This window comes from Camellia sinensis, chromosome 8 (genome assembly GCF_055761805.1).
Source record: "Camellia sinensis isolate YWXY chromosome 8, ASM5576180v1, whole genome shotgun sequence".
Lineage (NCBI taxonomy): Eukaryota > Viridiplantae > Streptophyta > Magnoliopsida > Ericales > Theaceae > Camellia > Camellia sinensis.
The window spans coordinates 125,298,602-125,370,690 of record NC_138968.1 but is presented as its reverse complement, the minus strand read 5'-3'; the positions used below and the strand labels follow the sequence as shown (position 1 = coordinate 125,370,690).

General features: G+C 37.5%; 2 protein-coding genes, 2 long non-coding RNA genes and 1 other non-coding gene across 6 annotated transcripts in view; 2 read left to right on the top strand and 3 right to left on the bottom strand.

The window, feature by feature from the left end:
- LOC114311269 (uncharacterized) overlaps positions 1–1,189 on the bottom strand; it is a 1,472-nt gene extending 283 nt beyond the window's left edge. Inside the window, exons 1-3 of one of the 2 annotated variants that reach the window (XR_003646423.2) lie at positions 837–1,189; positions 655–700; positions 1–31 (exon numbers count right to left, since the gene is read on the bottom strand). The exon at positions 1–31 is cut by the window's left edge and continues 283 nt beyond it. This is a non-coding gene — a long non-coding RNA (uncharacterized LOC114311269). Of the gene's footprint in view, positions 32–550; positions 701–836 lie in introns of those variants that run through there. The other variant, XR_014338166.1, reaches the window with a different exon arrangement.
- Positions 1,190–16,402: 15,213 nt separating this feature from the next.
- Positions 16,403–29,558, bottom strand: CJD1 (Chloroplast J-like domain 1). The gene is made up of 10 exons (XM_028257397.2): positions 29,283–29,558; positions 22,762–22,858; positions 22,433–22,537; positions 22,221–22,298; positions 21,218–21,273; positions 19,411–19,468; positions 18,476–18,601; positions 18,232–18,327; positions 17,214–17,285; positions 16,403–16,743 (listed from the first exon to the last, which is right to left on the bottom strand). Exons 1-10 carry the CDS (start codon positions 29,387–29,389, stop codon positions 16,681–16,683), a joined length of 858 nt encoding a protein of 285 aa, XP_028113198.2. The 5' UTR covers positions 29,390–29,558; the 3' UTR covers positions 16,403–16,680.
- Positions 29,559–29,577: 19 nt separating this feature from the next.
- TRNAR-CCG (transfer RNA arginine (anticodon CCG)) lies at positions 29,578–29,650 on the top strand. Its single transcript has one exon. It is a non-coding gene; the product is annotated as a tRNA-Arg (tRNA).
- Positions 29,651–54,013: 24,363 nt separating this feature from the next.
- LOC145796670 (uncharacterized) lies at positions 54,014–57,357 on the top strand. Its single transcript, XR_014337162.1, has 2 exons — positions 54,014–54,191; positions 57,114–57,357. It is a non-coding gene; the product is annotated as an uncharacterized LOC145796670 (long non-coding RNA).
- A 10,507-nt stretch (positions 57,358–67,864) lies between these two features.
- LOC145797094 (transcription factor MYB4-like) overlaps positions 67,865–72,089 on the bottom strand; it is a 5,274-nt gene continuing 1,049 nt past the window's right edge. Inside the window, exon 3 of the mRNA XM_082883359.1 lies at positions 67,865–68,320. Coding sequence (XP_082739485.1) covers positions 68,032–68,320 — 289 coding nt within the window. The 3' untranslated portion in view covers positions 67,865–68,031. The remainder of the gene's footprint in view (positions 68,321–72,089) is intronic.

Genomic DNA, 72,089 nt, shown 5'->3' with positions numbered 1-72,089 from the left:
ATTTCAATTTCATGCATTTGGTTAATGAACCCTGCACAAAAACAAACTGAAAAATAAAAAACTGGATTACAAAAATTACAAATTCAATTTCAATAATTCCAAATAGAAATTCAATTTCAATAATTCCAAATATAAATTCAACATAAACAGATCTAATTACAAATAGACAGATCTAATTACAGATCTAATTAGAAATTCAACATAAACAGATCTAATTACGAATAGACAGAACTAATTACAAATTCAACATAAACAGATCTAATTACAGATGTAATTACAAATAGACAGATCTAATTAAAGATCTAATTCTGAGATACAAAACCAATCTATTTCTGAGATGTATATTAAAAAAATATTTAAAACAAATAGAGTGAATAAGCATAAACAGATCTGTTTTAAACATAAATAGATCTAATTAAAGATCTAATTACAAACTCAACATAAAAAATAGATCTGTTTCAGAGATGTATATAAGTTAATATATAAAAAAAAAAAACAGATCTAAAACAAATTCAACATAAAAAACAGATCTAATTACAAATTCAAATGATTAAACAGATCTAAAACCAATCTATTTCTGATATGCATATTAAAAAAATATTTAAAACAAATAGAGTGAATAAGCATAAACAGATCTGTTGTGAATAAGCATACCTGTGAATCTGTAAACAAATAGAGTGAAAAAAACATACCTGTGAATCTGTTAAAAAAAAAAAAAGACAGATTGAACATCAACAAATTCAACATATTTATTCACATCTGATTGCATATATTAAAAAAAAAAAAAAAAAAAAAAAAAAAAAAAAAAACAGAGGTCGATTGGTGCAATGACAAACCAGAGCTCGATCAGCGATAAGAAAGCAAAGTTAGGGATGAGCACTGAGAAGACAGACCAGAGGTCGATTGGCGATGAGAAAGCAAAGTTAGAGATGAGCAGACAGACCAGAGGTCGATCGGTTGATGAGCAGACAGAGGTCGATCGACGATGACAAACCAGAGGTTGATCGATCGATCGGCGATGAGTAGACAGAGGTCGTTCGGCGATGAAAAACGAGAGAAAGAGAGAGAGACTGGTATGAGATGAGAGAATGAGCGACCTCAGCTCTCTCTAGTTGCGGCTGAGCAAATGAATTGTTGTTAGGGTTTTTTTTTTTTACTTTTGTATGTTTGTTATACTAAAGAATAAAGATGAAGATCAAACGGTTCAGATTTTACATATATATATATATATAAATTCTGTTAAGCGGACGGGTTGGGCGGGTTCGGTTCAAACCCGCAACCCGCCCACAACCCGAAATTCAGCCATAATCCAAACCGCACCCGACCCTAACGTGTTTGCGAAACCGCCCAAAGATCTGCGGTTCGGGTAGGGTATGACGGATCGGATAACCCTATGCCCACCCCTACTTGAGGAGAGATGTAATTAAGATTTCATAAGATAAAAGATATAAGGATATATAATATTTTCATAATAGTTAAGGTCCCTCAACATTTTGCCCGACTCAGAGAAATTTAGTCCCAACTTAGAAAAATTTTAATTTTCACAAAGAAGTTTCTCTAATTTTACAAAGAAATTTCAAAATTTCTCTATAAAAATTGAAATTTCTCTGAATCAGGCAAAATTTCTCTTAGTCAAATTTTCTCTGCGAAAATGTTGAGGGACCTTAGCTAATAATAAAAAAAAATCTTGGATTTCTCCTACTACACAAAGTTGAAGAGTGACGTTTCATTAATTTTCCCCGTAATTATTGCATTTTAATTCAAATTTTGAAATATTTTTCTCACAATTGCCTTTTTACTTCAATTCTAAAATGTATATTTATAATAATTTATAAGGGGCAGTTTTGAAAATATAAAAAAAAAATTAGTATTTCAAAATAAAAAGTGGACAAATATTTTAAGACGAGTTAAAATAGAATAGTGGATAGAAAAAAAAATGGGGAGTAAATTATTACTAAGGACAAAATTTTAAAATTCTATACTCTGTTATCTACAACTCCCATTTTAGCCACCACTACTGCCATAATCGGAAGCTATTATAGTCTCCTTCCCCAACTCTCGATGTAAGTTGAAACCTTCCCCAATTACAACGATCACCTCTCAATTCTATTGCAACTCCACTGTTGAAGTTGCCTACTCTTCGTGATCTTAGGACATGTAGTTCACTTTTGTTCTTGCATGAGAGAAAGAGCTATAGGGTTTTAGATATACAATTTGAAGAATAATAAGTTTGGGTGGTTCATAGGGGATGGGCTATGTGGTGCTTAGGAGTAGAAGGGACGGGCAATAGGAATGAAGGAAAATGATAGTTCTATGAAGTGGAAGTTTTTTTTTTTTAATATTCTAAAAAAAAATTATTCAGAGAATTAACCCCATTTTCAAACTATTTAGGAAACTAACCTGTTTTTGAAATCGTATTTTGAAAATGCGATTTTGAAATTGAAATTGCATTTTCAACATGCAATTTCACCTTGAAATCGCATGTTGAAAATACGATTTCAATTGAAATCGCATGTTGAACATGCAATTTCACCATGTCATCATCATAAATTGTATTTTTAACTTGCGATTTCAAGGTGAAATTGCATGTTGAAAATGTAATTTTAATTTCAAAATCACATTTTTAAAATGCAATTTCAAAAAGTAGGTTAGTTTCCCAAATAATTTAAAAAGTGGGTCAATTCTCTAAATAGTTTTTTTTTTAGAATATTTTTTTTTTTTTAAAAACTCTATGAAGTGGAGGCTTAGAATTTGACAAAGAGCGATATTGTCACGTGATATTATATATATATGATGATACAGCGTGTTCCAGATGGAACGGATCGGATTAATCCACGCTTCCCAAACCGATGCCTGATGTACCAAGCCCACAAAGAGACCTGCACAAGAGTTCAACGAGGAACGGGGAGTCCCCCAGCGAACCCTCCGACGAGCAAGTTAGAAAGAGAGATGGAATGTAGAGATAGATTAGTGATAGAAAAGCTTAGCTCTTTCCTTGTCTTCGATGCCTGCTTATATCCTCTGCTAATCATTTCGTTGTCCCTTCCGACCTATCACCTTGGCCGAAAGTCTATGCTCTAACTTACCTTGTTTATGGTGAGGCCGTTCTGTCCCGATGGGGAAGGGTTATCGCAATAAATGCTGCAGGAAAGCTCATTAATGGCTGATGTGTGGTGCAATAACTTTGCAGGATCTTTGTCTACTGATGTGGGTGATTCTCTACTTGCCAAGTGTTTAGATGTTATTGGTGTTTGTTGCAACGCTGGGTTTCACGAGTGTTGGGCTTTAGTATTTGAATCATGGATTGGACCTTAGGTGGTGGGCCATATCCTTTATGGGCTTACCCATGTCAGTAGTCCCCCATTCCCAAGTGCAGCTTTAGTCCAACGATGGGAATAATGAAGAAAACGAGGGTCGTAAGATACCGGCGAGGCGAAGACCGACCGAGAGGTGGGCCGACAACGAGGGATGACCGAGCGGAGGAATCGACCATGAGGAGGGCCGACCGCGAAGGGAGACCGAGTGGAAGGACCGACCATGAGGAAGGGCGACCGCGAAGGGCGACCGAGTGAAGAGACCGACCGTGAGGAGGGCCAACCGCGAAGGGCGATCGAGTGGAGGGACCAACCGTGAGGAGAGCCAACCGCAAAGGGAAATCGAGTGATGGGACCGACCGTGAGGAGGGCCGATCACGAAGGGTGACTGAGTGGAGTGAGAAGTGGCGGTGCACTGAGCTCGAGCAGTGACAGGGCACGTGGTGATTTGAAGTGAAAAAGACAGGGTAGGGGAAGGAGGCAGTGGATTGTGGTCATACACGTGGCGGAATCCCGTAATGGAGGAGGTTAGGCGTTGGGGAAGAAACGAAGGGGTAGGTTGACATAGGGTGTTGAAAAGGCGATTTTGGCAGATTTTTGAAAATTTTCAAATTGGAAAAATTTAATCGTGACCCTTGGAATACAGGCAAGCCTTGGGCTTTTTGTGTTATCCGCTTTACCTATCTTTTTTCAAAAAACCAAAACGTTCTAGAAGTAAACTCGTTTGTTTCCAGTGATATACCTCTACAACATTTTGTGAACTTTCTTGTGCCCACGTCCGAAGCCATTCGTAGACACACAAGAGAAATGGCCCAAGAGGAAGTAGCAACTACAAGGCTTGATTCGTTAGGCGACGACGATGCGATGGAGTTAGCGGAACAGTACCGTGCGGAGCGAAGGGAGGGGAGGTAGTTAGTCAAGCAGTACGGGCTCGTCCTAGGACGATGATTACGGCCGTGAAACCTATTAGTCAAGTGGAGCCAGACCACTGGCACACGAAGGCCGATAAATCGACATGTACGGCGGAGGAGTTGGAGGAAATGCGCGAGAGGTATCCAATTCCCACGGAGATAGAGTTGAAATTGCCGACGTCGAAGGAGAGGCCATCCGATGCTCAACCGGGGGAGTTTGCCCTCTACGAAGAGGCACTAAAGAGGGGGTTGAGGTTGCCGCTTCCCCGAATAGTAATGGACGTGTTGAATCGGCTGGAGGTGGCTCCGGGCCAACTGATGCCCAATGCGTGGAAGATTTTATTAGCCTGTGCAAGCACGTGGCTGCAGGTGAACGAGGGGGCTGCAATGACGGTGGATGAGTTCTTTGCATTTTACAAGGCTTCGGGCCAGCAAGAGACTTAGGTCACTTTACAAGCGGCGGCAGGGAAGGGTCTAGTGGCGGGGTTGCCGTCGTCAGTGAAGGAGTGGAGGCCGCAGTGGTTCTATGTGTCTGCCAACGGGGAAGTAGAAGTGCACACGAGGTGGAAGGTGCCAACGAAGTCGGTTGAGCCAAGGTTGGAGGTGGAGGCAGAGGAGAGGGTGAAAAAGGTAAAGGCATGGAAGGAGAAGGAAGGCGCCAAGTGGGACGACCTCGTTCAGCCCTCAGCCTTGTTTGCCTCAAGGCTGGGCCCTCAACCGACCGGTGAAGATCTTGCGCCGGCAGAACTAAAGGCGAGGAGGAAGAGGCAAGAGGCGGAGGACAGAACCACCTTTGCCAAGGCCGATCAGTACAAAGAGGCCAAGTTAGGCTGACCGCCCAAACCGATCATAAGGGAACTAGTCCGGCCGCGCCCCAAGCCGCTGGGGGAGAAGGACCTGAGCGGTTTTGAGCCACGACCACCTCCAGTGGATCCTCTAAAGGAAAAGAGCAGAAAGGAGGTGGCGGCTGTGTTGAAGAAGAAGAAGAGAGTATAGAAAAAGGAGAAGGGGCCAGCCTTGAAGAGGATGAAGGAGGGGATGGCAGAGAGGACTCCCGAAATGGAGTTGGAGAGAACAGTGAAGGGGATAGAGGGTGCCCTGGGCCCCGAAACACAAGTGGAAGGTGGGGCGACTGGCATTGAGCAGGGGACAGAGCAACAGTCCAAGGGGGGTTCTGTGCCCCAAGGAGAAGGTAGGAGGGCTAGGTTGAAGACCACCATTTACCACGCTCCAGCACTGTCCGGGCGACTGGAGGGAGAAGGAGGTGAAGCAAGGATTGCTGCAGATCGGTTCTTGGGAGTAGTGGAGGATGCGGCCGTGTGTTCGATGTCAAGTTTCACAGAGGTCGAACTACTAAGGGGGCTGTGCTCGGCCCAGATAGAGGCGACAGCCTTAACAGGAGCTTTACTGAACAAAGCGGCACGCACAAAAGGCGAAACTAAGCCACTAGAGGCAAAGCTGGAGGTGGTGAAAGCCCAGCTTGAAAGTTTAAAGAGGGAGACCGGGGGCTGGAGGAAAGCCCGCAAAGCGCGTGTGTTAGAGGGTTGGAGTATGCCTAGAACGCCAAGAAGATGGAGGTGTTGGCGATGGTGCAGGGCTATTCAGCAGACCGTGCTAATGATGAGCTGCTCGCGACCAAGTTAGAGCTGGAGACGGAACGCCACAAGGTGGTGTCGCTCGAGTTCCAGTTGGCTGGCGAGCAGAAGAAGCTGGAAGAGGCCCAGAAAGCCTACACCGTCTCCAACGAAAGGTGGGATGAGGCCATGGTCTGTAATGAAGATCTATGCGCTCAGTCGATCAAAGAAAAGGAAGAAGCAGATCAGAAGATCGCTGAGTTGGAGAGGGCGCTGGCGGGGCTAGACTGGCGGTCGAGAGGGCAGAGATGGAGAAGGCCCTGGCCAGCGAGAGGGCCAAGTCAGTAAATGAGGAGGCAGGGTTGGAGAAGACCTTGGAAGAGGAGAGGGCCAAGATGGCATCTGAGAGGGCGGCGTACCCCGACCTATGTGTTGCAGCGGTAGAGCAGTTCAAAGGGTCCGCTGACTTCCAAATGACTATTGATGCCGGTATCGCCAGCAGCTTGGCGAGAGAGGGGGATAGGGGGGCTGGCCCATCAGGAGCGACCGCTGGAAGTAGGAGTGAAGAGGAAGTCATCCAGAGCTTCCAGCGGTCGGACTTCTACAAGCATGAGATGGCTGAGTTCTGGGACAGCGACTGGAAGACGTTTAAGTGTAAAGCAGAAGAGTTGTTCCCAGACTTGGACTTCAACAATATGAGAATAGATGAAGACGATGTGGCCTAGACCCCCCTAAATGAAGGGGTTGACGAAGAAGACCTGGCCTCGAGTGAGGATGAATGATTGATGTAAAATTTTTGCGTTTTGCGTGTTGTTGTTTGTAAATAAAATTTTTGTTGTTGTTGTTTTTTTTTTTTTTTGGTCGTGTAATTTTTGTAGTGAATTTATGTGTAAGTTTGTAAATAAAATTATGAATTGTGCTTTTTCATACTGTTGCCTTTATTTCTTGTAGATCTGAAAAGAATGAGAATGGACATTTAAATAAGGCTTGTGTATAAATTGTAGTAAAAGTTAAGAAGTAGGGAGTCAGTCTAACTTGTGAGAAAACCATGACGCCAATAAAAACGTTGAAATGTAAAGGTCTTAAAGTGTGAAGTTTTAAATCATGTTGTAAGAGTGTTAAAAATGTAAAAAATGTTCAGAGACGTAAAAGCATGGACCTGGATTTTAACTAAGTATGGCAACTATGCTACAATCATGAAGTTGCAAGAATGGCCTTGGCCGAACTGTTCATTCGTGCTCAGTTTGGTCGTGAGCCATAATTAACTCAATCTGGCTGAGCCCTTAGTGCTCAGTCTAGCTGAGGCTTTAAGTAACTCAGTCTGGCTGAGCCCTTCGTGCTCAGTCTGGTTGAGGCTTTGAGTAACTCAGTCTGGCTGAGGCTGTAAGCAGGGTGTTATTGAAATACCACGCAGATAACTGAGATATGAGATCGTTTGTCATTTAAAGCGTAGTCCATTGATCACAAATTTACACCATGTGAGAAAAGGACAAAAACATCCAAGTGTGTAGATTGTCAAAAAGAACATACAACAATTGATCAATACAAAAATAGGGCTTTATTGAAAATAACGCTTCAAGTGCTCGGCGTTCCACGGATGGGGGAGATCTCGACCTTCCATGTCCTGAAGTCGGTAAGTACCCAGACGAGGTATGGCCTTAACAACAAAAGGTCCCTCCCACTTGGCTGCCAGCTTGCCCTCAGCCAAATTTTTGGTGGCAAGAGTTGTTTCGCACAAAACAAGGCCCCCACGGCAAACTCCCTCAGTCAGATTTTGCGGTTATAGTGTGTTCTCATTTTCTGTTGATATGAGGCTCGTCTGACAGCAGTGGTCTCTCGGAGCTCTTCAATTAGGTCTAAGTCTGCCCGACGCAGTTCTTCAGTTAGTTCTGGATGCAGGTGCAGAACCCTCGAGGTAGGCAGACCGATTTCTACTGGGATGACCCCCTCAGTGCCGTATGTTAAGCGAAAGGGGGTCTCCCCAGTAGGGGTTTGAGTGGTAGTGCGGTAGGCCCAGAGTACGTTTGGTAATTCTTCAGCCCAGAGTCCCTTAGCAACTTCCAACTTAGTTTTGATAATCTTCAGAAGAGAACGGTTGGCAACCTCAACTTGGCCATTGGCTTGGGTATGACCTGGGGTAGAGAAACATGGCTGGATTTGAAGTTCCGCACAGAATTTCCTGAACTTTGCATTGTCGAATTGTTTGCCGTTGTCAGAGACGATGGCTTGAGGGATGCCAAATCGACACACGATCGACTGCTAGATGAATCTGGTTGTGTTCCACTCGGTAATTGTGGTGAGAGGTTCTGCCTCCACCCATTTAGTGAAGTAGTCAACGGCGACGATTGCGAATTTGGTTTGGTCTCGGCCGGTGGGCAGTGGGCCAACTAAATCAATCCCCCATTTGGCAAATGGGTAAGGACTGCAAAGTGTGATCAGTTCTATAAGAGGAGCATGAGGGATGTTGGCAAAGCGTTGGCACTTATCACATTTAAACACGAATTCAGTGGTATCTTGATTGAGTGTAGGCCAGAAGTAACCTGTACGAAATATTTTGTGGACTAGTGACCTAGCACCCGAATGATTACCACATACACCCTCGTGGACTTCCCTCATCACGTAGGTCGCTTGAGCAGGATTGAGGCATCTCAGGTATAGGCGTGAAAAACCACGTTTGTACAAGAGGCCGCTGATAAATGTAGTTGGACGACTGGGCCCTGACTTTGGCGGTCTGGTGTTTGTCGGTAGGCAATTCCCCATTTGTCAAAAATAGCAAGATATCTGCCGCCCATGGAATAGGTTCATTTTGGAGGAAGTGGACTTGCTGCTATTGTGGGGAAATGGCAGGGTGGGCCAAGTATTCAAGGCGGACGCTATGGCTGAGGTCTGACTGGTCGGCAGAAGCTAATTGAGCCATTTCATCTGCCTTAGAGTTTTTCGTCCGAAGGATGTGCTTGATATGGAAAGTGTTGAAGAGGTGAGCAAAGGGGAGTGCCATATCCCTGTAAGCCCGCATTGTGTCTTCCTTGGCATCGAATTCCCTCGTAGTTTGTTTGAGAATGAGCTAGGAATCGCTGAACACCTGGATATGGCTGACACCAATGTCTCTGGCTAGGCGGAGACCTGCTATCAATGCCTTATATTCAGCCTCATCAATGCTTGCGTCGAACAAGAAACGGAGAGCACACTTGAAATAACCACCCTCGGGGACGGTGAGGATGAGACCAGCCCCATGCCTTCTTTGCGGGATGATCCGTCGACGTTGAGGGTCCAAGAGTGGGGGTCTTCCGCCTCAGTGTGGCATTGCGGGGGCGGGGAGGCCGTGGTTGGAGTGGAATTAGTGAATTCCAAGTTAAAATCGGCAACAGCCTGTCCTTTGATCGCCGTTCGAGGTCGGTAGGAGATGTCAAATTGGCTGAGCTCGACTGACCATTGCATAAGTCTGCCAGACAGCTCTGGTTGTTGCATTATCTTCTTCAAAGGTTGGTCAGTGAGGACCACTATGGAGTGGGCTTGGAAATAAAGATGGAGTCGTCTTGAGGCGGTGACCAAGGCCAATGAGATTTTTTCTAACAATGGGTAGTTCTGTTCTGCGCCCCTGAGAGCCCGGCTAATGTAATAAACTGGACGTTGTACTGAACCGTCCTCCCTGATAAGGGCTGCACTAACTGCGGTGCTCGATACAGCTAAATAGAGAAAAAGGGGCTCATCCGTGAGCACCTGGAAGAGTAAGGGGAGGTTGGCCATGCACTGCTTCAATTGTTGGAAAGCCTTTTCGGATTTGGTCGTCCACTCGAAAGCCTACCGAAGAACTTTGAAGAAAGGGAGGCACTTGTCCGTTGCGTGGGAAATGAAGCGGTTAAGAGCGGCGACTCTGCCAATAAGCCTTTGATCCTCCTTAACCGTTCTGGGTGACTGCATTTCTATCAAGGCCTTGATCTTTTTGGGGTGAGCCTCAATGCCCCGCTGACTGACCATGAAACCTAAGAACTTCCCAGATCCTACGCCGAAGGTGCATTTCTCCGGATTGAGCTTCATTTGATACATTTGTAGGGTGCCGAAGGCCTCTCGGAGGTCGGCCAGATGATCAGAGGAGAGTTTGCTCTTGACTAGCATGTCATCGACGTATACTTCCATGTTCCGGCCTATTTAATGATGAAAGACGGCGTTGACCAACCGTTGGTATGTTGCTTCGGCATTTTTCAACCCAAATGGCATGACACGATAATGGTAGGTTCCCCGGTCGGTGATGAAGGAGGTATGTTCCTGGTCAGGCGGGTGCATCAGAATTTGGTTGTACCCAGAGAAGGCGTCCATAAAGCTGAGCATTTGATGACCGGTCGTGGCGTCAACAAGCAGATCTATGCGAGGAAGGAGATAGCTATCTTTAGGGCAAGCTCAATTGAGGTCGGAGTAATCGATGCAGAGTCGCCATTTACCGTTGTTTTTGCGAACCAAGACCACATTCGACAACCACCTGGGGTAGTCCACGTTCTTGACAAACTGTGCCTCCAGTAGCTTATCTACCTCAGAGGCAATAAGAGCGTTGCGTTCCGGGTGGAAGATGCACTGTTTCTGGCGGAAGGGTCAGAAATGGGTTTCGATACTCAGACGATGAGTGATAAAGGAAGGATCGATACCTGGCAAGTCGGAATGGGTCCAGGCAAACACATCATTGTGTTCAGTTAGGAGGGTTATAAGATCGGCCTTAGCTTGAAGGGATAGTTGGCTGCTGATCTTGGCTGTTTTTGTCGAGTTAGTGGGATTGATGAGGACCTCAACAAGCTCTTCCACTGGTTTCCCTCTGACCAGCTCGTCTTCGTCTCTGACGTCGAGTCCTTTAATGATCATAGCCTCCTTTAGCTTGACCTCTTTAAGTGAAGTGACGTAATATTCTCTGGCCACAGTCTGCTCTCCCCTCACCGTGCTGACCCCAAGGTCGATGGGGAATTTGACGGCAAAATGGAAAGTGGATGTGACAGCTTGGAAAGCATTTAGGGCGGTGCGGCCGGGGATAATGTTATAAACGGAGGGACAATCGACGACGAGGAAAGTGAGCAACTTTGTGGTCTGCCGCGGATATTCTCCGATTGTGATGGGAAGATCGATGGAGCCTATGGAGGTCACCCGATCTCTAGTAAAATCGACCAATGGGGTTTGGAGAGGGGATAGACTTTTTTCCCCGACCTTGAGCTGGCGAAAGGCATTTAGGAAGATGATATCTGAGGAACTGTCGTTGTCGACGAGAACCCGTCTGACTTTGTAATTGGAGAGGAGGGCAGAGATAACGAGGGGGTCATCATGGGGTAACGGATGCCTGTGCAGTCGGCCTCCGTAAAGGTGATGGGCTCCATCTACCGCTTGGGCTGTTTGGAAGGGCGGTCCAATGTGGCAACTTCTTTATCTGAGTCCGGCCTTATTTTTCTGAGTTCCGCCCGCTGAGCCAAGCGGGATGGTCCTCCACAAGTGAGCCTGCCAGCAATAACTCTGATCTCTCTAACAGAGGGGGGCAGGGTTGCCCTATGCCCGAGGTTGCTGTGGAGGCCTATCATGGCTTGGGTTAGGTTGTGTGAGTTGTTGAGGAGGGGTGCGCCGGTGGTTGTTTCTGATAGGTTCAGTCATTTGCCTTTGCTAAGGGCGGGCTGCCGTGAACTAACTAAGACGTCCCTGACGTATCAAGCCCTCAACTTGGTCTTTGAGGTTAACACACTCCTCTATATTATGGCAGTGGTCCTGATGAAAACGACAGTATTTGGACTGGTTTTGCCGGTTGGAAGGAGACCGTGACGGTTGGGGCCATTTTAGGGGATTATCTCGTTGGATCTGGTTCAAGACTTGTTCCATGGGAAAATTGAGGGGTGTGTATCGTTCGAACCGGTCGGGCGATCGGGTTAACGCCGACCGGTTGGCTCGGGCTAGTCGATCGGTATACTGAGGTGCTCGGTGAGTGTACTGGGTGTTGCTGGTTTCAGAGTCCTTTCTCTTCTCTCTGGGGGTCGGGTTTTTGGCTGTAGGATCTTGTTGGGCGGCTAGGGAATCCTCGGCGTTCATGTATTTTTGGGCTTTGGAAAGTAGGGTTGCCGTGGAGGTTGGGGGGTTTTTGGAGAGGGAAAAAAGGAAATCAGATGATCGTAGACCGGCCGTGAAAGCCGTGACGATGACCTTGTCGTCGTTTTCCGCTACCTTCAGGGCTTCGGTGTTGAAGCGGGTGACGAAGCTGCACAGCGACTCCCTCTCGGTCTTACGCATGTTGAGAAGCTGGGTTGCCGGACGCCGCTGGCGCTGGGCACCAATGAAATGGCTGAGAAAGGAATCACTTAGGTACTGGAAAGTGGAGACAGAGTCTATTGACAGTTGACTAAACTAGAGTCGAGCCGACCCCTTGAGTGTTACGGAGAAAGCTCGACACATGATCTCGTCTGGGAATGCATGGAGGACCATGAGGGTCCTATAAGTTTCCAAAGGGTCAATCAGGTCCGTTGTGCCGTCGAAAGAGTCAAGCGAGGGCATTTTGAACTTAGGAGGTAAGGGTTTGTCCCTGATGGAGGCAATGAACGGTGAGTTAGCCGTGGTAGATGGTTTATTCTGTATGTTCTGCATGACTCCTTGGAGCTGGAGCTTCATGGCTCAGAGTTTTGCGTCCCAGAGAGGAACGTTGTCACTACTGGAATGCAGCGAAGGCTGGACACTACTAGCCTCTCCCTCGGCAGTGGGTGCCTGGACCAATGGATATGGGGCCCGGGGTGATGGGTTCATATCTGGGGGAGGGGGTTGCAAGCCTTCCAAGTTGGGTGGGTAGGGCTGTTGGATAGGATGGCTCGGGGCTCGTTCTTGGTTGGGTGGGATATCTTGAGGTGGAGGATGAGGGACGGGAAGGTCTCTTTGAAGCAAAGCATTGATCAGGGTTTGGTTCTGCTCTGCTAAGCGGTTGATGTTGTTGGTATGTTCTGCGAAGTACTACGGCGGGTTGTTTGGATTGGGAGGGTCGGCTTGGTGGTCAGCAACATTGTGGTGAGAAGCCATGGATCTAGTTGTGACCATCCACCTTGGTGGGTGGTAGGGAGGGGTTATTGGAAAGGGGTCTCCGGCGACAATGAGTACAACTGGCGCACGGAGCAAAAGGATTCCCACAGACGGCGCCAACTGATGATACAACGTGTTCCAGATGAAACGGGTCGGATTGATCAACGCTTCCCAAACCGGTGCCCAAGGTACTAAGCCCACAGAGAGATCTACACAAGAGTTCAACGGGGAACGGGGAGTCCCCCAGCGAACCCTCCGACGAGCAAGTTAGAAAAAGAGATGGAATGTAGAGATAAATTAGTGATAGAAAAGCTTAACCCTTTCTTTGTCTTCGATGTCTGCTTATATCCTCTGCTAATCATTTCGTTGTCCCTTCCGACCTATCACCTTGGCCGAAAGTCTATGCTCTAGCTTACCTTGTTCAAGGTAAGGGTTATCGCAATAAATGCTGCAGGAAAGCTCATTAATGGCTGATGTGTGGTGTAATAACTTTGCATGATTTTTGTTGAGGCCGTTCTGTCCCGACGGGGAAGGGTTATCGCAATAAATGCTGCAGAAAAGCTCATTAATGGCTGATGTGTGGTGTAATAACTTTGCAGGATTTTTGTTTGCTGATGTGGGTAATTCTCTACTTGCCAAGTGTTTAGATGTTACTGATGTTTGGTGCAACGCTGGGTTTCACGAGTGTTGGGTTTTAGTATTTGAATCATGGATTGGATCTGAGGTGGTGGGCCATATCCTTTATGGGCTTACTCATGTCAATATATATTATTAAAAAAAATTAGAATGATATGATAGTTGTAATAATATAATCTCACTATATTTGTTTTAAAAAATATATGCATCGTATTTTTGAAAAGAAAAATGCTAATGAATTTTCTCAAACTAGTTTTTTTTTTTTTTTTTTTAACTCAGTATCTGTATCTTGGACTAACTAATCCGGGATCCAATCCCACCATCTACACTTGTGAAGGTCCCAATTAAAATCAAAACAAAACCCGTATGGACAAATCCGGAAAATTTGTTTGCCCTACGTTAATGTGAGTTTCCTACACTAAAAATTACATACAATTTAGTCCTTAAAAAATTTAGACTAATCACAGGCTATAAATATCTTGTAACTCAAAAACTAAACACTCAACTTATCATAATCTAAACATTTCCTTTAAAATGTGGGCTCCAAGCTTCCAATTTTTTCTAGGTGATTAATTTACAATTAAGTAGCGTAATTTATCTATCCTTATTCTTTATTGTTAGTAAAACATTTGTTTTTTGAGAACCAGTAAAACATTTTTTTAGTGAATTTTTTTTTATTTTTTAAATGTAATTGATTAGAAGAAAGGACAGCCAAATTCGTGATCTTCTATACACAAGTGCATTTTATTAAGGATTAATTACCTAAAAGTCCTATCTACATATTTGATAGTAGTTTAAGTCCTGTCAAAAAGTTTTTGAACCAGTAAGTCCCATTTACAGGTAAGAGCATCTCCAACCCATCCTTCAAAACTTCAAATATGAAGGATCCTTTCTAATATTGAGCTCCAACCCATCCTTCATTTCTTCCTCCCAAATGATGGAAGATGGATTGATCCTTCAAATATGAAGGGAGGATGAACAAAATGAAGGAGCCTCTAAAACACTATTCACTCTACATTTCTTATTATATTCAAAATAACTTTTAATATGTAAATTTAATTTTTATAAAATTGACATCAATAAAAAATATAAAATCATACTTTTAAAATGAGTATAATATTAAATATATTTTACAAAAATTTTAAAATTAAATATTTATTAATGAACAAAAATTACTTTTTCATTGGAGTTTGAATGAAGAAAATGAAGGTTTGTGGTTGGAGTTTGAATGAATAGTGACCTCCTCTATATTTACTTTTTGAATAAAAAATATTATTTTCATCCTCTTAAGAAGAGGATGTGGTTGGAGATGCTCTAAAAAGAAGTTTTGCCCTTTAACCCAAACAACTGTATATCTAATAAGATTGCCAAACATCCATTGTTGTCTTCATTCTCTCTCTCTTACTTTTACACCCACTCCCCAACAACAGCCACCACCAAACATCCCCTTCTCTCTCATTTCTTTTCTCTCTTTTTTTTTTTTTTTTTTTGGTTTCAGACTATCTCTCTCTAATATAAAAAATGAAGCCAAAATACATTCGACGTAGTTAAATCATAATTTTGTACTCTCTCATATTCTCTCCCAAGGACCATTTCAATGGCTTCCAAAGAACAAAGCAGCCCGTAGGCTGAGAATGTTTGTAGGTAAAAACCGAGACATTCTCAGTTCCAAATCTGAGAATGTTCTCAATTTAAAATTGAGAATGATTTCAATTTTTCTGTGTTAAAACTGAGAATATTATCATTTTTTCAATTTTAAACTGATAATATTCTCAATTTTAAAACTATAAAAAATTGAAAAATTTCTCAGTTTACACATCTTGAAATCAAGAAGTAATGAAGACTTCTGTTTTTTCAGTTTTTGCATTTGCTTCTATATGTGGTCCATGGTGGAACAGTGCTTTTTAGTTGTGTATTATTCTACTAGTTAATAAACTCCTTTATGACATGCAGCATGTATTTAGTCCTTCTGTTTTAGCTGAGATGATTAGACCTGACGGCTCATCCGCAATCTGTATCAAGTGGTGAATCTCTATCTACTGAGTTGGCTCATGGAAGAAGTGGTCAGCGGCATCAGCGGAGAAGGCGTCGCCAGTGTTGGTGACAGTGATACCACGGCTGTGGCAAGCGGTGAGGTCGACGTGGTTGAGGTCAGTGCTAGAGCCGACGACGCACTAGATGAAGGGGAAACGATCGAAAGTGTCAGAGGTGAGAGGGGAGAGACCGAGGCAGAGGAGGAGTCGTACGGAGGAGACCAGAGACTGGGTCTGTGGGAAGGGAAGAGAGAGAGAGAGAGAGAGAGAGAGAGAGAGAGAGAGAGAGAGAGAGAGAGTCTGTTTGGTTGTTGTTGTTGTTGTTGGGGAGTGGGTGTAAAAGTAAGAAAAAAAGAATGAAGACAACAATTGTTTGGCAGCGAGGAGGTCTTGAAAGGGTAAATTGATCTAATAAAAATTAATGAGACTTGAAGGAACAAATAATTTTATCTAGAATTTAATAGATTATAAATTTACAAAATGAGACTTGTATGTAAATGTCCCTTTTATTAATATTATTTTCAAAGAAACTTTTAAATATAATGGTACACTAGATAAAGATTTCATTTTAAATTGTTTTTCATAAGAAAACCCAAAATGTCATTTTTAACGTGGTCTACGTCATACTGCAAAAGCACCAAAATCGACCTAGATCCAAGAATTAATTTGTTGTATAAAATTATGGGCGTCCCCAATGCTACAACCCACCTCAATTTATACAATATTATCATTGAGGGAGTACTAAAGATGTGTGACAATCACCTAAGAAATGTGGAAAAAAATATAATTGAAACAAAGATCTTGAAATGCCCCTGTATAGCCAAATAAAGATAGAAGAAAAGTTACTTATCAAAGTCAAATGCATTTAAAAATAAAAATAAAAAATTGTAAATAACTAGAAAAACAAGATATAGGGAATAAATAAAAACCATAGTGATTATTAACAAAAATTTTGAATTAGCAAAGCAATATTCTTCCTAAATTCGCGTGTATACCGATGCCTTGCTAATTTTAGTCCTCAAAGGGCTTCTGATTCACTTCAAGTTCATGACACAACCAATACTTTTTCCTTTCCCTTTGATATCTTTAAATTGTAAAATTCAGTCTATTTGACAAAATTTCATAGCCAAAGTATTGGAAAACACAACAATAACTTGATATCTTGTCCCGCAGTGTGTGAAGTGATTCGTCATCTGTAGTATGATGCCAAAACATAGAGCATGAGTGCGGTTGAAGCAGTGACAAAAAGTTCCTGCACAAGCACAAACTCGTCAATGCGTAACAAGCACATGGAAGCAAGAAATTAACAATAGACGAGGCCCAATAAATTGAAATTAAGGCCCCGCTTGTTTTGAAGTAACATAACTAGCACTGAAAATATTTTCTTTGTAAAAGAATTTCATGTAATATAATTTGCATTTACATTATTTTGTTGGTGCATGGCTACATTGTTCCAAAAAAAAAAATCAGGAAGCCTTTTATAATTCAGAGAAGAGTGGTCAAGGAAGACGTTGATGAAGTTGGAAGTGGGGTCTATGTGGGAAATGTAGAAACAACTCATTCTAGATATATAAGCAGAAACGTGGTGGTGTATAGAAACTGAGCTCTCTAACAGTTTGGAAACGTAGAAACCAGATATACAGAAATTTAAAGCATGAATGTCACGCATGTACTTATACGCTGAAAGTATGTTTCTTCTATAAAACAGATTACTGTTAGTACCTGGTTATTATATAGAAAAGCAGGAATGTAACTACCAACAAACTCGATCAAATTCAGTACACCAGTGAATCCCTGCAATAAACAATCAAGAAAATTTGATGAAAATCAAAGATGATCTGATGTGGAAATGTTAACCATCTAAATTCACATTTTAAAACCAAACCAAACCAAACTAAGCTGTCTCCCCCCAAATTCCCATCAAGTGTGGTTGGCTACCTGAATAATTTTCATCATTGTGCTCTGTCAATGCTAGTAAAATTAAATAAATTCATATATTCTTTTTTCTACCATATCCATGTCAGTCAAGTCTTCCCCTTTCTCTAACATTACTATTTATGATGATCATATCACTCTTCCTTACCATTGCATCTATAGATCTTTGCTCAGCCTATTTTCTCACAACTTACCTTCAATTGGTGCTATTTTTGCTGGCTTTTAATGGTGACTCTCCATTAGCTTCTTCTAGGTGAGATTTCTAAAATGTGATTTACACACACACACACAGACCAAGGATGCTTATTCCGTTTCTATTTTCATTTTTCCCTTTTCTGCATTATGTTCTTTCTTCTAATTCCAGCAGTAGTGTGCACACAACACAACTATGGCCCTTGAAAGAAGGCTACTTTCCCCAAATCCTAGATCTTTAATAACAAATCTTACTCTAGTTTACCCCACCAATGCATCTCTAAAATCTTTATTTGACCTTAATTCTATATAATTTCAACAAAATTTTCCTTTAAAATATGTAACAAGTTTACCCTTGAACCGGAACCAATATAGCAAAGCCCCTTTCTTTAAGCACTCAGTCCAAGTAATCTTTATTCCTTTAATTCTATAACATGTAAGACCTCATTTCAATCCCAATTGATCTTAGTTTCTCAATCTTAAACACAAGAAAATCAAGCTCACACCATTATTCAAAATTAGGCAGCCTTAATTCCTTTACTTATAGCTCCGTCATGCATCATATGTGAATAATTTTTGGAGTTGTACAGAATACTCCAATGGAAACACATACCAAAGATGAAAGAGCTATACAACCAAAAACCAGCGCTAGAGAACGAAGAAGCCTTTTTCCCATTCGTAATGCTCGCCCTTCATCTTCACCCTCCTCCTGCAGCCAATACCCACTTAAATAATCAGCAAATAAAAATGATAATAAGTAGCAGGTTCCAAGATAAAAAGTAAACATGCTTCTTTCAGCAGACACCATTAAAGATGGAAAATGACAATCCAAACTTCCAGATCTAAGCACAGCTCACCGTAAATGTTGGAGATGTAGGTGGTTCGAAGGCTTTCAACTTTTCAAAAATCCGATACACAAACACAAAGGCTAGGAACTGCAAAGGTTTCCATTCAGCATTTCGCTTGATAAAAACCCAAGCAGTCTGCAAAAAAGACCAAGAGAAAAGATGAGGATCAGTAACATAAAAATAGAAGGAAGGAGCAGTACCACGTCAATTAAAAATCTGAAGCAATATAAAGAAAATAAAAACTGATTCTTCTAGTGCATTACAGTAGTCATGCTGTGGCTTAAAATATTGGCTTGTTTGGCCAAGAAACACAGTCCACCACATATACCACACAATCTAAAGTGGGTTGAAACTCAAATCTCATCTTAATGTCTCTAACCGGACAATAATCAGTAAATTTGCACCAAATCCTTTTCTCAAGGTTTCAGGCAATCTAAGAAAATTTGTAAAATTTTGACATCTAAAAGGGATATTTTACACGATTTGGATCAATATTGCCCAAATGAATCGTAAGATAATTTGATCAGGATAGGGATTTTAACCTGCCATCTTTGACTGCCAAAATATTTTATTGCAATAATTTGAAGGATATGAATATAGTTACACTAGTTCGAAAGAACAGACCCATTTATAATAAATATCATGTATTTCAGATCTTTAAAAGGTTGAGCACTATAAAAATTACGAAATAGCCAGAAGCTACTTGATGATCACAACCAAAAAAAAAAAAAACCATCCCAAGAGAAAGTTAAGCATATACAAAGTAATGAAGCAGATATGCAAGAATGCAATTCGGGACTAGCATATTAACATATAGAAAGAGCATGAATTAGGATTTTGATAATGAGACGTATATATGTATCATTGTAATTTCTGCCTAGGTTATTGGAGAGGAACTAGATCCGCAGATAAAAAAATAATAAAGCAATAATTTCACCACTTACAAATACAGCAGATATTGCCAGGTTGATACGCATATCTTGAACACTGGACTTGGTGAACCTGAAACCGCAGCACACAATGGATTAAAGAACTACATAATGTTGTAAAAGTACCCAATATATTAACAAATGGTTGTAGGGGATAAAAAGCTGGGAAGATTAGACTGGAATATCCTGACTATGTAATAATTATATATAGAAGTTCAAAGGCATGATTTCAAGAAAATATATATTAAATTTTCACAAAGCTATTCAACACTCTCCCTCACATGCAATCCTGTTTTGCACATGGAGAGACGAGAACCAAGATCTCCCCCAACCTAAGTTCCGACCTACGTTACACAGACTCGGGTGCAGGTATCAGGTACGGGTGTGCATCTAAGGGTCGGACACTTTAAAATTAAAAATTAAGAATACGTGGATATGGATCCAAATTAGGATATGGGTACGGGGATACGTTAAATAGTTATTTTTAAATATATTTATTATATGAAGACGAGTTTAAAAAGTTCAAGGAATAACAAATTTTATTAAAAAAAATAACAAATAAATAATAAATAAAAATTATAAACATTATTTTAGACATAAAATAAATTATATCATATATGATAAAATAAATTATTTTAATTTTAGACATAAAAATTATTTAAAAATTATTTTATTTATGATATATTATATTATATAATATTTTTTTGAATAAATAATATTATATAATATGAATAATATTATATTAATATAGTTTATATTATATATAATTCAAATTATATTAAAAAGAAGAGTCAGAGACAGACTGATCAAAAAAGAAAGAGAGAGAGAGAGGGAGAGAGTGTGATGAAGAGACGATCGAGATTGAGATCAAAGGGGAAGACGAAGGAGCACAGTAGATCGACTTCGCAGATCGATCAACTTCACAGATCGATCGATGCTCTGCAACCAAGTCAGATTGAAGTCCAAGGTCAGGTTCTCTCCTCGCTCTCTCCTCTTTCGATTCTTCTGCCGTATCCGTTTATAAGGAGCCGTATCCTGGCTGTATCTTGCACCCCCGTGTCGTGTCGTGTCGACACGAGTACCTTCGAAATTCCAAAGAGTCCGTATAACATAGGTTCCAACACAATGTTAGGCTACCACTAGTCCCAAAAGCTTAAGTCGTTAGAAAATTAGCCCAACAAATATCAAGTTATTCAACAATCATCAATAACCATATGGATTCAATATGTAGAAAATGAGGCAACGGATGTTGATTGGGCATGGTCAGGGGCAGGTTTGAAATACAAAAAAGACAAATCAATGCATAAAAGAGAAGAAGTCATCGAAATATATGCAGTAATACCACGGCCAATTTTCTTCTCCCCCACTCCATTTGATTAGAAACTTCTGTGACCTCTTTTATTCCTTGTTTTTCAAACCATTTAAATATTTTTTAGATATAAACGCTTCATTATGGTTCTCTTCTCCCCCTTATTCTTGAAAGAATTTCCCAGCATCAATGGCATGTTATACATGTGCCAAGATTGTCGACTCGTCCACTTTTGCTTCTTCTTCTTCTTCTTCTTCTTCTTTTTTTCTTTTTTTTTTTTTCCCAAAAATAAACTAAAGCAAAAGACATTTGTTAGATATTTGCAGACATGTCCATCAGTGTCGAAGAGGCCAAGACTCATCTGTCATAGCCCATAGATATGGTTGCATTGCTGAAGTAGTTTTATTACTTCTGGAGTTCGGATACAGCCAACAGTGATAAATTGGTAAAAAATGAGAAACGGACAGATAAAAAGGGTTTGCAATGGCACTATTTTCAAATGCAAAGACAGACCTTGGCCCCCATGGTAATACTGGCTGCTTATCAGCATACTTAATATCCTTTGAAACCTGAATAACAAAATTATAAGCATGTAAGAATGTTATAAGAATTTAAGAAAAGGGAGAGATGAATGATAAAACAAAATTACAGAATTAAGCAACAGACATCAAGCATATTGGAAAAGCATTCAAGTATGCAAGCAGTGTATTGATTTGAGAATTTCCCCCAGGCAAAAGAGGTGATACAACTTAAGCACAAGTTTTCTGAACAAAGCTTCTCTAGGCCACACTGTTGGGTTATAAATTGAAATGAAACATGAGATGAAGTGCTCAAAGCTGACTGCAAGCATACTTATTAGACAACATAAAAGGGTAAATTACACTGACGTCCCCTAAGGCTTGGTGAAATTACATCTAGCCCCTCACTTTTGGCATAATTACAATGACCTCCCCTCAAATAATGGTCAAGTTAACAGAACTAACGGACAATGTAAAATTATATTTTTAACCTTCTTTACCCTATTGAAATTACTTTTTTTACCTTGCTCTACCCAATTCTTAAACCTAGCCCAATTTTATGGGTCTCTCTCACTTATGCCTCTTTATTATTTTTTCCCCTCATTTTTCTCTTTTCTCATTCATCACCATCACATGGCAACAACACTTTACAGCCACAGAGCCACTACCACACAACACACAGCACCACCACCCCCATCCTCTTCCCCCCTCCACCACCACACACCACCACAGTCTCTCTTCCCCCACCACCACAACAAAAATCAAAACCAGAGCAAAATCCACACAAACCAGCAAAAAGAGAAGTCAATACCCACAAAAATCGGCAAAATCCACATAAAGCAAAACCAGAGTAAAAAACTAATCCACAAAAACCAACAAAATCTACACAGGCCTTCGTTCTCAGCATTAGTGCCTCAAGAAATATGGAACTTGAGGTTTTATCCCTCAAAAAAGGTGAGAAACTTGAAGCAAGCCAAACAAAGATCAGTTAAATATACCTTAAATGAACCAAATGTCACACCTTTCTTTCGGTTTGTCAACTGTGCCATCATGACTTTGTCATACGCCTTTTCTAACTGGAAACAATACATTTAAAAGGCACAAATCCCCAAAGTAATTACATATACTCATTTTCACCCCCCAAATTTTTTTTTTTATTACAAACAAGAGAATTTCACAAGAAAAGAACAATAATAGCCTAATAGCCTACTTGGGCGGCAGTCACTTCATCACCTCTCCTCTCTGCATCCTTGTGTTTTCTTGTATATGCTGCTTTGATCACATCAAATCCTTCAATGGGGCTTACGCCAAGCACCTAGAAGAATAAGTAACATGAAAAACAGAGAAATAGAAAAAGGAGACCCAACCACAAGTAACTAGGATAAAGGCTTCTTGAGTTGAGTTGAGTTTGAGAAAAAGAAAAAGGAGGGGGTTGGGAGGTGAAAAGTTCATATGACCAATCAAAAAGAAATAACGAATTGCTCATACTTCAGTCAATTGTCACTTCTAGAGAGCGAACAGGGTGCTAGCCGAAACTACCTGATATGGGTTAAAGTCACTGTCTGAACCTGAACTTCCTGCTGCCGATGAAGAAGCACAAATCACCCTTTTATCCTGTGGAGATGTTCTACGAAACCTGGCATATCCAATATCCTCGTGATGTAAATAATTGATGATGGAGTAAAATAGAAAAAACAGACTAAAGGGCTATCCTTCCAAAGTAATGACCTAAACAAAGCATAGCCTGAAACTTTCATTCTTTTTACCACATGTTTATGAATTATGATTCAAAATCCTGAAACAAAATTAATGTTTTAAACTCTGGAAAGATATATCTATGGGTCTATTCAGTCCAATAAAAATGGTCCTGAGTTTTTTTAATTTTATTTTACAAACCATAAAAAAAATTCTTCAATTCTCCAGCTGGTAATCAGAAACAAAATATCAAAAAAATAAAGGATAACGGAAAGGAACAAATAAAACAAAAGGCTTAAGAAACACTCAAAAAAGGCCTAAGCCTGAAGCAAACTATGGTTTCAGCACTCTGCTTTCAGCCTGTTCCTTTCGTTATTCTATGAAAACCAATCCTGAGCCTCTTTTTGCTTTCCCACATTGGAGTTTTCTTTTTCCTTCTTATCATTGCCAGAGCCTATTTAATTGCTTCTAAGGCTTGCCATGTAGCAGTCTAATGATCCAACTGGGTTTTACACTGATGCACCCAGGCCGCTCCAGCAATCACATTTGCATCCACATATATGCACCTATATGCCTTTGTATGTCTAGTAATGTATTAATATATGAAGCTAGGTACACACATATAGATATTGTTTGCATGTGTGTGTGTGTGTGTGTGTGTGTGTGTGTGAGAGAGAGAGAGAGAGAGAGAACAAATATATTCATGTGTTACATATTTGTTTCTTCATAAAACATGAAGTTTACATGACATGAACTTATGCACCAAAATCTTTTGAATTGTAAGTACACGAGTTCTATGTAACATATAGATGGTGTGGTATGGGGTACAGGGAAGGAGTGAAATTTTGGAGCTATAGATGGTGTAGTATCGGTAGGATGGAGGAAACATTTCCAATTGTGGCACAGCTTGCACTTAATAGGGAAGCTATGGTTAAAGATTAGCTAATTTTGAACGGTGACCATATCTTTTGCTGTGACATTGCTTTGAGGCGCGAACTGAATGACCGACAATTTTAGCATTAAATCTTTTTTATGATGTCATTAAACGTCATAGGAAGCTTCTTTAGTTGTGGAAAGGGAAGTGGGATTCTAAGCTCCACCTAAAATGGCTTTCTTTGTCTGTGGGACACATGGTAAAATTCTTATGGTGTTGGACACATGATTCTTACCATAAAAAGACGGAGAGTCAGTGAATCACCCTCTCATTCATTGTGAATGGCGACAGAGTTGTGGTCCGCCTTTTTTCTTTGTTTGGTGTGTAGTGGGTGTTCCCTTGGTGGCGGAGTTGATTTCTTCCGGCATAACAGCTAGGGTAGAGCAGTGTTATCAGAGCAACTCCAACCACACTCTCTACTTTTCACTAGTTAAAGTACAAAAAAAGTACACTCTTTATTTTACCTAATTACTTTAGCTATTGTATTCTCCAACCACGCTCTTTATTTTAGCTAATTATTAAAACTAACTTAATTAATTTTTAAAATAAAAAAATACTAATTGTTGATATTTTTCTAATATAAATTTGCAATAATAATAAATTTGCCCATACAAATATACAAAACCTGTAGAATGAAGAGAAAAAAAAATACAAAATACAAAATAAGTTATTCCATAATTCATCAAACAGAATTGAAAGAACATATAAAAATTGCTACATGCCATTCAAAAAAAAATATATAATTGCTACATATATACACACACACACACACACATATATAATATATAAAATCTCAAATCCAAGACATAAATATACAAAAATCTAAAATATATACATATATAATTGTTTGGAGAGCCTCTAGGGCTCTTCAATTGCAGCCACCAAAAAAATAGGATGGTAAAATAGCTAGCCCAATAGCTAGCCCATTGGATCTCAAAATTAGACTTACATTAGCTAAAATGCCTAACAAGCCTGTTTAACTATTCCCTTGGAGATGCTCTCAGAGGCGTGACTATGCGCTCGCCTAAGCGCTAAGCGAGGCGAGGCGAGGCGACGATGAAGCTTTTCATACTCATTGAGGCGAGGCGAAATGGTGAGACGAAGTCAAAGCGCATGAAGCGAGGCTAAGGCGACAAAGCGAGAGGCGATTCGAAGCGACGCATCACCAATTTTGGTCTGATTTCAGTTCGAAAGATCTGGGCCCTTCATTTGGATGACTTTTGTGCTATTTGTGGACATATGATGCACTTTATAATTGCTTTCTACTAAATATGAAGTCGAAACCCTAAGTCGACTTCCTCTCAGTCGGCATTTGCTTCGAACGACCTGACTGACTACCTGCAGCTGCTTCTTCCTTCTTCGGACATCGTTTCAGTCAATTATCAAAGATGAGTACCTTCCTTTCTTCTTCTTCTTCTTCCTTTCTTCTCCTGCTGCTGCGTCTTCGTCTTCGTCTTCTTTTCTTCTTCTTCCTTCTGTCTCTTCTTCCTTTCTTCATCTTTTTTTTTTTGACTCTGATTTGAAAAATTATACTCTGTTTCTGTAGGCAGACCTTTTTTTTTTTTTAATTTTTTTTTTACTCTGTTGCTTTGAAAAATTATACTCTCTTCTTCCTTCCTTTCTCTCTCTCTCTCTCTCTCTCTCTCTCTCTCTCCTAGTTCTGTTAATTATTTTGTTAACTCTACTCTGTTAATTTTTTTCTCTCCTTGTCTTCTTTCTTTTTTTTAATTGTTTTTTTGTGTTATTTTACAATTATTTTTCTGTGTTAATTATATAATTATTTTGCTAAAAAAATTTCAATTAATTTTGCTGAAAAATTTCAATTATTTACTGAAAAAATTTCAATTATTTTGCTGAAAATTTTCAATTATTTAATGAAAAAATTTCAATTAATTTTGCTGAAAAATTTCAATTATTTACTAAAAAAATTTCAATTATTTTGTTGCTAAAAATATGTTGTTCTTTAATTTTTTTATGCCAAAACTGTTTATTTGTTTGCATTTAAATTGTTTCTTCGTTTCGTAACATTGAATTGCTTGGTTGGTTAGAATTAGATGTCGAAGTCGAGTGAAAGTAAAAAAGATCCGGCATGGCAATATGCACAGATGGTAAATCCCCAAAACCTTTCAAAGTTCATTTGCAACTTTTGTGACAAAGAAATGAATGGCGGTGTTTACCGAGTCAAGTAACATCTTGCTGGTGGTTATAAAAATGTTGTTGCTTGTAAAAAATGTCCATCTCATGTCAAAGAAGAGATTAAAGACTATGTCTCAAAAAAGTCAATCAAAGGTCCAATTGAGGATGGTTCCTGATTTTGATGAGATGGATAATGATGAAGATGATGATGATGAAATTCTTGAGATAAATCAACATGGTAAAAGGCATGTTCCTACACAAGGTTCTACCCATTGACAACAAGGAAGTAGCTCCTCTAAATCTGTTGCTTCCAAACAACCAAAGCAAAAGGGACCCATGGATGTGTACTTCACCCCTGATCTGGAAGTTGCGGTGCAAAATCCTAGAGCCAAGGGGAAGCAAACAAGAATTGATGATAATGATCCTAGCAAGAAGGTGTTGAGAGATCGGGCTCTTGTTTGGTTTTCAAGGTGGATGTATGATACGAGTATACCTTTCAATGTTGTGAACTACAATAGTTTTGGGCCAATGGTTGAAGCTTTTGGGCAATATGGTCCTGGCATGAAACCACCAAGTTACCATGAGGTGCGGATTCCTTATTTGCAGAAAGAGGTAGACCACACTAATAAGACCATGAAGGATCATAAAAAAGAGTGGGTAACATATGGATGCTCTTTAATGGCCGATGGGTGGAAGGACAAAAGAAACAAGGCATTAATTAATTTTTTGGTTAATTGCCCAAGAGGATCAATGTTTATTGAATCCGTTGATGCTTCTAACTTATCCAATGATGCAAATAAGATGTTTGAATTGCTTGACAACTTTGTGGAGTGTATTGGTGAAGCCAACGTGGTTCAAGTTGTTACAAATAGTGCCTCAACAAATGTGTTGGCCGGTTAATAACTTAGTAGTATACATTTACTTAGTACTTACTTACAATATGAATATGCAATTCTCATATAGGGATCTTTTTTTTTTTTTAAACTCGTAATAGGGAAGCTTTTGGAGGCAAAGCGGCCACATTTGTATTAGACACCATGTGCAGCTCATTGCTTGGACTTGATGTTGGAGGACATTTTCAAAATTCCCAACTTTAACAAGACATTTGAAAAGGCAATTGCGGTGCATGGTTATATTGTGAACCGCTCTGGTTTGTTGAATATGATGAGGCAATTTACCCAGTGCAAGGATTTGATCAAGCCAGCAAAAACTCGATTTGCAACTGCTTTTCTAACTTTATCAAGGATTCATCAACAACAAACTAACTTGAAGAAGATGTTCACTTCAGAGGAATGGACCACAAGCAAATGGGCGAAGGAACCATAGGGTAAAAAGACAGCACAAGTCATATTAATGCCTTCTTTTTGGAACACTGTTCTTTATGCCCCCAAAATATCAAGTCCTCTTGTTCGTGTGTTGCGATTGGTTGATGGTGAGAGAAAGCCTCCCATGAGATATATTTATGAGGCAATGGATAGGGCTAAAGAAGCCATTGCAAAATCATTTAATGGAAATGAAGAGAAGTACAAGGAGTTTTTTGAAATAATTGACAATTGATGGAATGTTCAATTGCATAGGCCTTTGCATGCAGCTGGGTATTATTTAAACCCAGAGTATTTTTACGCAAAATCAAATATTGAGAAAGATAAGGAAGTCATGTCAGGCCTGTATAAATGCATACAAAGGTTGGTCCCAAGTAATGAGACACAAGATAAAGTTTGCGTAGAGTTAACTACCTATAAGAAAGCTGAAGGTCTCTTTGGGATGGCTTTGGCCATTAGACAAAGAACTACAAGGGTACCAGGTGATCTATATTTTATACTTGAGTAATTTTAGTTAGTTTTTTATATTTTAAATATTTTTTCTAATTAATTAGTTATAATCAACAGCTGATTGGTGGAGTGCATATGGTTCTGAAACGCCACATTTGCAAACATTTGTCATTAAAATTCTTAGTCTAACTTGTAGTTCATCTGGATGTGAGTGGAATTGGAGTGTGTTTAAACATGTGAGTACCTATTTTTAAATGTAGTGAATATGAATACCTATAAATTTATTAATACCTAGATAAAAATTTGAATATTTTTATTTGGTTTGAATTTTTGCAGATTCATACCAAAAAGAGAAATAGGTCAGCTCAAAAACTTCTGAATGACTTGGTATTTGTAAAGTATAATAGAGCATTGAGACGTCGATACAATTCTCGTGACACAATTGATCCCATCACTTTGACAGATATTGATGAAAATAATGAGTGGTTGGTTGGGAGGATGGAGGAGGAACTTGTCTTTGAGGATGATACTTTGACATGGGATGATGTTGCTAGAGCTGCTGGAGTTGAGGAAAGTAGTCAAAGAACTAGATCAACAAGGGCAATAGAAAGGGGTCGTTCAACTTCAAAATCAGCAGCTAGACCTAGATTACAACTTATTGATGAGGAAGAGTCAATTTCAGATGGGGGAGAGGAAGAAGATGCGGAGGGATATGATGAAGCCAATGATAATGAAGAAGAAGTTCATTTGCTTGATGTTGAAGATGATTTTTTGAACCTTTGGATTGTTGGATTGTATTTGTCTTGGTTGGATATTTTCTGTTGTTTATGGATATTTAGTATTTGGAATGATAAATGCATGATGGTTCTTGAAAATATTTATATTTTTGTCTATACTATTTATTTAAAAAAAAATATCGTTTTTGGTCGCCTCAATTCGATGAAGCCCTCGCCTCGCCTCGTCGCCTCGCGCTTAGGCGTTAGGAGAGCTTGTCGCCTCGGTTCGCTTTTCGCCTTAAAAAACACTGGGGTAGAGAAGTAGTACGAAGAGAGCTTGGCAATTGGTTCCAATGGTTGTGATCTAGTTGGTGTGGTGTGGGTGGGTTGAAAAAATTAGAAGAATTTTGTTAGCAAATAACTTACTTTTAGATTGAAGAGTCATTTGGTTTTCAGGGGTTGCTTCTTCATCCCTCATCCAAATTTTAAATTTTGTAGAAGCCTTTGAATAGGATTTTTATGCATAGTTTCTACATACTGGGTTGCTTCCCCTGGGTGCTCTATATGAACTCATACACCTTAATCTTTGAATTTTAAGTACATGTGTTCAATGTTTGGTTGCTGAGAAAATATACACCATAAACTTTTTTAAGTTCTCTGAAAATAAAAATCTCAATTCAGCTAAGAGTAACTACTACATAACTCACATTATTTCCAAAGTGAGACTTCTAACAATAAAAGATTATAATAACATTTTCTTCAAATCATTACAAAATTTCTTTTTTCTGGGTCTTCCGAGAAAATTACCTGACAACCGATGAGGAGAAGCTTGAAACAGAACCTTTGAGAGAGAAATTCTTCCGAGAAAACTGAGAGTTGGGACATTGAAGGACGTTAGAGATTGCCAAAGCCATTGTCTTGACTCCTGTGTGTGTCTGTGTGTGTGTGTGTGTGTGTGTGTGAGAGAGAGAGAGAGAGAGATACAGTGCAATGAATGGGGGGTTTTGGGAGTTCGATAATGGGTTTGGGATGAAACCCTGAAAATTGAGTGCGTAAAATCTATTAGTGAGTATAGTTACGTTTGGAACATCTAGAGCAAGGTGTTCGCGTGGCCTAATGGATAAGGCGCTCGCCTCCGGAGCGGGAGATTGTGGGTTCGAGTCCCACCGTGAACGTCTTATTGTATGCCTCTAGTTTTGTCTTGTTTATACTTCGTCATTTGTTTTTCTTTCCAAAATTGTCTTTCACTTTTTCTAAAATTGATAAATTGTTTATTTTTTTTAGTGTTTAGAATCCTTTTTTCCTTCTGATTTTGTCATTATTATTATTATTATTATTATTTAGAGAGGTAAATGAATAAAAATGTCATGTCTTAAAATTTGGACAACTAAATGAAATGTTCTCGTCACCATAAGATTTAAATAAATTTCAATATTCAAAAAATACAAGAGATAAAAAATAAAAAAAATTAACAAACGCCAATCAAATTATCCATCATAAATTTATGACTATTCAATACCTCCAACATTAAAGTAGAAAAAAATAGTCAAAACAACTTAAATAATATAAAGTTAGAAAGTAACTCACAATGCCAAACTGTCAAAATATTAAAATCATAAATAAATAAACTAGTATCAACCCTAAACTCCAAAAAACAAAAGAAATCCAAAAGATATGTTCTATAACCATAGTTATTTCTCGTCAACACCTGTACGGGAAAGAAATACACCTTCTCGTATAATCATGTTGACCAAGTCTGCTCCTCCGTACGTCGTCACTTTATCACTTGAAAACACAAACGTGAGCTAGCCGGCGGGTGTGTGCCGGAAACCTCTCTGATGCCTAAGTCAGCAAACTTGACAAATAGACAAAGCTCTGTGTATTCAGAAAGCAAAGTTGTGTGTTACCTCCTCCAAGGTGATGTTTGTGAGCTTTTATAGATTTCGCGTGGCATAATCCTAGTAGGACTTCTACTTCTCCAGGCAGAGTCCTCCTAGGATTCATACTCCTGAAAGATAATGCTTATCCTTCAACACCCCCCTCACTGCTTAAACCAAGTGAGATGGTTTTTACCATGGTCGAACTACCACATGACCGAAATAACAATGGCTATGCTTAGCCAGAGTAGGCTGAACTATCCTTAGTTCGGTTCTTCCTTTTACTCCTCCTTATCTCGGTTCTCTCATGTTCAACCCATGGTGTGTTTAGACCGAGCTACCGAATAGCAAGGTTCTGACCGATCTATCCAGAATACGTCATGACCGGACTAACTCTTAGACCGGCCTAACTCCAAATTGCCCGGACCGAAGTAACTTAACATTTCTTCCGTGCCGGAGTAACTTTATCTCTCTTGGACCGGAGTAACTTTGCATTTCTTGGGCCGGAGTAACTTTATCTCTCTTGGACCAGAGTAACTTTTCGGCCTTTTTACCCAGTCTTTCGTACGTTGGGCCATAAAGCCCATCTCACAGCTCGGCCCAATTTTCACCAAAATTACCCTCTCAATTGCCCCTTAATTCCATCTGCAAAGCATGATAGGGATTATCTGTTCATCAGCCGAGCTATAGTCCCCAAACCTTCCAGCCGAGCTACAACCGTTTAGCTTATCCTGCCGAGCTAAACTTAAACCGAGCCGCTCTTATTCGGTCACAATGTCTTTTCAATCACCAAAAAACTGAATCGCTTTCTATTCCGTATACACGTGGCACGTTCCCATTCGCAGATGGCAGCTGTCAACGTCGTCTTCGTATTTAGCAATTTTGAACAGTTCCCGTCCTTTCTCTCTCTTTCCACAAAACAAACATTCCGTCTTTGAATCATTTACCTATACCATTTACCTTCTTCTCTCTCCGTGCCTCTACTTCTCCAACTTCTGAGTTCCCTGTGTTCTTCGTTGGTGCTGTTGTTCCCATCACCAGCTTCATCTTCTTCCTCAGGTAAGCTTCAAATCTGTTTTTGTTTTTCTTCTTTTCTGCTTTCGTTTAATCCATTGTAGTTTGTTTGGTGTTTGTTTTTGAAAAACATATTTTGCTCTGCCCTGTACTTTTCTGGAAAAAACTTAACCATAGAACACTTGAATACATGCAATAACCTGCAGAACACTGGTTTTCGATTCAAAATCATCATCAAACCGAACTAGGACACTGTTCGAGCTAGGTGTAAGTCTTATCAAGACATGACCGAACTTAGAAAAAATGCACCGAGATAAAATGCACCGAGATAAGTTTGAACTCACTAAACTAGGAACCTCGGTCTTCAACCAAGCTAAGCCTTTGGGGCTAAGCCAACTTTCTTAGTTTCTGAACCAAACTCAGAAAGCTACCCCTAGAGGCTCAACCGAAGTAACAAAACTCATAGTTCAACCGATTTAGGCCTTTGGGGCTAAACCAACTTTCATAGTTTTTTAGACCGAACTCAGAAAGTTGCCCCTAGACGATGAACCGGTCTAACAAAATTGTTTCCAAAGCCAGTATGCCGAGATGCTTGCCAAGGTCTGGCTAATAAAAACCCTGCTCAAACCGAGCTACCAAGCATTTTGCTGAACCGAAATAGAACCTGTCCACAAAGCCGAAGTAGGGCTCTTTTACCTTGCTTTTAATTTGTAGCACGGTCCAATGATCTGTGCTTAACCCCTTTGTTTTCTACTTTGCAGACTTAGGTTGCCCAGGCACTCCTTCGTGCGCTCAACCGAGCTACTGAGCACAACTTTTGCACCGATCTAAATTATTCATAATTTATACCATAAATGGGGAAGTATAGGTATCTAGTAGACACTCCGGGCGGCCTAGCCGAATTCAGAAAAGACTACAACATACCCGACGACGTCCACTTGTCGTTAGCCGAAAAAGATGTCATTCCATGGGACAATGAAGGCTTTGTCCCCTTCACCCTCTTATTCATTATTGAAACCGGACTACGGTTTCCAGTCCAACCTTTAATTTGTGAGTTTCTTAGGCAAACTAGACTATGCCCAACCCAACTATCCACCAATTCATACCATATAATAATGGGAATAGCCGAACTGAACCACCAAGCCGAACTAAACCTTGGCCTTGCCAAAATCTTCCACCAATATTCCATTGGTTCAAAAGAAGATGGGTGGGTCTACTATTTAAGACTACGACGTCGCCAAAAGAAGATAATAAAACATACACCGGGTAAAGACTTAAATGACGCCGACTTCTTTTGGGTGTCTGGGAACTTCGAGGATCTCCAAGCCCGGATTCCTGGCCGACGTATTAATTGGAAAAAAGGAGAGCCCGGTAAATGTACTTCGGTTTTCTTGCTTGCTTTTTTGTATTTCGGTTTTTTCATCTATCAGCCGAACTAACAGTTGTCTACTTTCGCAGATTCTGCCCACCTCCATTCTTTATACAGCTACCCAAACCTAGCAACTTTGCGCGCCGCACTACGGTATCCAGAACGTAGTTGGGCCAAGCTGCTCCAATTCGAGCCGACCTACAGATACAGTGGTCGCCGAAAATCCAGAGTGACTGATTTTCTTCTTGAAGACGCACCAGAGCCGGATCCAACCTTACCACAAATCCGACTAATTCCACTAACTGCTGAAGAGGAGATGGCTAAAAAGAACAGAGTAAGGGCGCTTCTAACCGAAACCAACAGGGCCGAAGTACCACCATCAAGTCAAACCCAAGAAGCGGTGGTGGCCCTTCCCACTCAACAATCGTCCTCATCCCGCCGAACCATGCGCACCCGGACCACCGAAACTGAACAAAGCTTGGTTGATGAAAAGGAGACTGCTCTTCCACCGAGCTCGCCGCCGAGCCCCCAACCGGAGCCTACCAACCGAACTACCGCCAGCTGGGCACCAAAGCTTACCTTCAACGACCGAGATATCCAAGATTCTGATTCGGTTGTTGCTGACAAAGATCACCAGTTGGCCTTCAACCTGGCCAAGAGTGTGTGCCTCCCCAAAGATATGGAGCACCACCAAAAGCAACTGAACACCGAACTGAAGGCCATCCGGTCTTCAACTAAGTCCATGATCCTGGTAAGTAGCTCCGTCTGTTTTTCTTTCTAATTTTTTCAAATTTTACTTCGGCTCTTTTTCAAATTTTACTTCGGCTCAAGGGAGGTTTTTGTTTTGTCAGGCCATTCAAAAAAATCACATCACTTATAGGAAAGTGCTAGAGCTCAGGAAAACAACAAGGCAAGCCGTGGCGGAAACCGAAGTGAAGGCGGCCGAGCTAGAAGAAGCCAGAAAGCAAATGGCCGAGCTACAAGCTGAGAACGGCCGACTGGCCCGACTGGTTAGTTCGGCCGAAGCAGAAAAGCAGAAGGCCGCCATCGCTCTAAAAGATAAGTATCTGCGCGAGTTGGTGAAGCTTGAGAAGAAGAAAGATACCGAAATAACCCAACTGAAGAAGAGCATAAAGGGAGCTGAAAAGCAAGGCTTCAAAAAGGCAGAAGATGTTTATATCAAGTAGTACGAAGCCGCAAAGGAGCTATTCTTTAAGTGCGGCAGGAGGGCAGCTGTTGAGAAGCTCGGTCATGATCCACAGACCGAGGTTTTCGACCCTCCAGCCTACTTCATACCGAACTCCCTTGTGGAGTATGCTAATGCCATGCAACAGCAATTTCTTGAAGGCTCAGACTCTGACGAAGACTCCGCTTCTGAGGATACTCCGGCTGTCAGTGCGGACCAGTCAGTTCGGTTGGAACCCACGGTGGAAGACCTGACTATTGAATTGCCAGGTGAAACCGTGGTTCCGACCGAAACTGCCCATGAGAGCGAGCTCCCGCCTGAAACCAGTCTTCGTGTTGATGCCGATGCTGCGTTTGATGCCGAAATTGATGATCTTTTCTCTTGATTTTGTACTTTTTTCTTTGTAACCGGGCTATGCCCCTCCTTTGTAATTGCCTTTCAATGAATGAAAATTTGCTTGAACTCTTACTTCGGTTGATTTGTGCGCTTGTACTTGTAATGATTTTTCCATAATCTTTTCACTTCCAACTTTTATCTCAGTTTTGCCAGTCGAACTAACTATGCTTACCAGCCAACCACTCCTTAGCCGACATAATTACTTCGGCTGAGGAGTACACAGTTGATTTAATCCAGCCATACCCTTACTTCGGCTGAAGAGTATAAAGAATTGGTTTAATCCAGCCAACCACTCTTCAGCCTTATACTTACTTCGGCTGAAGAGTACAAAGAGTTGGTTTAATCCAACTAACCCTTACTTCGGTTGAAGAGTATAAAGAATTGGTTTAATCCAGCCAACCACTCTTCAGCCTTATACTTACTTCGGCTGAAGAGTAGAAAGAGTTGGTTTAATCCAGCCAACCACTCTTCAGCCTTACTTTACTTCGACTGAAGAGTACAAAGAGTTGGTTATTCCGACCAACCATTCTTTAGCCTTACCTTACTTCGGCTGAAGAGTACAAAGAGTTGTTTATTCCGACCAACCATTCTTCAGCCTTATACTTACTTCGGCTGAAGAGTACAAAGAGTTGGTTTAATCCAGCCAACCACTCTTCAGCCTTACACTTACTTCGGCTGAAGAGTACAACGAGTTGGTTTAATCCAGCCAACCACTCTTCAGCCTTATACTTACTTCGGCTGAAGAGTGCAAAGAGTTGGTTTAATCCAGCCAACCACTCTTCAACCTTACCTTACTTCGGCTGAAGAGTACAAAGAGTTGGTTATTCCGTCCCACCATTCTTCAGCCTTATACTTACTTCGGCTGAAGAGTACAAAGAGTTGGTTTAATCCAGCCAACCACTCTTCAGCCTTACACTTACTTCGGTTAAAGAGTACAAAGAGTTGGTTATTCCGACCAAATGTCCTGCAGCCTGGATCCTTATCCTGGGCTTAGGATGGGTGTTGGTTTATTCCAGCCAACCTCTAAGTTAGTTTTTCCAGCTAACTTAGAATAAAATGTTTGGTTATTCCGACCAAACGTCCTGCAGCCTGGATCCTTATCCTGGGCTTAGGAAGGGTGTTGGTTAATTCCAGCCAACCTCTAAGTTAGTTTTTCCAGCTAACTTAGAATAAAATGTTTGGTTATTCCGACCAAACGTCCTGCAGCCTGGATCGTTATCCTGGGCTTAGGAGGGGTGTTGGTTTATTCCAGCCAACCTCTAAGTTAGTTTTTCCAGCTAACTTAGAATAAAATGTTTGCACTGTTCTTAAACTTTACTAAAACTAACTTTTACAGGGAACAACTTATGCTGAAAATAATCGCTCGTTTTATTAAGGTAAAAAGAAATTACATATGTTTGAAAGAGAAAAGCTAAAAGTAAAATAACTTGAGATTGGCCGTGTTCCATGGCCTAGGGATTGCTTTGCCGTCCTTGTCTTCTAGGTGGTATGCCCATTTGCCTGCTAACCCAACCACTTTGTAAGGACCTTCCCAGTTTGGCCCTAACTTGCCATCTCCTGGTATCAAGATGTTTCCCATTACTTTGCGCATTACCCAATCGCCGATCTTGAATTGTCTTGGGTGCACTGTCTTGTTGTATTTTCTGATTAACTCTCGTTGGTATGAGGCAATGTGAACCAGTGCTCTTTCTCTTCTTTCTTCTGCAAGGTCGAGTTCCAATGCTATGGCTTCTCCATTCAAGTCTGGATCAAAATTTTCGCTTCGAATTGTGGGGAGGCCAACTTCCAATGGGATTATTGCTTCCATTCCGTAGGCTAAGGAGAATGGTGTTTCTCTTGTTGATCGCCGAGGTGTTGTGCGGTAAGCCCATAAGACATGAGGAAGTTCATCCGCCCACTTGCCTTTTGCTTTTTCTAACCTTTTCTTCAGTCCATCCAAGACGACTTTGTTTGATGCTTCTGCTTGGCCATTTGCTTGAGGATATGCCGGTGTAGAATTGTAGAACTCTATCTTGTATTCTTCACAAAATCCTCTGAAGATTCTGCCGTCGAACTGAGTACCATTGTCTGAGATTAGGGCTTTTGGTATGCCAAACCGAGTGATGATATTCTGCCAAACGAACTTCTTCACATCTTTTTCTTTGATTGATGCCAATGCTTCTGCTTCCACCCACTTTGTGAAGTAGTCTGTTGCTGCGAGAAAGAACTTCTTGTTGCCGGGTGCTGTTGGAAGTGGTCCTACTATGTCCAAGCCCAACATTGCGAAAGGCCATGGGCTAGTTAATGGTAGGAGTTCTCTTGCTGGTTGATGTATTTGGTGTGCGAATTTTTGGCATTTCTCACACTTCTTCACATATTTCTCTGAGTCTGCCTGCATATATGGCCACCAATATCCTTGCGAAATGGCCTTGTAAGCTAGCGATCTTCCCCCTTGATGGCTTCCGCACACCCCTTCGTGTATTTCGAACAAGAATGCTTCCACTTTGCTGGGATGAACGCACTTTAGGTAAGGCCCTGAGAATGACTTCTTGTATAATGCCAAAGATGGAGATAGCCAAAATAACTGCGACTTCGATCTTATTCTGTTGGCTTCTTTTTTCTCTTCTGGTAAGGTGCCGTCTTTTAAGAACAGGATGATGGGATCCATCCAAAAGGGGCCTAATTGTGCGCAACATACCTCTTCTGCTTCGGGGTCTTCTATGCTTGGTCTTGGTAAGTAGTCGATGAGCAATGGATGAGGGATGAAGCATCCAACCGGCATGGTGCAAAAGAAGCTCGGCTGTGCTCAAATAGAATGCACTCGAGATGCTAAGAGACAAAACGAGTCAATATACAAATATACTGGTATAAGTACAAGATTTGACAACCACATGTCTACCAAACACAAACAAAAGTACATTTAATTCTTGTTAAGGGACAAGACAAGCAGTTCCACCCGCACTGAGACGAAGGGGTAGTTTCCCGAGATACAGTAGTATTTAGTTTCTTACCTGTATACAACTAAATATAAATTGAGTATAAAATAACAAAATAAAAATAAAATATGATAGGTCAATCCTGCATAAAAAGTTAGTAAGACTCACTATTCTGTAAAAAATAAAGTTAGTACAATTTAATCATAAGTAAATTGCGAAGAAATATAAAAACGCACCGTTTCATGCTTAAGTTATTCGAATTGACCAAAACTCAAAGAATAAAAGTTGTACAAAATCAAATTTCTTAAAAGACTTTAGGAACGAATTTAGTAAAAACTGAACAGGTTGAGAGAAAAACTTAATAAAAGAACCTAAACGAAATTCGACCGAAAAATCTGAAGCTGAAAATGAAAAGAAACTACCCTAAAATGATTTGTTTCGGAAAAGTTCAAAACACGAAAAGTGTTCAGAATAATGTTTTACTTCAATTTAAGCAAAATCAACAAAAATAAGCTCGTTTCGTAGGTTAAAACAACATCTAAAATGAATAAAAACTATATTGTAACTAAGATTATCCGATTACAAGTTCTAATCGATCTTTTTAATAAAAAGATAAAATACAAAACTTGTCTAAAATTATATATACATGCCTCTACCCAAATTTCATAAGTTATTGAGATCGTTTACTATTTTTCAAGATGTACAAATCAATACAATTCAAATTATACCAATAAGTTCATATTTAAATCTTGGTACCTTAACTCCACCACTTCGACCTTTTACTTCCAGCCTACACATATATCACATGCGCCTCCCGTATACCTAACACCGCTCTGAAGCCAAACTTGCATGGGGATATCGTCCCGAGTTTGACCCATACCCCCGGGCAGTTAGTATACACGTACGCACGTAAATCAAAGCATTCGTCTACTCCTAAGAATGAGACAACAATATATATGTATATACACAGCCCCTCATCTATTTATGAGAACACACGTAACAATGTCGAGTTTAAGACATTCAAACAAATCTCATAATTTTTACTTTTTTTATACACTCTTTCTCATCAGCACTCAAATAAAACAACAATCCGTGGAGTCATAGTGGAGTATTTGAAATTCATGTATGGGTTTCTAGTTTATCTTAATTTCACATATCTATAAGTGTGATTACATCCATAAAATAAATATATAAAACCCTGAACCTTGCATACATAACTAATCAAAATAATTGAAATCAATCCATCATCTTTATGTAAATACAATATCAAACCAACATCAAATAAATAAAAATAAATAAATAATAACGAAAAAATAAACATAAATCAAGGAAAGCAGGTTTTGTACTCACAATTATTTTTTGAAGATCAAGGAAATACTTAGAGAATTAATGAAGTCACCAAAATAAAACCCTAACCCTTTCTTTCTCCCCTATCCTCTCCCTCCTGCCATTTCTCTCTCTCTCTCTCTCTCGGCTCTCTCTCTCTCTCTCAGCTTTCTCTCCTACCGCACACAGACACAACCCTCTTATGTTGATAACCTAATAACTATTATAACCTAATTTCCTATTATCACCCTAACACCTTTTATATATATAAATATTCGAATTAATTATATAAAATTAAATATCATATTAAATTAATCAAATATAACATTAAATTCTCATATATCCACATAATTAATAAAGTCAAAAAAAATTAAAGTAATAATAATAAATAATGACTTAAAAAAATTAGAATCGCTGCAAAAAAAAAAAAAAAAAAAGACTAAACAAATTAGTCCAAACAACTCTAAATAAATCCGGAGGCATACACATGTGCAGCATTATTTCCACTTCGCAACACATGGAGCAGCAGAAGCTTTGAAATCTTAGACTAGCACAAATTGCTCCTTGGAGAATATGACCAAAAGATGACATCTCAGAAGCATTAGTTTGAAAAGCTTTGACAATTGACTAGGAATCCCCGTCCAGATGAACTAACACTAATCCCAATTCCGCTGCAAACTCAACCATCCGTGCCGCCGCATAAGCTTCCGCACAATCTGTTTCCACCCAATGCTGAATTTTCTGTGACATAGATACAATAACCTGACCCTGAGCATCACAAACTATCACACCAATCCCAACAACTTCCAGCTCTCCAAATACTGCTCCTACGAAATTAATTTTGAACACACCCATTGTCGGCAGCCTCTATTTCACTGGATTAGAACATTGCCAAATACCTTGCACCCGAGTTCTTTCTTGGGTAAACTCTTGCACGAGATTACAGACTTTCTGAACAATCTTCTCCGCTACTTGGCTGACCTTATTAAAGATAGCTTGATTCCAGGCATTCCATAAACCCCAACACATCGCAAAAAATAAGCCAAACCCTGCCTCATCAAATTGCTTCTCAACCTCAAAGGCCCACTGTTGGAAGTCGTTACCACCACTAATATCCACAACCATTATAATCGAACTCTAAGCCCATACTTGTTGCGTCACCTCACAATTTTTAAGACAATGGACCAATGTTTCCTTCACTTCATCACAGTCATCACACCTATCTTCAATAGGAAACTGTCTTTGGTGTAATCTCGCATGTGTCGGAATGATATTCAAACATGCTCTTTACACAAACATCTTTGCCTTGTTCGGAATTTGCAAATGCCAAACCACCTTCCAAAATCGCAGTGGTTTTGCCCCCCTCCCCCCCAATTCGAAGATTCCGAAGTTACATCTAACTTTGACAGATTCATAAGTAGACGATAAGAAGACTAAACCGATAAAATCCCATTACGAGTGTAATGCCAAATCAATTGATCTGGAGGGAGATAAGGGCTAATTGGAATTTTCCGAATCACCTCAACATCAACCTTAAGAAAATGCTCCTGCAATCTTTCCATATCCTAGCATTTCCGATTGGGATCATTTAGAAAACTAACCTTTGTATCTATCGCAATATTGTGAGTTGGAAAGATATGGCTTGACCCATTATTAGATATATACAATCTGTGTAGATATTATCAGAATTAATATGGTTGTTATCTCATAATTAGAAGATTAGATTTGATCAATATCCTACCTTAATTATAGGATATATGATCTACCATGTATAGCTGGCTTTATGCCTATATATCGTAATGTCCATAGTAAATGAAATATAGAAGAGAATTATTCTCCAAACGTGTTGTTTGACATGGTATCAAAGCTAAGTTCCGTCTTCAAAGAATTATATTAGAAGTTGGAGTTCGAATCTGGGACCACGTTTGGTGTTTTGTTTTTCTCTCTCTGTTCATTCCGCTGCAGATTTAGTGTTTCTTCCTTACCACTATGTCTGGTTTGATCGAAATTGATAAGGGTTCTCAAAAGGAGGATAAACCCATACCCTATCTCTATTGGATCTCACATGCATGAGTCTTCTTATACATCTCTCATCACTCCTGAACGACTTGATGGAACAAACTACGTGGAATGGTCTCTAAATGCAAAGATCAAGATCCGTGGAAGAAAACACTGGGGATACATCACAAGAACCAAAGTAGCTCCAGCGGATACCAAGTCGGAGGCATATGAAGTCTGGGATGATGCAAACTCCCTGGTTAAGTCCTGGCTCCTTGATGCAATGACAAAGGATATTCGGTCTCTTTTCCTTCGTCTTCCTACTGCACAGAAGATATGGGAGGCCATCAAGCGTACATATACAGTCGAGCAAGATGCATCCAAGGCCTATCACCTCCACTGTGAGGTAATTTCTATACGTCAAAATGGGGGTTCCATCATCTCTTATTTTGGGAAATTACTGAGGATATGGCAAGAACTTGATGCAATTGATGAATGTATCATGGAGTGTGCCAATGATATTTTAACACTACTACAAAAAAATATAAATATCACACTTTTTTTGTGTGATGTATGTTATTTAATCACACTTTTTAAGTTTTGTTAAAGTGTGATGTTTGAGAGTGTGATTAAAAGTGATCATTTTTAATCACACATTTTAAGTGTGATTAAAAATATTTAGATCACATCTTTTAAGTGTGATTAAAAATATTTAGATCACAATTTTTAAGTGTGATTTATAACATTTAGATCACACCTTTTAAGTGTGATTAAAAATATTTAGATCACATGTTTTAAGTGTAATTAATAATATTTAGATCACACATTTTAAGTGAGATTAATAACATTTAGATCACACCTTTTAAGTGTGATTAAAAATATTTAGATTACATCTTTTAAGTGTGATAATAAACATTTAGATTACAGATTTTAAGTGTGATTAATATCTAATAAAACATGTGATTAATAATCAGATAAGATCACACGTTATATGCATTTGAAGAATGTAATACACACTATATACTATATTTTGAATCACAATCATATATTAAATGGAATAACGTCATCTATTTCATAAATGAAAGTTAAATGTTCAAAAGTATATACAAAGGAATTAATAAAAAGTTTTTAATTGTGCTTACATATATTAAAAAATAAAAATAAAAATAAAAACTTGAAAAAACGAAATTGTTGAATTCTTTGACCATATTTTGCATTTCTCCAAGAAATTTCTGACCTGAAAAATAAAAACACAAATTAATTCAAAAACCGCTAGAAGCATATGAATAAACTTAATACTTTTGTAGAGATTGTTCTTGTCTTACAAAAGACAAAATCGAACATTTTCTCATCACACTGACTCTTCATCTCCTGCATCAATAGAAAATAAATAACAATTTTGATTATTACTAGTATAAAATGTTTGGATTACCATATATAAATATGACATACATAGAATCAATAAATCCAAAATGAAAATCTTCAATGTATGAGCAGATATTTTAAAGTCATAAAACCAAATATACATAGAATTAACAAATCTAAAATAAAATCTTGAAGTGATTATATATTCCTTACTAACTAAAGAAATTGTTGATTAGCAATGTAAAGAACGAAAGTTATATTATACTTACATTGGATTTCAATTCATATTCTTTAGTATGAAATTAATCCATTCAACTCGCACTTCATCAAGTTCGGTTTCCGTGTAAGTCTTTTTTCCATTGAACTGTAAGAGGTTATTTACAAACAATTAGATAATATGAAGAAGATGTACAAGTATCATGAATATAATAGTAATAAAAGTTTAGAATTTATCTCACATTTTGTTTTCTTAGGATGCTTTGATCTCTAATGAGGTCTTTCATATACCACATTACATAAAACCCACATTCCACATTTGTAGGTTATTGCAGGGACTACATGAAAGCGTTTTCATTATTATTAGAAACTACATATAAAATGTTATGATCAAGCTTAACAATCATTAGCATAAATATAAGTATGATAAAACTAGAGAAAATGATATTGATTACCTGAATTACTTTCCAAACTGGATTAGTCCTCCTCCTCCTCCTTTGGGTAGTTTCATAAATTTTCAAAACACTTTACAAAAGAAATTCCAGAAGTCAAAATATTTTTAGGGTAACTCAAATTGCTTAAAAATGTACGAACCAACCAAACTTACGTGTTTATTACAATTTCAGGGCATGTGTTTATTTTAGAATTAATCGGATTAAGCAAGTACACAATCATCAATGTTAGATCAATGACTAACAATATCCAATGGTACCTACAATTGAACAAATCACAAGTATAAGCTTAATAAGTTTATTATCATTTGAACACATGAAATAAATAGTTTTAGATAATTACCCAATATTATAAGGAAGTAAAATCAATTGTTCTAGCATAGCCTCCTCTAATCTTCTTGCAAGCAACACTAATTTTGATTTCTCCCCAGCCATAGTTTTTCCACTAATAACACAAAGGTTAACAAATACAAATTGTTTCCTCCAATTGGAAGCCTTCAACACCTAATGGAGATGACTAAGAAAATAAACAAATTTTAATTAAATTCGTAATTCATAAAATCTGCAGAAATAACTATTGATGTAGCAAATTTTCCTTACCTTATGTACAACATGATACATGTAACAGATAATTCTTTTATATGATATATGTACTCCATGTCTACTCTTTGAAGTTAGATATTGATCTCCTCCCAAATATGTCTTTCTCTAGTGGAATGTTTATGGCTTCATCATACTTGATACGCTCAACTAATGAAACAAAAGATTGAATGGACTCTTGATATTTTCCACATTCAACATTAATTGAAGCTCCCTAAGTTTAAAATTTTCAAAATAAACAAATATAAGTCAACTTTAATTTTAAGAAATTGTAATAAAGTTTCTAAGTTTGAATATTTTACCTCATCACCGATCAATACAAGATTTTTGGGCCAAGCAACAAAAAATCCCACTGCTTCTCCAACAATAAGCATCTCATCTGGGATAGGTATAGGAAGATGGGCATCTTTTTGAATAACAACTTCAACAGACACATGCACATTGGATTCTCCTAATGGCACCATATGAATGGCTTCATTGGGTTCAATTCTCTCATACACCGTACCACAAGCAACAATATTTTCAATGGAACCTACCGCGCGTTTACATGGTTTGCCCTATAACACACAAAGTTAAAAATGTAACTTCTAAGAATATCACTAACGATATTAGAAATTATAACATCAATAGATAAAAACTACACACCTTTCTCTTATTTTGTTTAGGATCGTACATACAAATACAAGAAAGTGATGATTGTGAGCTCTTTAGTCGTATATTTGTTGAATTGCCATATATAAGAGAAAAAGACTATATGGTGATGAATGAGGGTTTCTTACTCTCAGATTCTGATCAAGCTGGTTGTCATTTTCGTTAGTGTCATGTACGACAACCACAACAAGTTGGTCATTGTCATCATTGTATGCCGAAGGAGCCACTCCGGCTGGTAGGGCAATGATATCTCCTTGCCTTATGCGATGGATCTTCTGGTGCTGGTCCCTGGATGACCTCTCTGATTGTCTTCCCTATTCAGTTCGTCTGAATAATTGATAAGTTTCTGGACAACCCGGGAATGCAATTCCGAGTATGCCTTGACCTGTTCATATGTAAAACAAAGTATAAACGCAGCAGATGAAAAATTATGGTCATACCTTTAGGTGGTAGAACTCTAAAATGAAGGATCTCATGGGTAAATCACGTGCTTCCTAAATCTGATCAATCAACCCAACAATGGAGTGATATTACAGAATAAATATCACCCACACAAGTCACAGTGCAAAATGGCTCTTGATCGTTGTATTTTGAGAGGAGTCAGTATATGGGAAAAACATACGACATACGTTGTTTTTCTCTTAATCACCCATATCCCATATCATATAAGATATATAGGATAATATCTCATCTATCTATATCAGTTGATATGATAGATATGGATATCCTGAGTGGTTATCCAAGTAAGTTTTGAATTCAAATTCAAACTTACATGGATTAGGTTCAAAAGGTTCAAAGGGTCATGCCACATGGGCTCCCAATTTCTAACATCTCCCACTCGGACATGAGTTGGCATGACACTGCCACATCTTTATCTCAATCTTTCCAAAAAATAAACAATCTCATACTAGCCACTGCACAGTGCGACTGCTGAGAACACCTGCATATGGGAGCTCTATACTAGAAACTCAAAATGAGCCAGCATAGAGACATCAACCCAAAAAGAACAGAAATAGTGTCTCATATACCCCAGGCCCATCTAATTACACCGGTCCCAAAAACATCTCTAATCCTTCAAAAAGAGCATGTTTGACACTCTCAATTCTTGCAATATATTCACACTCAATCCGTCTCTCATACAGAGCGATGTGAGTTGCCGGCAGTGAATATACAACAGTGGTGTAATACTAGATGATCTTCCCTTTGCCCTCATGCCATTTAGTTTAGGATTGGCCGCTTTCCCAGTAATGTCCCTTAAGTCCAAATCATACATGACCGCAGGCAACATACCAAAGTAGCAGAACATCAACCCCTTACCTTATGACATAGTCAAAAGTCACAAAAGGGTACATAAATGAAGTCATATCAATAATGACATGTAAGACTCACACGGTGAGGAAACAGGGATCCATTCTCTCACCTCATTACTCGGTCGCCAAGCACATATAGTATGAATACATGTTACGGTGGAGTAACTCTTCCAAAATAGTGACGTCATACTCGATACACCGTACAGATCTTAGTCTAGTCGCTTTCTAGCGCCTAACCCGAATTCTCTATTTGCTCGTCTTCAAAGCGCCAAATGAGATCTCGCATCTGGCTAATCATAACAGGTACAACATGAAAAGTGGGTACTAGCATCCCTGTTTGGTCCTTAACACGACCTCATCTTGGTTGTAACCAAGGCGACATACATAGTGGATAATTTTAAGCCTCTCTTAGCTCCAAATAAAAATAAACCACTAGTCTCATCCTTGCTCGCTCCCAAGCGCCAAGGGCGATTGCTCGTGTGAGTGAGCCAATCTTGCCTACTGACATCATCAACTGCTAATCATTATGACATAAACCATAATAGTGTCAACATCCTATCATCTCAAAATAAGTGATCGATTTTAAAAAAAATTGACCACAGCTTGCGCAATTCTAGATTCCAAACATAAGCCTTATCAGCACCTCTTGCGATAAATATACACAGCGGAATCCACCATGTGCGCCTCACATGAAATGATTCAAGATCACAATTCTAGATTCCAAACATAAGTCTTATCAGCACCTCTTGCGATAAGTATATACAACGGAATCCACCATGTGCGCCTCACATGAAGTGATTTAAGATCACTACCTCTTGTGCAATAACCTCTCTAAAGATATTTTGGTGACCAATTTGCGTTCATTCTTGATGCGCCCAACTAGCGCATTGAATCTTACAAGGAGCAAATTAATATACTACTAGTAAAGCATTCTATCCACAGTCTGATAAGCAAGGTCAATGTCTAAACAACTCAGTTGACCATTTACGAAAGATAACACTTATCATGCCGAATACGCCCACAAAGCGTACTTTAGGTCCCACAACAAAGAAAAGATCAAGGAATATAGGTCATCTGTTTCTTCCAAAGACAATCCGAGGATACACTCAATAGCTAAGGCTCTGGCTTTTACCGATAGGTAAGTCAATGGGTTTGTAATTTTGCATCTGGAATCATTCTAGGATATTCCTTATGTAAGTCATCGAAGACAAACCGAGAATTTTTCCAAAACAATCCCTAAGGATTGTACATCCGAGCATATAAAATACATCACCCATGTCCATCACATCTAAAATAAAGGACTGCCCACCCTAGGTGGCGATAACCTTATAAATTCCTGGCTCATAATGACTAAGTAAGGAAAAACTTCTTTTGGACCATTGATCATGCCTCCGTGGTCTTCATCGATCATCGTTGGCCTATCATGGCTTGACGAAATCTAAGAACCACTATTTGGATAACTGTTTTAGGTTGTAAAAGATTTATTGGAACTAGCAACCTTTTTGCGCTCCTAACTTTTCACCATAAAAGCAGAAGGTAAATTCCTACGGATCAACTTATCAAATTCTCTAACAAGAAAGTTAGGTCACAATGTCCACAAATCAATGTTCCGAACTTATGTCAATCATAGCCTAAGCCAAAATAACCTCACTCCCCAAGAGGAAGTCTTCTCATGGTCTACATTTTCCTCAATGGTGCGACTTTTCAGTATCTAGCGAGCCTTATGCCTCAACAATGACTATCCAAATTACGCATAACTTTATAACAATTTCGCGTCATAATGGAAAGTCAACCAAATTATAGAAATGATTAATCCTCAAAGACTTTGTCTTAAACTACGCAACATTAATCCACTTTCTAAAAACAGGGGACTAGAGCCTTTGGCATTATCCTAGGCTCTTTATCATATTGCGGAGCAATCATGAATGTTTCCCTCTCAATCACCCAGTGATGACGTGGAAAATTTTCACATTCGCTACCACGCAACTAAGAATATAAAGTATTCTTCTCTAATGGAGTAATCCATTAGTAGGCACATCGCTCCACTATCCCTAGGATATTGGAAATTTCTTTCCATTCTCAACTAGGCTACATAGAGCGCTATGCTTAGAATTCTCTATCTTATAGAGTTCTAAAAACTCTATTCACGTCATATTTACTAAGAAAACTTTATGTGACTTAGTTACACTCCCACAAAGCTACTTACCTATATGCACATGACCCGGAGGATTTACATGACAGCATACAATAATGCGCCTCGTGACCCTATGTGTTTACAAGACAGCATACAATAATGCACCATAGAACTCTAGGTCTTAACTTCGCAACCTTATGAGAAGTAAAAATAAAGATAAGCTGCTTAATGGTTACAGATCGCCCATAGATGGCTCTCCACTAACCCATTACATAAATGGAGTGTAAAAATTTGATATGGAGGGCATTTAGTTAGGGATATAGGCAACAAACTAAAGTGCAATTCCCAATTGGGAAACATTTTGCGTCATTATCCACCTAACATTAACAATACTTAATTCCTTATCTCTACTACACCATTGTGTTATTAAGTATTAGGAATAATCAATTTTCTAAGCATCCATTTCTCTTCACAGAGTTTTTTTTCTAAAACAACTCAAATAGATACTCACCACCTTGGTCAAAACTAAAAGCACGAAAGCTATTATCTAATTGATCTCAACCTCATATGTGCAATGTCAAAAATCATCTCAAAACTTTTGACTTATGGGAGATCAAATAGTCTTGACTCAGATGCGTATCGTAATCTATAAATGTGTCGAGATTGAGGCTTAGCTATCATACCCTTACACATATCTAGTCATAAATATCATAGTGGACTAAATGCGCCAAAACAAATGACCTTCTACGGCTTTCCTACTTACTTGTACGCATCCATTGCGAACAAAGTTACACATTCACATGAGAGCAGGATGTCATAAGCGAGTGGGCCTGAGAAGGCCTACTCAAACCATCGTGTCATCATCTCATTAATGTGATTAAATATAATAAGCCACCGGTTCATGACCAATGTCATAAACTAATTCCAATCATCTTAATGTATGAGTTCTCGAAGACAAGTTTTAAAGGTTTAGACCCAATTAGGTAATGACTAATTCATATTCACTAGATCATAAAAGGATGTTATGGAGATATCAAGTGCACCTAAGTCGTAAATTTAACTAGTAAGTATAGCGATCCTGGATTTAACCTTGTTGTACAGTGATCCGGACATGTGTCCGTGGATGTTGGTAGTTGATTATTATCTTGTTTACATTCTTTTTACTTCGTATTTGAGTTATAGGATGTGTTGGGCAGGTTTGTTACAGATTGGTTGAGTTTAGAAACCAAAACTAGTTGCCCAGATTTTGGCCTGTCCGCTCGAGCGGGGGTTTTGACGCTCGAGCGGGAAATACACTCATCCAGTATTTCCTGTGCAGTGTTGGACGCTCGAGCGGAGAATTGGACGCTCGAGCGGGAGGTTGTGAGTGACGCTCGAGCGGGGACCTGTTGTGTCGAGATGCTGGGAGAGTGCATCCGGCGCTCGAGCGGGAGTTTTGCCGCTCGAGCGGGAGTCTGTGAGTGCCGCTCGAGCGGGGGTTTAGACGCTCGAGTGGGGCGACTGGGTTTAAGTTTCGAGTTTTGACTTTTCAAATCACTTTTTCACTTTCTCTTCTCTCTCCTACTTTTCCAAAAAACACCATTGTTGAGCCTCTCACTCTAGAACTCTACATTCTCTCTAGGTTTTGATCTAGTATGAGTGATTTGCTCATCTTTGGCCTTTACAAAAAAGTTGTTGATCGTCGAGGGCTACATTTTAATCTGAAAATTTCGGGATTTGGAGCACGTTGGGTTTTGTCATCTTCTCCCTTGGGGCTCCGGATTTGAGGTAGGGATATCCTACTCCTCTCTATGGATTTTGTCTTTAAATTTTAGTATTTTGAGATGTTGGGGTTGGTTTGGTAATTTTGTGAAAGTTTGGGGCTTTTGTGTAATTTTACAAAAGTTAGGGTTTTATTTATAATAAACCTAGATGCATGTTTGGCATAGGGAAATGGAATAAATGTTGAATCATTGATGAATATGGGACCTTAAGGGTTGTAATGTTAATTATGAAAAATGTCCTAATTACATTGTTTGATTAATTGGGTAAATTAATCGTGAGAAATGAGGTTATGAAATAGGAATGTTGAGATTGGGAATGTATGGAGTTAAAGGGTGTAATTGAATTATTTATCACTCACCGAAATGAAATGTTGATTGAATATCCATTTGTGCATTTATTTTCAGTTTAGAAATAACTGCTTTGGGCTATCGGTGGAGGATAGTCGTGATTGTTGTAGACAATGCATGATGATTAGGCAAACGAAAACTAATCAATGAAATGTGTCATGGAATATGACGGTTGATAGAATACATTAACTGTATGTATTGAATGATGGTATATAGAACCAATGTGTTTGTATACGTTATGTGTAGAGGAGGAGATGGGGGATGTACTCCGCGGTTTAGGGAAAAATGAGGGATGTACCTCTAAATCGGATAGTGTTGGGAGGAGATGGAGGATGAACTCCGTAGATACAGCTCATATGCTTGTCTAGAGAAATGAAGATAGAGCTCATATGCTTATCTTTGGGAAGTGTAGATACAACTCATATGCTTGTCTAGAGAAGTGAAGATAGGGCTAATATGCTTATCTTTGTGAAATGTGGATGTAGCTTATATGCTTATCTGTGAATGTGGGATATAGTTCTTATACATATCTGTTGTGATGATGATAGAGCTAATATGCTTATCTGTTGAAAAAGGGAAAATGAAAAGTAACTTGGACTCATAAGTTGTATGTCATAAAAATGTGATTTAAGTGGATGTATCAGTGTTGGCCATCTATCAATTGCTAATCTTTTAGTCATTGTTCATGGTTGGTTTAGTGTATTTCTACTGGGCTGTGGCTCACCCTATATGGGAATATCATTTTCAGGTGCAGGTAGCATGCCACCTCCAATGACATAGCTTGAGAGGCTAGATGCGAGCAGATTTTTTTTTGCTGTTTAGTTTCTTTTGATGTATTACATGTATATTCAAGCCAAGGGCTTAATGTGTAGATGAGTTAGCACTCTTTTGTTGTAACCAAGTGTTAACTTGGAAAGCTGTAAGCCCGTAGGGCAATTTGCTTTTGTTGTTAACATGTAATACTTTTGTAATGAAACTCTGATTAATAGAAGAATGTAGATATTTTGTATGTCAATGAATGTCTTAATTGATGGTTTAATGTTATTATTTTGAGGGCGTTACAGTAAGTGCTAATCCCCTGCACTTTCAAGTTAATTTTATTCTCCATACACTTTACTGCATCTAATTGAAAGATAACGATCCAGACTTAGACAAGTCGGCAATGCTAATAGATTTTGCAGCCACTAAGCGCTAATCTTTTCAGCTAGTGTTAATAGATTTTGTAGCTTATAAGCGCTAATATTTTTGTTTAGTGTTAATAGATTTTGCAGCTTCTAAGAGCTAATCTTTTCACTTAGTGTTAATAGATTTTGCAGCTTCTAAGCGCTAATCTTTTCACTTAGTGTTAACAGATTTTGTAGCTTCTAAGCGCTAATCTTTTAACTTCACGTGATATTTCAATGCACACTATTATAGTGCATGAAATTTTGCTCCATCCACTCCCAATAATTGGGTAAAGAGCAAAACACTGCTCATACTGGCTACTCGTCTTACACTTAATGACTAATTTATTTAAGCTCGCATTTCTTGGGTGACATGACTCTTGAATGTTACTTCATCTAATGATGTAACATTATTTACAAGTCAAATTACAAAGTCAATCCGCGCAGCTCAATAGTCAAGATCATATACAGATCTATTAAGGGCTTACTAATTTCATAACTCCAAAACTCGCGAACCAAAACTACGTAGCATGCCGCTAACCATAGCGCACACATTAGTTTTTATTATGCCAAACATGGCAACAAAACCACGGCGACTTTAAGTCATGTTTCCTTACTTTGGCTCAATTAAGGTCTGACCTAAAGTCTCCAAGACTTTTGCTCATCTAAAGAATGGGATTACATTGTTCACATTTGAACATCTTTACTAAGTTTAGGTCAACCAATTAACTTCCATAAGCTAAGTCAATTTAGAGAGAAATTCGCATTGAGATTAATTTGATTAACATAATATAATTTGGCCGTAAAAATCTAAATTAAATAGTGACAATATTACACAAGTCGCAAGATCGAAAATCCGCTATGCTCATAATCATCTCTTGCGCCACAGGTGACAATTATCCAAAATTTAATTTAATTTATGCACAAAATATTGATTTTCGAGAGTAAATCTACAAAGATTTCTCTCAACCGAACAACCTCCCACTGACTATGGCATGTCAAAGCATGATAAATTCCATACAACAGCATCTTAATGTAAATTTACAAATAACTCATGCTATATTCATTCAAATAACTAAATAAATAAATAATCATGCTTCTTTAATTGCAACATATTACAAACCCAAAAAATATGTTGTATTCAATATTCAATTATGCCATAATAAAAAGTACATCATTCTGAAATTTTCTGGTATTTTTTAGAATTTTAAATAACTAATAAACACACATAAAATTAGAAATAAATATTTCAGAATCTGATAAAATGCTATAACTATACCAGTAAATAGTAAACTACAACAGTAGTCTACAATAAAAAATTCAGCCCCAGAAACTTAATCATGCAACACCAGATGCATTTTAAAGCAGAAATAATGAATTATTATATCAGGAAAAATATTTTTTATTTTCATAAAATTTTGAAAAATTTCCAGAAGATAGAAAATTCGGTACTAACCATACTTAAAACAAAGCTATAACGAATTACTTATGACCATTTAACGTAATTTTAAATTTTAAAGAAAACAAACAGGCCCTTAACCACAGCCGTCAAACCAGCCAAGCCCGCGTGGAAAACGGCACGGCTCGGCTCGGAGAGCGGCTCAGCACGTGTCTCAGCACCCGGCGCGCGCGCGAGCGGCGCGCGTGTGAAAGCGCAGAACAGCGCACACGTAGAGGCACGTGAGAGCGTGCGGAAGTGCATGAGAGCGCGCGAGAGCGCGTGACACTACGTGGAAGCGCGTGTCTGCCGCTGACGGCGTCATCTGGAGCGTGAGGCACACCCGCCGCCTTCCGGGGTGTTTTCTGGTCCGATTTCAGTACTCCCGAACTCCATTTTTCACAACAAAAACATTTATGGCATCAAAATCACATTTAATGAACATAAAAATGAGGTGTACCACACTCTCAATCTAATGGGAGTTGAAATTTTCCTCCTTTAAAAACATTCATGTATATAATGTGTACATATATATATAAAAATATACACATGATTAGAGAAAACACGAAAATACCCATTCAGGCTCTGATACCAATGTAAATCTAAGGTAAACGCAGCGGATAAAAAATTATAGTCATGCTTTTTTCTGCAGAGTCTGAATTGAAGGATCTCGTGGGTAAATCACGTGCTTCCTGCATCTGATCAATCAACCCAGCAATAGAGTGATATTACAAAATGAATATCACCCACACAAGTCACAGTGCAAAATGGCTCTTGATCGTTGTATTTTGGGAGAGAGTCAGTATATGGGAAAAACATACGACATACGTTGTTTTTCTCTTAATCACCCATATCCCATATCATATCAGATATATAGGATAATATCTCATCTATCCATATCAGTTGATATGATAGATATGGATATCCTGAGTGGTTATCCAAGTAAGTTTTGAATTCAAATTCAAACTTACATGGATAAGGTTCAAAAGGTTCAAAGGGTCATGCCACATGGGCGCCCAATTTCTAACAGTTGATATGATAGATATGGATATCTTGAGTGGTTATCCAAGTAAGTTTTGAATTCAAATTCAAACTTACACGAATAAGGTTCAAAAGGTTCAAAGAGTCATGTCACATGGGCGCCTAATTTCCAACATGTATAACAAACAACAATCCAAAAATTAATGCTTGACAATGGTATCAAAACAATCTATATGTCTATTTGGAATTGGGAAAAAGAAATTTAACCTTGGATTGGAGGACATAGACTATCATGGGAGCATTGTTGAAAGAGGGCAAGAGGAGGCCTCTTGACTCAATCTGATGGCGAGTGGCGGCCACACCGGCGCACTGCATATGCTCATTGTACTGGTCCCAAATTTCAGTGATACGGGCCTCGTGCTGGATTTGGCGAATGGGCTTGTGAAACCCCGTATTTTTATATAATAAAAATAATATATATTCAATTTTCTTAAGTAATTATTCACAATATTTTGAATTTAACAGTTTGTATATTTTTAAATTGAAAAACCCCATATTTTTATATAAAAATAATAATAATAATAATAATAATAATAATAATAATAATAATAATAATAATAATAATAATAATAATATATTTAATCAAACTCTAATGGAAGTCAATTAGACTAATTAAATTAGGTGGGATTTAAGATTAGTTATAATTAACTAATTTTGTGTCAATCAAGGTTCATTAAGACTACGTATTGCTCAATTAAATTAATTAGTATAATGGCTTAAAAATTTGAGAGTGCATGTGGGTGTGGGTGTACTGAAAATAAAGTGTGAGTACAAAGACATCTGTTAGTGTGTGCATGTGAGAGTGTTGTGTTGGGAGCCTTAGATGAGTGCACGTGTGTATGTAGGTGATGTGCTGGAAATCAAGTGTGATTAGTGTGTCAAGCTAATGAAACATGGATTCATATTATGTGGACAAGTGTCCCACTAAATTGATAAATAAAATAATAAAATAAAAGATGAAGAATGGAGTCACAAAGCTTTGTTTTTGCTGGAGTCAAATTAGAGAGAGTGCACGGGAGAGAGAGAGAGAGAGAGAGAGAGGTCCAACTCTTATGCTGGAAGAAACTTTGGAGAAATGAGTTTATGAGATCTACATGAAGATAAAGGAGAGGACTCAAGGAATTAAAAAGAAATTCAGCTATGGGAGGTTAAAGGTAAGGATTTTAACCTTGATTGTTGTAGAATTCTTGTATCACACTTGAAATTAAGGATGGAATTGGACTCAAAATCATGTAATTAATAGGAATTAGCAAGAAGATGAAGAAATTTTGAATTATGTGTTGGAGAATAATTTCGGTAAATTAATTACATGCGAATTTACATGCGAATGAATAAAACAAATAAAAAAAAAAACTTACAACTTTATAGCAGATTAAACAATGGTATGAAAATGTGATTGAGGCCAGTGTATGGACACTGTGTCTTTAAGACAGAATTACGCCCTCTCCACTGGTGCACGAGATCAATGGGCGTCCTGTCTCCAGGATACAACAATCACCACACACAGAATTTGCACTAACTCTATGTGTACAACGAACCAGAATATGTGCTTTATACTCTCTCAAACTTAAACTCTAAAAATGGAATATAGAAGATGTATAGAGAAGGAAAAGGAAGATCTGGAAAAAAATGTTTTCTTTCTTGGAAATAAAAAGGATGGAGGACTGCCTTAATATAGGCAATGGAAACCTGTTATGGAAAGACATGTCTGTTCAATTTGAAAATATGTCCATTGATGTCCGTTGCAATCCATTGCAATTTGAATATAAAATTCAAACTTTCCAGCAACAAACAAACATTAATTCAAACAATTTGGGCCCAAGAAAATAAGTAATGGGCTTGACCCAAACCCAACTTATCTAGGACCTTATATATATTCTCCAAATTGTTCATAATTTTCTTGTGTAGAAAATGATGCAACACCATTTTGAGAATTTTCACAAACATGTCTAATGTTCATAAACCTTACTTAGAAGTCAATTTTCCATTCACCTATAAATGGTTTTGACTCACTAATTATATAATCTTGTTCACTATATAGAACGAATACATTGCTACTCGAACCCTCAATAAATGACTTGTGGGTCCTATATAATAATTAGCATAAAGTTTCCGAAACATCAGAATTTAAACCATTTTTCCAACATTATGTGTTAAGATCATGGAAATATATTTGGAAATTAAGTAGTTAGAGTTTGATTTCTATTATTCTTCACAAACTTGAAAGCCATCCTTGCATACATGTTGGACTTTCAAGGTTTTAGATTTAATTCATGTGTAAAAGATTGATAAGTTTAAATTTGGGTTAGATATGAAGGAAATTGGGTTCTAAACATGAAATGAGTTACATGCATGTGGAGGATCATGGAAAATAAAGTAGAAATTAATTATTAAGAAATTGATGTTGAGATTAAATATTTGAGTTTGATTTTCTTCATCCTTCACATATTTGAAGTTTATCATTGCATGCATGGTAAGTTTTCAAGATTTTATAATTTAATTCATATTTTAAAGTTTATAGCTTGGGATTAAATTGTGATATAAATTAAGAAGTCAAATTATAAATTGAGCTTGATGATGTAAAATTTGGTTGGATTTGATAAGCGTTTTATACATGCATTATGGATTTTGAGGAATTTAAGATAAACGATTTCATGTTTTGAAGAAAAGAAGGAAGAAATTTTATTAAAGAAAAAAAAAAATCAAGTTTATGGAAAATTAAACATTGGTTTAATTTTGAATATAGAAGAATTAATTAGTTTTAATCTTAATGTCATACATGCAAATATTTTCCTAAGGGTCATATAACTTCAATTTCATGTACATTAAAAGGAATTAGAAAAATGGTGTAGAATTGAATTAGATTCAAAATTATAGAAGTTAATTTGAAAATAACCTTTTTGGGTTTGAATTTATTTGTCTTATATGAAATTGAGTCATTCAAGTTCTTTTTGAAGAGATGAAGGAAATGTTTTAAGAAAGTCAAGTTTATGGAAATTTGGAATTAATCCTAAAGTTTTGATTTTATAATTAGATTTTTATTTAATCTATGCATGTGATGTAATTTAAGAATTTTATTCAATTTAGATACATTTTAGAACACCCGTGATTATAAATCAAGTATTTGGTTAAGAATTGAGTTAAGTTGATTTTGTTATTAATAGTAAGATTGGATCTATTTGTATTATATACATCATGAAATTTCAAGAGGTTGGGAAGTCTAATTTATATTTTAGAATTGTGGGTTGATGTTACTAAGATGAATTAAAACTAAATTTGGGCAATTGGAACATGATTTTAAATGAATTGTTTATTTAAATTTTGTACAATTGTTTATTATTGTGTGACATGTGTAATATTTTATGTTCGAATTTTAATGAGTTGGTATAACATTATTTGTGATTAAAAATTGGAATTATTTGTGATTAATATCAAAATTAACTGAAAGGATTAAAGGCATATACAAAGTTAACAATTGACGGTTAATACCAGTTTTCAGAGTGAGTCTTGGTTTTAAAGAGTATATGAAATCAAGGGATTGACGGTTAATATCGGTTGTTCAGGGTGAGCCCTGGTTTTGAGAATTCTCACCTAAATTGTGTTGCGAAACTCTAAGATGGCACGGGACTTATTTGAACCATTTTCGGTATTTGGTTTTGGAATAGGGGTGGATGTGCTGGTGGCACACAGGGAGGTTACGTACCCCTGGCAGACCGTTTCCTTGGTGCAGACCACGGATGCTACTACTTGGGTATATAACTCCGGACGTGGGCATCCCTGGTAGTTACGGTTGGTAACACTTAAATATTTTACCAAGGGAGGGTTTCAAATTAACCGTTGCCATGCTTAGTGGTTGGTGAGTTCAATCTCTTTGGTGAGATTTCAAGTGTCGCCTAATTTATTAAAATTATTGAAATTATTTTAATGGTTGTAATTCATGTTTACAATTATATTATTATCTCGTGTTTATAATCTCATTATTTTTCTCTTAAAAAGAATGGTAGGTTGGTTATGTTTCCTTACTGTGTTGCAAAACTCATGACATATATTTTTGTTGCCCTGGCGTTTTATGCCAGGTCTTGGCGAGAAAATAATTGAAGCTGAAATGGAGTCGACGCTAACGTAGAGCCTTGGCTGACCTGAAACCTCGAGTAGAGCCGAATAAATTATATTATTTTATATAATAGCTATTAAGGACGTTATAATTTCATTTGATGTTGTATTTGGATAATTTTAAGTTTTTATCTATTGTTATTTGGACATTTGGTTATGTACCAGAGCTGGATTACCCTATTAAGATGTCAACTTTCTGGTTTATTAAGTCATTTTGATTATTTAATTTCCCTTAATATATAAAAAAAAAAAAAAAAAATTTGGGGCGTCACAGGGTTATAGAGGATTGAGGTTTTGGATGCGGCACTCGCCCTGCTGGTACTGCTGCTGCTGCTGTGTTTGCTGTATAGATTGTCTTGTTTGCCTAGCAGCTAAGCTAGTATTGCACAGAACAAGAAGGCAAAGGGTAACACTGAGCAAAGAAGAGTTAGCCATGGATGATCAAAAAGAGATGATCAAGAAAGGTTGTGAGGAAATTGTGTTTTCTTGGCTGAGACTTGTTGGAATTTATAGGAGGGAAAAGTAGGACTAGAGTATGCCACATGTGAGAGAGTTTGTCCACTTCTGTATGTCATTTAAACTGTTTATTAGTTTTTTTATGAATAAAAAAAACTGATTATAGTATTAAATATAAAAACATATTTGAATAGATAAAATTTTACAAATTTTGTTAATGAGGTTTATTTATTTATTTTGAGAAAAAAGTTGATTGATTTTATACATTTTGTGTCTGATTTCGTGATCAGTTTTTGTATAAATAGAATTACGTTATTTGGTTGATACGTGGCAACTCTGCCATGTTGTCCATATATGCATGGTCGTAGTGATGTTGATGGAAATATGAGGCCTCGTGTTGCCGTAAAACTGATTCACTCACGACAGCAAAACAATGTCGACATTAAAGGGCAATATTGACTTTTTTTTTTAGAGAAGTCTAGAGAATCAGAAAAAATAAAAAATAAAAAATAAAAAATCTAGAATCTGACTTTAGAATATTAGATTGATGATGTAGATTTTTAATATTAGTCCATATTTGAATTTATAGGCCCACTCCTTTTGTTTTGTTGTTATAGTGATACACAGGAAGAAGGGAATGTTTACTAGCTGCAAACAATGGACGCATGGAAATTGGAAATATATTTATATATATTGTGCTAATCCCATTCATCTCTCTGGTTTTTATTTTTCTTATAAAATAGAAACTAGTTTAATGGTAATAAATATTAAAAAATTATTTTCGCACAAAATTATTTTCCCTTCTAGTGTCCCAAAACAATGTCGTTCTAGAGAAAATGGGCATGTTCAATTTATTTATTTGTATTTGAAGTTTTGCTCCAAACTGAAGTAGTTTTAAAACACTATAGTGTGCATACTATAGGCAATGCATTACAAATTACCTGTATTCAGAATAATCTACACACAACACAAGTACTTAAAAGATAAACGGATCGGATCGTAAAATAATACTAGTAAGGGATCCAAAATTGCAGTCCAAAGTTGCACAGATCGGATTAGAAAGACGTCGGTTATTCGTGCAATGCTTGTCGATGTTTTGGCCAATGCCTTCCAAATTTCTAGAGACGAAGCAAGGAGATTGAAGTATAACAGAGAAGAGTTGACTATCCACACCGAATGGTGGCTCTCAAGTGTTGGGTATACCTCCTTATTGGAGTGTGGGACGTAATTGGTTTGTTAAAAGGAGTTTAATTTGGTTTGGTATTAGTTATAATATATTTTTAATATATTACATCTAATTTTTAGAGAGCCAATTCAATTTGGTAACAATTAGGATTTTGGTAAAGCAAATCCAAGATTTAACAATATATAAATATTGTTTATGTGTGCCGTGGGTAGCAGCAGCAAGTAATTAATTCGGTGAGATTGCACTTGGTAATCAATTCGGTCCACTTTGCTTAGTGTAGCAACAATTGGTTTGATATTAATTCAAGTCAGTGGCTTGTTTTCAAGCACTGCTTTGACAACTTCGGCGTGCAAAAGGTGTTGATTTGGGTTGTTATTTTGGATCTTCTTCAACTCTAGTTCTGAAGATTTTGGTTCATGTATTTGGTGAGATCTTTCCTCTTTGTTTATTTGTGATTATTTGAAATTCACCTAAGGGTGATTTTGTGAGACCATTGGTGTCTCGTTTGTAATCGTTTGGAAACTTATTTGATTGATAGTGGAATCGGATTTCGATCTCGTGGACGTACCTCACATTGAGGGAACCACGTAAAAATTCTTGTGTTGCCTTTGATTTAATTTTTCTGCATTAGTTTTTATTCCCATTGATTGATTTACTTGTGGGGAATCACATCGATTTTCCCTAACAACTGGTATTAGAGCTTACAGTTTATTTGGGTTTATTTATTTGTGTAAATCAATAGAGGGGAATATGGGTTGCATGTCTAGCTTCAATGGAAGCAATTGGGTAACTTGGAAAACTAAAATGGAGGACCTATTATTTTGTAAAGATTTGTATGGACCCATTGAAGGTGATAATGGCAAACCCGAGGGTATGAAAGATGATGAATGGAATAGGCTTAATCGAAAAGTCGTTGGTGTTATTCGTCAATGGATTGATGATAGTGTGTTTCATCATGTTGCTACTGAAACTTCAGCACATGATTTATGGAAAAAATTAGAGGGCCTTTATGATAGGAAATCAGCCACAAATAAAGCCTTTATGTTTCGTAAGTTGGTTAATTTAAAATATAAAGAGGGCAACCCTATTCCGGAATATCTGAATGAAATAAAGAGTATTGTTAACCAACTTGCTTCTATGAAAATTATTTTTGATGATGAGTTGCAGGCTTTGATGCTACTTAGTTCTTTGCCCGAAAATTGGAAGACCTTGGTTGTGACCGTCAGCAATTCGGTGCCCGATAGAGTTGTCACAATGGGCCAAGTCACTAGTAGCCTGTTGAATAAAGAAACTAGAAGAAAATCAGTAGGTTCCTCTCATTCAGAAGCATTTGTTGTGAGAGTCCGAAGCAAAACAAGAGGGAGGAGTAAAACGTCTCGTGGTCGTGATCAAAGCCGTGATAAATCAAAAGATGGTTCTTTTTCAAAGAAAGACATTGAGTGCTATTATTGCCATGAGAAATGGCACATGAAGCGAGAATGCTGAAAGCTCAAGAACAAGGAGAAAGGCGTGAAAAATGTGTGGATAAGAAGCAAGAAGACACAACGGCAGTTACTACCGATGATCTCATGGTCGTTTGTGAAGATGATTGTATCAATTTTGTGGGCCAAGAGAGCAATTGGGTGATTGATTCTAGTGCTTCTTTTCATGTGACTTCTCGAGTTGATTTCTTCACTACCTACACCGAAGGAGATTATGGTTTTGTTCGAATGGGTAATGAAGGTTTGTCTAAGATCATTGGCATGGGTGATGTTTACTTGGAAACAAATTTAGGCTGCAAGTTGTTGCTTAAAGATGTGAGGCATGTCCCCGACATTCGCCTCAATTTGATCTCTACTGGGAAGCTAGATGATAAAGACTTCAACAACAAATTTGGTGATGGTATATGGAAGCTCACGAAGGGTTCTTTGGTGGTGGCTAAGTGCAAGAAGACTCATACACTTTATTCGATGCAAGGAAAAATTTGTAAAGGTGTTGTCAATGCACTTGAAGAAGATACTTCTACCGAATTATGACATAAGCGGCTTGGCCATATGAGTGAAAAGGGGCTACAAGTTTTGTTCAAGAAAGAGCTTATACCCGGTTTGAAAGGTATACATCTTCAAACTTGTGTTCATTGTTTGACGGGTAAACAACATAGAGTTTCTTTTCATAAAAATGTTACTTCTAGAAAAGAAAATGTTTTGGAGTTGATTCATTCGGATGTTTGTGGTCCTTTAAAAGTTAGAACACATAGTGGTACACTTTATTTTGTTACTTTCATTGATGATTATTCAAGGAAAGTTTGGGCTTTTCTTCTAAAAACTAAAGATCAAGTTCTAGAAGTATTTAAGCATTTTCAGGCCATGGTTGAAAGAGAAACAGGGCAGAAATTAAAGTGCATCCGATCAGACAATGGTGGTGAATACATTGGGCCATTTGATGAGTATTGTCGCAGCCAAGGTATTCGGCACCAAAAGACAGTTAAGAAGACTCCTCAACAAAATGGCGTTGCCGAGAGGATAAATCGCACCATTGTGGAAAGAACAAGGTGTTTGCTTTCACAAGCTAAATTGCCAAGATCCTTTTGGGGTGAGGCAATGAAGACAGCAGTTGACGTGATCAATTTGTCTCCTTCATATCCTTTGAATTGTGATGTTCTTGAAAGAGTTTGGACCGATAAAGATGTGACTTATGAGCACTTGAGAATGTTTGGTTGCTGTAACGCCCTCAAAATAATAACATTAAACCCATCAATATAAACATACATTTATATACAAAAGATCCACATTTCCTCAATTCATCAGAGTACTTCATTACAAAAGTATTACACGTTAACAACAAAAGCAATTACCCTACGGGCTTACAGCTTTCCAAGTTAACACTTGGTTACAAAAGAGAGTATTGACTCGGTTACACATTAAGCCCTTGGCTTGAATTTACATGTAATATATCAAAAGGAAAATAAGGCAACAAAAGTATGTTTGCCCCTAGCCTCTCAAGCTATGTCCTCAGAGGTGGCATGCTACCTGTACCTGAAAATGATGTTCCCATATAGGGTGAGCCACAGCCCAGCGGAGATATACTAAACCAACTATGAACAATGATTAAAAGATTAGCAACTGATAGATGGTCGATACTTACACTTCCATCTACATCTTATTTCAATTCCATGACAACCAAGTCTATGTTACAATTCACTTTTCATTTCTTATTCAACTTTGAGTTTGAAAACAGGGCTCAGTACTCTGGCCAAAACATTTTGATGAGATTATAGTTCATCACTAGAACACTTTCAAAATTCACAGTGGATACACATTTTGGTGTTGTATCAATAACACATAAACTACTTCCATACTTCACAAACGATGATGATATACATTTTAGTGCTATATCAAATCAAACAAACTTTTCAATAGATAAGCATGTTACACATCAACAGATAAGCATATAAGCTACATCAATACTACAACAAATAAGCATGTTACACATCAACAGATAAGCATATTAGCTGTATCCACACTTCACTAGACAAGCATATGAGCTGTATCTACACTTCACAAAGATAAGCATATGAGCTGTATCTTCACTTCTCTAGACAAGCATATGAGCTGTATCTACGGAGTTCATCCCCCATCTCCTCCCAATCCTATCCGGTTTAGAGGTACATCCCCCATCTTCTCCTAAACCGCGGAGTACATCCCCCATCTCCTCCTCTACACAATGCATATAAACACAAAGGTTCTATACACAATCAATCAATACCAAAAATTAATGTATTCTATCAACTGTCTATACATAATGCGTATAAACACATTGGCCATATGCACAATCAACCAACACATAAAGTTAATGTATTCTATCAACCGTCATACTCTATGACACAACCAATTGATTAGTTTTAGTTTGCCTAATCATCATGCATTGTCTACAACAATCAACACTACCCTCCACCGGTAGCCCAAAGCAATTATTTCTAAGTAGGAAATAAATGCACAAATGGATAATATATCAACATTTCAACTAGATGAGCAATAAAAGATTCGTCTACACTCTTTAATCCCATACATTCCCAATTTCAACATTCTCAATTCAATTCCTCGCTTTCTTCAATTAGTTATATGCATTAATTAATTAAACCAATTAGGGCAAATTACCATAATTCACAAAACAACCCTAAGGTTCCATTTCCATCAATGACCCAACATTAATCTCATTTCTCTATGCCTAACATGCATATAGGTTTATATATTTAAAACCCCAACTTTTGTAAAATTACACAAAGGCCCAAACTTTCTCAAGATTTCCCAACAACCCCCAACATATCAAAATGCTAAAATTTAAAGACAAAGTTCATAAGATGGAGTAGGTTATCCCTACCTTAAAAGATGGCTCTCAACGGAGAAGACGAAGAAACTCAACGTGCTCCAAAGCTCAATATTTTCGGATCAAATGATAGCCCTCGACGATCAACCCAACTTTTAAAAGAACCAAAGGTAGGGAGAACACCCTAGCTAGATCAAACCCTAGAGAGAAGGGAGATTCTAGAGAGAGGAGCTCTCAAAAATGGATCTTAGAAAAGTAAGAGAGAGAGTGGATGTAAAAAGTGATTTAAAATAGCCTAGCTGTCAACTGATATACGACTCTCCCGCTCGAGCGGAGAACACAACGCTCGAGCGTCAAGAACAAAAACTAAGTCCGCTCGAGCGCAAAAAGACCCGCTCGAGCGGCAAGACACAAGAATAAAGCACATCCGCTCGAGCGTGAAAACCAGTCCGCTCGAGCGTAGATTTCTCCCTCCCAGAACTTACACCAAAAAGGTACTACCCGCTCGAGCGCTGCCAATCCCGCTCGAGCGCGACCCGCTCGAGCACAAGAAACCAGCTCGAGCGCAGAAAGCACATCTGCAGAAGTTTTGTAGAGGCACGAAATACTGAAACTGTGGAAACCCCGCTCGAGCGCAAGAAGACCCGCTCGAGTGGACCATTCAAAAACTGGGCAACAACAATGGGAGCTAAAGCTCTAACCACCTGAAACAACCGAGCCCAACACATTCTAAAATTCAAACAAAAGAGTAAAAAGGTTGACAACACGATAGGTAGAACCACCAACTCCACAGAACCGCGTCCGGAAAATAACAGAACAGTAAAGGGATAACCGGGATCGCTATAGTTGCCGAGCTTTTGTTCACATTCTAAAGGATGAGAGGCCCAAGCTTGACAGTAAGTCAAGACAATGCATTTTTCTTGGCTATGGACGTGATGAATTTGGCTATAGATTGTGGGATCCGGTCAGCAAGAAAGTCATTCGAAGCCGTGATGTTGTATTTCTTGAAGACCAAACAATTGAAAACTTTGGCAAAGGTGATCAACCGGAGCCAAAAACTAGTGATCTCATTGACATGGATCCGTCTATTTCATCTTCAATTGATGATGAAAATGGGGGAGATGTGTAGCCACCTATTGAAGATGTAGAGGATGATGCTAATCCTAATAAAGTTGAGCTAGAAATTGACGAAGAGCATCCAACTCAAGAACCGCCACCACAACTTGAGTTGAGGAAATCTACAAGGGACCGACAACCTTCAAGAAAGTATCCTCCCAATGAATTTCTGTTGATTTCAGATCAGGGGGAGCCTGAGAGCCACCAAGAAGCAATTGAGCATGCAAAGAAAGGTGATTGGAAAAAGACCATGGACGAGGAGATGAATTCCTTGCTTGAAAACCAGACTTATGATTTAGTGAAGTTGCCTAAAGGGAGGAAAATTCTGAAAAATAAGTGGGTCTTCAAATTGAAGAATGATGGCAAGAATCTGAGGTACAAAGCACGTCTTGTTGTGAAAAGCTTTGGGCAAAAGAAAGGTATTGACTTTGACGAAATTTTCTCGCCAGTTGTGAAGATGTCGTCTATTCGGGTTGTACTTTGCATGGCTACAAGTATGAACCTTGAAGTTGAACAACTTGATGTGAAGACTGCATTTCTTCATGGTGATCTTGAAGAAGAAATTTACATGAAGCAACCAGAAGGTTTTGTGGAAAAGGGAAAAGAGAAATTTGTTTGCAAATTGAAGAAAAGTTTGTATGACCTCAAGCAAGCCCCGCGGCAATGGTACAAAAAATTTGACTCTTTCATAATGAATAATGGTTTTTCTAAAACCACTTCGGACCATTGTGTGTTTGTGAAAAATTTCCCAGATGGCAAATTTATTATTCTTTTGCTTTATGTTGATGACATGTTAATTGTTGGTCAAGATTTTACCATGATTAACAGTTTGAAATTGGAGTTGAGCAAGTCTTTTGCTATGAAAGATTTGGGGCTGGCAAAGCAAATACTTGGTATGAAAATTGTTCGTGATCGCAAAGAGGGGCTGATTTGGTTGTCTCAAGAAAGTTACATTGAGAAAGTTCTTGAGAGGTTCAACATGAATAAAGCAAAACCAGTTGGTTGTCCACTTGCGGGTCACTTCAAGCTTAGTTCGAATCAATGTCCTATAAGTGAGAAAGATAAGGAAAAGATGTTGAAAGTTCCTTATGCTTCAGTAATTGGTTCTTTGATGTACGCCATGGTTTGTACAAGGCCGGATATTGCTCACGCCGTTGGTGTGATGAGTCGTTTTTTCTCTAATCCGTGTAAAGAACATTGGGCAGCGGTAAAATGGATTCTAAGGTATCTTTGAGGGACTTCGAAGGTGTGTTTGTATTTTGGGGATGGTAAGCCGATACTTGATGGGTTCACAGATTCTGACATGGCCGGTGATATTGATTCTAGAAAATCTACTTCGGGGTATTTGATGACTTTTGCAGAGGGAGCTGTGACATGGCAATCTAAATTACAAAAATGTGTTGCTCTCTCAACTACCGAAGCTGAATTTATTGCCATTACAGAAGCTTGCAAAGAAGAGTTATGGTTGAAGAAATTTTTGCAAGAGTTGAGTTTGAAGCAAGAAAAGTATGTGTTTTATTGTGATAGTCAAAGTGCTATTCATTTGAGTAAAAATTTTACTTTTCATTCGAGATCGAAACACATTGATGTGAGATACCATTAGATTCGTGATGTGTTAGATTCGAAATTGTTGCAACTCGAAAAGGTTCACACGGATGATAATATTTTGGATATGTTGACAAAGACTTTATCGAGGGACAAACATTTAAAGTGTCGAACTTTGGCGGGTATGGTTGATGTCTCCACCTAAGTCGATAGGGGGAGAATTGATGGGTATACCTCCTTATTGGAGTGTGGGACGTAATTGGTTTGTTAAAAGGAGTTTAATTTGGTTTGGTATTAGTTATAATATATTTTTAATATATTATATCTAATTTTTAGAGAGCCAATTCAATTTGGTAACCACTAGGATTTTGGTAAAGCAAATCTAAGATTTAACAATATATAAATGTTGTTTATGTGTGCCATGGGTAGCAGCAGCAAGTAATTAATTTGGTGAGATTGCACTTAGTAATCAATTCGGTCCACTTTGCTTTGTGTAGCAACAATTGGTTTGATATTAATTCAAGTCAGTGGCTTGTTTTCAAGCACTGCTTTGACAACTTCGGCGTGTAGAAGGTGTTGATTTGGGTTGTTATTTTAGATCTTCTTCAACTCTGGTTCTGAAGATTTTTGTTCATCTATTTGGTGAGGTCTTTCCTCTTTATTTACTTGTGATTATTTGGAATTCACCTAAGGGTGATTTTGTGAGACCATTGGTGTCTCGTTTGTAATCGTTTGAAAACTTATTTGGTTGATAGTGGAATCGGATTTCGATCCCGTGGACGTACCTCACATTGAGGGAACCACGTAAAAATTCTTGTGTTGCCTTTGATTTAATTTTTCCGCATTAGTTTTTATTCTCATTGATTGATTTACTTGTGGGGAATCACATCGATTTTCCCTAACATCAAGAAAGGCGTTCTAGTTGAGTTGGGATCCCCTCCTTGCAACTCCTCCTTCCAATCCTCCTTTGCAACATCCAACGGCTGATTTCAATTTTTTTATTTTTTATTTTTTATTTTTATTTTTTTATGGCCGTTGGATGTTGCAACGGCTAATCTCAGCCATTGCAAGAAAGATTGTAAGGAGGAGTTGCAAGGAGGAGATCCCAACTCGTTCTTGTTAAGCCATTATGAAATAAGTTTTAAGCTTTGTTATGAGTTTTATGTATGCGAGATCAAACTAACTCTACTAAGAGGTCGACCGCGGTTTGAATGATGTAATAAGACAATAAATAATATTTCATGTAAGATTTGGTTTGAAAATCGAAATATATGGTGACATCTTGTTTGAACATTGTAAAATATGATGCACATTCCTTTGATTAGCAATGTAACAGGTGAGACGTGTTAAACAAATATAATTGTGTCACATGAAATAATAATATGAGTAGTGTTACTTTAATTCAAAAATTAGATTCATTTTCAAATTTAGTGGTGTTTCTTATGTTTTTTTTTTTTTTAATTATCAATCAATCACATTTTTTACACATTACTGATCTTTAAAATGAGTTTAGAAAATAAACATTTATATCATTTTCTAACTAATAAATAACTTTTAACACATAAATGTAATTATTATAGTATTATTAAATTGAGAGATTTATTAAAAAATCATTTTTCAAGTGTTTCTATCTCAATTAGTCCATAAGATATTGTTATATTTCAATAAGTCCTATTATTTGAACATTTAATCTACCAAATCATAATTATCATATTTAAGGTATTTTATGAATATTTCTACCCTTACAAATATTTTTTGAACGGTTAGCAATTTGATGGCGTAAACATTCATATTTTACAATGTGAATGTTCACATTGATAGTGTGAACATTCACATTGACAATATGAATATTTACATTGACATGTTAACATTCACATTAATGATATGAACATTTACATTGACGGTGTGAATATTCACATCACGGAACATTCACACTGTAAATGTGAATATTATTAGGGGTATTTTGATAACTATATCATTTATAGGACTTACTAGAATATAAGAAAATAATGTAAACTAAATAGAATATAAGTAGATGAAAAGGAATTTATAAAAAAGTGCCGCCATTAAATTGATACCTCAAAAGAGTTGGGGTCATTATTCAACTAATCGTAAGTTCGTGGTGGTAGTGTAATTTATTTATTTCTTTGTATTGGGTAAAACTTTTCATTGCCATCAATGTATCAAAACTACTCCATATTAGCTCCACAATCACAAAAAAGAAAAGAAAAGGTACACCATAATTCGTCTTATTTTTCAAGATTATTATGTGATTACTCTCCTGCTTTCATGAAGAGATTGTGCCAAAAAGCCATGTCATCATTGACGTTGGCATTAATCGTGTACTCCTCTTCATTGGCAGGTCCTGTAACTTTCTCCACAGGGGAGTCTGACTCTGAACTTGAAATAAACTCGGAAAATTGTGTAGAAATTGGTGCATATGTCAAGCTTTGAATTACCATATGATGACTTTGTTTAAGCCTCTTCTTCAAATGAGTGTGCCAGAAATTTTTTATCTCGTTGTCGGTTCGACCAGGCAATCTTGATGCAATGGTTGACCATCTGGGAAAAATTTTACATTCAAATTGTCAATTTCCCATTCAAGCATATGACTATAGTATATGTTGAAAAGGAGAGCAAAAATTTGAGGATAAATTATATTGGGTAAACTATAATATCATGTATTTTCACTAAAATCTTAATTCGATCTATTTACTTTCAGTTGTAATAGTCAATAATCGGTTTGGAACGGTCGGTATTTGGGAGAAATTTTACACCGAATTAATAATGTCGGTTCTTATTATATTGAGAACCGATATAGATCGAATTTTTACTAAACTGCACCAATTCAAACGGTTTAGCTCAGTGCGGTTTTCGATTTAGGGCATTTCAAATTTGAGTTACTTGTTAAATTTGTTGTATAGTAAATAATTTATATAAAAATATTGAATTAGTCATTTGTACATTACTTCAATATCCAATCCAACCATTCACAAAAATACAAATAAAAGAGTTAATAAATACTAAAGTCTTAAAGCTTTTACTAAAGTAAAATTAGAAACAAACTATAATCTGAAAATCAAAGTCTTGACACCAAAGTTTAAAACCATCATCCCATAAGGCTAAATTACAAATCTATCAAGTAAAGTTAAAATAAAAAAATAAAAATGACATAAACATCTGCTATAGCTATATAGGTATAATAGTAGCAAAACTGACTCAAGCACATATAAGTAGTAAACTAAAAACTTATCACATCACCAATGTCTATTGTCAAATATGGAGTGTTTAAGAAGAAGAAAAAAAACAATTAATTAAATCAACTGAAGTTCGTACTCAACCAATTACATTATATATTTAATATATATGATGTTTAATATGGGAAACTTTCGATCAGTTTTAGTTTAATTTGATGCACAAGGTGCATGCCTAAACTGGTACCGAACCGAAAATAGAAAAAAATTAATTTTAAAAATCACACAAACTGATTCATATTAAAAAAATCAACTAAATATAGCCGATTTGATTCGGTTCAACCGATTCAGTCAGTCTTTTTGGTTTTTCTTATATTCCTATCCTACACTTTAAATCAAGTTCCAACCGCACCCTTACAGCCATCTACCATTAATAAAACTAATGAAAATTGAAAGTGTGGGGACTAAAGTGAGATTTTGATGATAGTTTAAGGACTAAAATGAGATTTTAATAAAAGTGTAAATCTATTAATGAGACAACAAAAGCGTTACACATGTTATTTCACACAAGTTCTGTCAATTTTGTTAACGGTAAATGAATGGAAGGGTAAGACCAAAACTTAATTTAAAGTGGAGAGAGTTAACTATTACAATTAAAGTGAAGGAACTAAAGTGAAATTTTGATAAAAGTGCAGGGGTGCTAGTATAATTAACCCAATTATATTCTTAGTCTATGTAATTTGTTTTTCAAGTCAATTTGATCTATATAATTATAATTGTATTAATTTTTACTCTATATTAATTTAATCTAATTAATAACATTTGTTAAAAAACTGGATAGAAATCTAAGGCGTAATGTTTCCTTCAAAAGGGAATAGGCTTTTTCAAATTGGATGCTAGCCCATCAATTATTTTGACAAGAATAAATGAACTATTTTATCTATTAATTTTAAAATAATTTTTTAAAGTAACGTTATTAATTGAATTAAGTTGACACATATTTTCATTGATGTATTCTTGATGAACTTCTATGGGGAAACTACTCCTCAGTGCTTTTTTTAAAAATAATTACTAGTCAATGAAAAAATTTATCATTTTATACTTTAATATTTATAAAATTTATCATTAAGGCTCCGTTTGTTTCGATGTAAAATATTTTTTTAAAAAAATAATTTTCTTATAAATTGATTTTTGACTGAAAAAATGCTTTTGTTTTTTTTTTTAACATTTGGTTGATACTTGAAATAAAAATATTTTGTTGCCTAAAAAAGAAATTTTGATTTAATAAAATGTTATTTTTGACTTTTTAGTGAGTTAAGATATTTATTTGAAAATATTAAATGTGTCGAAAAAGTAGTGTGAGAGTCAACTTTGTGAAATTTGACTTAGGAAGTTTTTAAAGGTAAATCATTTTTAAAAAAATGAAGTAAAAATATATTTCTTAAAAAATATTTTACTTACTTTCTGTTTAACTAAATAACTAAAAGTGAATAAAATATTTTTGACAAAAATATTTTACGCCAAAATAAATAGAAACTAATTTGTAAATATATTTTTTTAAATACACACTGACTTAGAATTTGTAAATATTTTTTTAAAAACACACTAATTTGTATTCATCAGCGTATTCTATTGAATTTGAAAAAAAGTGGGAGACCATATGACACCATAAATATCCTTTTGTTAACCAATATAGAATAAATATTGAGTTTGAGAATCACACCATTTCAGGTTGGTGTCACTAACCAACTCAAAATTGTAAAGAGAATCCATTAATCCAATCTTACAATTCTATTACTGGATTGTGAGATTTTTTATTAGTTAGTCACTGTTATATTTAGGCCTCGTTTGACAAGTGAGTTTTTTAGTTAAAAAGTTACTAAAAAAGTCAAAAAGTCAACAATTTATACCAAAAAGTCAAAAATTTATTTTTCTCTCTACTTTTTGCACATCTTTTCGTAAAAAGTCAAAAAATCATCCCAAACATATTAATTTTTTTTACATCATATTTTAACTAAAAAATCAAAAAATTACTAAAAAAACCTGTTCCCAAACGAAGAATATTTATTTCACATCCCATATTCTCTCATTCTTTTCTTTTTTTTTTTACTGTTTGTTTTCTTCGCTTATCTTTTAGTAGTGTTTGTAATCGGACAAAAGTATTCAGAAACTACGTATGTGTAGATATAATTTTACCTTCCAATTTATATCTAGATGATGATTAATTTAATTATGCATTTCTTATAATTTCAATACTGAAATTTTAAAATTTTATTCCCACCCCTCCCAAAAAAAAATATCTTAAAAACATCAATTAAACCCCAAACTTCATATTGTTTAAGAGTCTAATTGATATTTTGGAAATAATTTAAGGAATAAAATGAAATCTCAAATGAAAATAGTAACAAATGCCGCCTAATTATAGACGGTAACTGATAGCAGGAGTTAAATTGAAAAAAAAATTAAATTGTTTAGATATAAAATTAAAATTATAAAAAGTACAGAGGTTAAACTAATTATCAAGATGTAATTTGGAAAATAAAATGAAATTTTCTCAGATATAAATTAGATAGGTGTTGTCTCCTCGGTTGTTTATTCTATAACTCATCTTTTCACATCAATAATTTTATTTCGCTAATAAAAAAACAAAGAAATATCATAATCGAATAAGATCACAAATCTTCATGAATAGGACATGATACACATTTTTTAATAAGGATCCTTATAAGAAACAATGATAAAAATACAACGTAAAAATATTCAAAATATAGGTTAGGCTAGATAATGATTATTCTCAGTTAGGCCCATTTTTTTTTTTTTTTTTTTGGATAACTCAGGTATTTCTAATTCTTTGATTTTAAAGGAAGTCAGGACTAATCTTGAGGGGTAAGTAGCCGATGGAAAGCCGTGTACCCTTTTCAAACTGTTGCAAGCACTCACTGGGGAATCACACCGGGGACGTGCGCCTCACCCACACATCCTAGATTTGAACAAAAATTTTAAAAGAGGGAAAAAAAGTGAAGATATATAAATGAAATATTAGAATTTTTTTTTTCCCATTTCCTTGCCCTTATCTTTTATCTTTCTAAAATTATTATTCAAATTCATAATCCAAATATAAATTTAATGATTCAATG

Excerpts from the sequence above, each read along its gene's own strand:
- CJD1 (XM_028257397.2), bottom strand. The coding sequence starts at position 29,389 with ATGGCTTTGGCAATCTCTAACGTCCTTCAATGTCCCAACTCTCAGTTT. Across the intron at positions 22,859-29,282 it reads TTCTCCTCATCGGTTGTCAG|GTTTCGTAGAACATCTCCAC; the intron begins GTAATTTTCTCG and ends TGGATATGCCAG. Across the intron at positions 18,328-18,475 it reads CTACATCTCCAACATTTACG|GAGGAGGGTGAAGATGAAGG; the intron begins GTGAGCTGTGCT and ends TATTGGCTGCAG.